Raw genomic sequence first — 72,089 nt, forward strand, 5'->3', positions numbered from 1 at the left:
TAAACTCTATTGTAAGCTCTGATTTCATATGATCATTTGTCAGAAAATAATGGAATGTTGTTCATGAATTGTAATGTACGTATGTCAGGGCTCAAACTTTTCATAGCCAATGGGGCCAACACTTCGAAATTTTACATAGACCGACCAGGTTTTCTATAGCCTCGGACCATCGGTTAACCTTCACTTTCGATCACTGGTACAAGCTCAAGATATAGACACACGGAACAATTTGTAATTGATTTCAACAAATGATTTCAACAAATATAGGCATATATATATAATATAAGAGCTAGCAAGCCTTCTCCAACAATATGTTAGATTCATATTTGTGAGAATTATATATTTTTCAGAAACAAAATCAACTGAAATTTGAAAGAAACGGGATGTATCACATTAACCACTATACAAATATAGGTTCCACCAGAGAACTAAACAATACAAACGATGCACCACGATATAAATAAACCTACTTTCACTTTGTTCCAGTTTTTTGCGCGTTGGATGTAATCTAAGCAGCAGACGCCACGGGTCATATATACTGTAGCCGCCGTAGCTATAAGCTTCTTCGATGACGTCACTCTTTCTTAAATCAATGTCTTGTTCAAATTTGGGAATAATTAAGATGTTACGACTCACTAGCAGAAGTACGTATTAAAAACAAAAACACAAAACTAAACGTTAGAATGACACAGATCGTGGTTGTAGAAAGGTGGTAGAGAATTTGTGTATCCCGAGCCGAGCCCGAGCCGAAGACCCGAGCCCGAGCTTTGGATATTTCCGTTGTTCTCCTTCATTACTGAATGGATTAAAGTGATTTTTTCTACAAAGATTTGACTTCAGGTTTTAAATCAATCCGTGTAAGTGGATTTTCTTAAAATGTATTTTAACGTCCTAAATCGACGATTTTCATTTTTTAGGGGGAGAATTTGTGTAGCCCGCAATCAAGCGTGACTATTCATGTTTTTAGCTAATTATTTCCGATACATGCTATTATTGGGAAATATTACTAGATACAAACAACAAGTAAATATAACTGATTCTAAAAATATAAATTTCAACATATATCTAATGTGACTTGATGTCAAATTTTGACATTTTTGTAACCGCGCCGACGATCAATGAACTCGCCGTGTTTACCGAGCTTTCACCGAGCCCGTGCTAAGGGCAGATAACTCTACCGATCCCGAGCTTTGTGACTGTACATTAGTAAAGTGTGTTGTAGGTATTCAGGAGTTATTGAATGAGTTTAATTTAGTGCTTCAAATAGAGTCTGACGAGAAGTTGTACATGTCTTACGACACAACATTTCAAGTAGGGGATTTTTATGTTTCTGCTTTAGTATTTAGGCATGTCTTATTTCAGGGTAATAAAACCATCCCAGTAGCTTTTTTCATTCACGATAAGAAATCAACTAAGATTCACGAATTTTTTTGGCGGTCTATTAAATCACTAATTCCAAACTTATCGAAGGGTAATCATGTTATGGTAGTAGACAGAGAATTAGCCATTAAAAATTCTTTAGAGGAAGTTTTTCCAAATATCAAGTTGGTTTTTTGTTGGAATCATATTCGTAGGGATATCAGGTTTTGGTTGAATCAACATAAGGGGAGTAGCGATATATCTATTTACATGGAAGATATTCTTCAACTTTTGAGATGTGATAGTGAAAGTGATTTTTTGACTATGCTAGATAAGGTCTCTGAGAAATGGAGCGAACCTTTTGTAGACTATTTCAATTCTAGTGTTAAGGGAGATAAAGTGAAATATTCAGGTTGGTGGGTACTATCGGAGCTAGGTGTAAGTAACAAGTATATGGGTATTACAAATAACATTGTGGAGGGGACTAATAGCTTAATTAAATCTTTAAATAATTGGAAAGAATTACCGTTAGATAGTACAGTTTTGTCTTTTTATTATCTCCAGAATTACTATTGTAACGAAATCAAGAGGGGGTTAATAGGAGTAGGTCCATTCAAACTTAAAGCTATACATAAGAGCGCACAGTTAGATCCAGATGATGTAGTATTTTCAAAGACGGTTTGTAATCCCGATGGTATATTAGATTTAATTCAGAGTAATATCAATGATATAGAGCCAGATGTACACGACGAGATAACCGACGAAGAGGTAAGTGATGACAATGTTAACGCCACAACAGACTCTAATATTCCGCAAGCAGGTAAGTATAATTCCCAAAAGTCGTTAGCAGTAGCCGCATTAAGGGATAATAAGGTAACTCATGTTCCATCTGCCAAGACATTTTTAGTTGAAGGTTCGCAGGGAGATAAGTATGCAGTTCAGTTACATCCCAAAGAGAAATGTCAGTGTCCGTCTATAGGTACTTGTTATCACATTATAGCTGCTAAGTTAAGTATAGGAATAGATGATTCAGTAGGTAAGAGAAAACTTCATATGGCCCAACTTAAACGTAATTCCAGGAAACGTGTAGACAAGAAAGCAGGTAGGAAACGACCACGACCTTGTGATAGAGATGAAACTGATATAGTTCCCGCGCCAGACAGTAAGTTAACTAAGTTAGGTGATTCTGTACTATGTTCAACGCCAAGCACAACAATAGTTTCTCCAGTGAAATCTGATCAAATAAACGACTTTCGTTGCCAAAAAGACACAAACCAAAGGTAACTGATATATTAGAAGATCTTTCAGATGATAGACCGTCAATTTGTAAGCCAGTAGAAACAAAACGTATTTGGATGGATAACGGTAAGAGTACAATAAGTTTTAAAGAAAAAGATGATATTTTAAAGGATAGAAAATTATGCGGAAATACTATGTGTTATGTTCAGGACATTTTAAAGAAACAATTTCCTAATATAAACGGTATGCAAGATACAGGCTACGCTCCAGTTTTGAGAAACGGTAAGTTGGATTATGCTTTACGAGAAAAAACTTAGTAAATACAGAAAAAAGAAAGTTTCTCAAGCCTTAACTTATGATATTTTTATCGATTGTGAGTCAGATGGTGTCATATTTCTAATGTTTTTGATGATATGGTAAGTTGTGACGCTGGTTGCGATAGGTGGCTTCACAATAGATGTGTTTGTGATCAGTCAGATTTTCATTTTTCAAGAGACAGTTTCGTTTGGCATTGTACTAAATGTTCGAAAATTCAAACTAGAATACAATAGGAAAATAGTACTGTAGTTGTATTAAAATCATGCATTGATGAAAATATGTTTTTACTAAAAGAAATAGCTTTAGTAACAGATAAAAAGTAAACGAGTGAATTGGTTTATAACACAAATGAAAACTTTATTTTCTACGTAAAAAAATACAAAAGTACATATGGTGATAAAAATATTTTAATGTGATAAACAATAATGAAAAGATGGGTAAATATATATAAAATCATTAAAATAAAATGATATGGGCTCTTTGTAGAACTGCGTCCTCGTCGCAGAGCCCGGAAACATTCTTATACCAGAATGGCTAAAAGTTCTACAAAGCTCGGGATCGGTAGAGTTATCTGCCCTTAGCACGGGCTCGGTGAAAGCTCGGTAAACACGGCGAGTTCATTGATCGTCGGCGCGGTTACAAAAATGTCAAAATTTGACATCAAGTCACATTAGATATATGTTGAAATTTATATTTTTAGAATCAGCTATATTTACTTGTTGTTTGTATCTAGTAATATTTCTCAATAATAGCATGTATCGGAAATAATTAGCAAACAACATGAAAAGTCACGCTTGATTGCGGGCTACACAAATTCTCCCCCTAAAAAATGAAAATCGTCGATTTAGGACGTTAAAATACATTTTAAGAAAATCCACTTACACGGATTGATTTAAAACCTGAAATCAAATCTTTGTAGAAAAAATCACTTTAATCCATTGAGCAATGAAGGAGAAAAACGGAAATATCCAAAGCTCGGGCTCGGGTCTTCGGCTCGGGCTCGGCTCGGGATACACAAATTCTCTACCACCTTGTAGAAACGCTTCAAACCGGTGTGGGGGAAAAATCAAAATAAAATGTATAGTGTGAGAAAATCACATTTATTTTAGTGCAGAGAAATTGTTAGAACATCACATTTATCCTAGTGCAGTTTAGATTTTAATATTGTGTTTCTCTAATTGTAAATAATATTGAGATCCTCAGAAACTTACCTGTCGTGAACCCCAGAAAATGTAAATTGCCCGGATGTTGATAGTATAAGGAGAATTTGAAGAATGGCGTCAACGTACTCATGTGGATTTGGACAGGCGTGTTAGTAAATATGATCGGAACTGTGGACATGAGTGATCAAAGTCAGTTTCTTGCAGCACAGATGATATTGATGTATTGATTTTACAGATTTATAGGGATTAGGGAGAGTCGTCAAAATGGAAAATGTAAAATTTTGGTACACAAAATGTTCGGTTGCATGTATTTTCTCCCAACTTAGCTCCACTTTAAATGCATTGCAGAAGTTGAACGCCCGCGTCATTACTACTTGGCGTAGTATCAATATGTAATAATCATAAATACCCATTGTAAATACCCCTCAACTGAAAATGTAATTATTTTAATAATTTTAATATGCTTATATTATGATATTCTTATAAAAAAAATAAGGCATCAACGATCACTTGAGACAGGTCCCAAGGTGCATAAAAACTACAATACTTACACCGGCCTAAATTAAAGCTGGTGGTTCTCCTACCAAAGGAGGGAAATACAGAAGAAGAAGAAGTATGTGACATGTAGGCCATCATTCAGTGGCATCCTACCATGTAGTATAAAGCATTGTGATAATGAGATCCAAACAATGAGAATTTAATTAATGCAATCATCAGCATGTCATTTAATTTCACCCAATACAACAAAGTGACACATTTGAGTTTCCTTTGGCCCTGACACCAGTTCTGGTTCCTGCACCGTCTGTGGTGTCAGGGCCAGACTTGAGAGGACGCTATAGGGCTACCGATCGCGATTTGGCAGCTAGTAATTAAAAAGCGTTAATATATAATTAGAAATATAAGCTTAATTTTTCCTTATATTTCACATGCACACATTGCACGCATAGTTGTTATAGCCACTAGCGGATACGGCTGGGGGGGGTGGGGGGGTGGGGTGTCAAGTCAGGACCCCCCCCCCCCTCTTTCAGATGAAATTTTTTTTATAGCCTTAAAAAAATAAAAATGCAAACGCCTATGTGCCAACCCCTCCCCACTTATCAAAAAACTTATATCCCCGAAAGATTGCAAAATTTGCTAGATCTATAATCATTTCGTTTTCCGAAATTTTGGCCCTCAGATCTAGACCCCTCACCCAAAAACAATATAAATGTCTTTTATGATAACATATTTTGGTATTTCTGGCTAATTTTATCATTTAACTTATATTCATAATATATAAAACTTAATTTTGGCACAGTGCATGGTTTTTATGAAAGACCTGTTCATTTCAAAAGCGAGATGAATATAAAGTGTTGTCATTTTTCATGTTGAATATAAAATTTACTTGTTGAATTCTTAGTAAACATTTGATGCATTGATTAATGCCAAGTGAACATTCAATATGTTACAACTAGTTTTAATGTGTTAGCGTTTAACAAGCTAAATTCTAAATCTAAGGAAATTTGTTTTAAAATTCATTAAATTAACCGCATTAAATGCTAATGCTTTAAATATTATCTCATTTTCTATATGAATTAACAGCCTTAACCTTCATACATAGGTTTGCTTTTAACAGAGTGTTTGATTTGGACTGAGATCTCTCTTGATTCTGAGTATTAGATCAGACTGGTAGTTCAGATGAAAGAAAATTGATCGGACATAATTTACATATACATATATGTATGTCATAGTTAATGTATGTAGTGAGTGTATTCTTTGTAATTGACAGAAACTTTCAATTTATGAAGACCTAATTTAATGAAATGGAAAATCACCAAGGTAATGCTGTCTTCCCTCAGTTGGCCACAGTGGACCACCCTATAGTTGCAATAGATTTGGAGAGTGGACATGAGGTATATACTAATTAGCAGAATTCTTATCATAATAATGGGGTTGAATGTTTTTTGTGTAAACATGTACACAAACTTAAGAGATTTTTGGGACTGTGATATATTTGTCCCAGACTCTTGCATTTCCATTGTGGGACTCGCTCAAATGTGGCTATAATATTTATATCTCTTGATATTAGGACTCAGGAAATTTTTAATTGTAATATTGTTCTGAATTAAGACAAACTTCTTTGAATTCAGACTATTTTCAGTTAAATGATCAATCAGCTTACACTAAGGGGAATGTAAAAATTGCAGTTTAGTAAAAATATGGACAAATGCTGTTTCACTGTGCTACAAAAGTAATATAAGCACACCCCTACTTTGTCAAAGTTTATATGTGTTAGCCCCTTAAGTATAGGAGGAATGTACTGACAGTAGATTACTTTATTCTTATTTCAGAATTCAAATTAATTATCAACAGAATGTTAAACATGATGGTTTCCATTTCCCAATTGTTTATTTTCCATTTCTTGATAGTAATGCCCCTGCTTCCCCAATGCCCTATCGTCAACATTTATTGGATATTTTTAGCTCACCTGGTCGGAAGGACCATGGTGAGCTTATGCCATACCGTGGCGTCTGTCGTCCGTTGTCTGTCCGTCCGTCGTCCGTCCGTCAACAATTGACTTATTTGACTTCTTCTTCATAACCGCTGATCGGAATTTGAACAAATTTGGTCAGAAGCATCCCTATGGGTAGGGGACTCAAAATTGTACAAATGATAGGGCTGACCCCCTGGGGGCCTCTGGGGCGGGGCCAAAAGGGGTCAATTTGGCGCTATAGATATATAAACGACTTCTTCTCTGAAACCAAGCAAAGGCTATCACTCATATTTACCTGGTAGCATCATTATGGGGTGGGGATTCAAACTTGTATAAATGATGGGGCTGACCCCCCAGGGGCCTGAGGGGCAGGGCCGAATGTGGGCAATCCGGCTATATTGATATAAAAGACTTCTTCTCTGAAACCGAGCAATGGCTGTCACTCATATTTGCCTGGTAGCATCACTACAGGGTGGGGATTCAAAATTGTATAAAAGATGGGACTGACCCCTCAGGGGCCTGAGGGGCGGGGCCAAATGTGGTCAATTGGGCTATATTCATATAATTGACTTCTTCTCTGGAACCAAGCAATGGATATCTCTCATATTTAACTGGTAGCAGTATTATGGGGTGGGGATTCAAAATTGTACAAATTATGGGGCTGACCCCCCAGGGGCCTGAGAGGCGGGGCCTAATGTGGTCAATCCGGCTATATTATATAAACGACTTCTCTGAAATGGAGCAATGGCTGTCGCTCATATTTGCCTGGTAGCATCATTATGGGGTGGGGATTCAAAATTGTACAAATTATGGGGCTGACCCCCCAGGGGCCTGAGGGGCGGGCCGAATGTGGGCAATCCGGCTATATTGATATAAATCTCATATTTTACTGGTAGCATCACCTTGGGGTAGGAATTCGAAATTGTACAAATGACAGGGCCGACCCCCCTGGGGGCTGAGGGGTGGGGCCAAAAGGGGTCAGTTTTGCAGAATTGATATAAACGACTTCTGCTCTGAAATTAAGCAATGGATATCGTTCATATTTGCCTGGTAGCATCCCTATTGGGTGGGGATTCAAAATTGTACAAATGGTGGGGCTGACCCCCCCAGGGGTCTGAGGGGCGGGGCCAAAATCGGTCAATTTGTTTAAACAACTTCTTCTCTGAAACTAAGCAATGGCTATTACTCACATTTGTATGGTAGCATGGTTATGGGGTGGGGATTCAAAATTGTAAAAATGTTGGGGTTGACTCAGGCCGCCAGGGGGCTGAGGGGTGGGGCCAAAAGGGGTCAATTTGGCTAAATTGATTTAACAACTTATTCTCTGAAACTTAGCAATGGTTTGACTGGTAGCATCCTATTGGGGTAGGGATTCAAAATTGCATAAAGGAAGGAGCTGACCCCCCCAGGGGGCCGAGAGCAGGGTCAAAAGGGGTCAATTGGTCTAAACAAGTTCTTCTCTGAAACTAAGCAATGGATATCAGTCACATTTGTGTGGTAGCATCCCTATGGGGTCGTGCCAAAAGTCAATTTCATTTCATGGATTAATGCACTTTTTTGGCATTTTTAGTATTAAAATAAAACATGTACCCATATAAAATGCATATGATATATATTGACATAGCAATACCAGCGACAAATATACTTAAGCATCATTCTTGTTTCATATCTCATGAAACCAGGTGAGCGATACATGCCCTCTGGACCTCTTGTTTTTCATTACGCTAAAAAATGTGTTCAAAATGTTCAAAACATCCAGCATCAGCCTACTTAAAAAAACTCTACTTATTATGGTTCTTGAATTACCAAATTATATGTAACCTTTAGATATAAATTACTTTTCTGTTGTGAAAATTAAGTTTAAACTGTACCAGACTAATCTAGTTTTCCTGTACTTTATGTGCCCAGGACAAGTCAGTCTGTGACAGAGATAACAATGTGAGAAAGAGTGTCAGATGTAAGCGACCACCCCAGTCCTTCTCGCCAGGCCTAGATGGCACTGTGGGTGAGCGCAATGAATCAAGTAAAACCAAGAAACAGAGGACAAAGTCAGCTACTGCACCAGACCGACCTTGTGATCTCATGCCAAATGGTTAGTGAAATACAGACATGTATGGATGACAATCTGCTAAAGCTCAGCTATATTTGAATAGAGAATACCTGCAACACGATTACAGTCATCTATTTTAGCTTCGAATCTTATCCAATTTATATTGAGTATCCAATGCATAGCTAGCACAGCATCTGTTTGTGGAGAGTTAATTTTGTGCAAACAGTGGGTTTATTCTCACAAATTCTTTTTACATTTAATCTGGTTTATATTTAAGACAATCATAAAATTCATAGTGAAAAAAGTTACAAATGTACATCTTTTCAATATAAAGAATTTAGATGCACTAAATCAACTCTGCTGTAAAATTTAAATGTTTTCCAGCCATGAAGAACTGATGAAATTGAAATGTAAATATAAAATTTATACAAGTTTTGGAAAGAAACATTTTTTTTTAATTATAGGTGATCCTTTCCTGTGTGACCTGTGTATGTCTCCCTACGTCATCAACAGATCACTCAAACGTTCTCTCAAAAACAAAAGGTCCAAACACAATCCTGCTCCCCGTAACAAGATGGACCCTCTCACAGGGAAGATTCTGATGCTGTGTAATGCATGTAGTAAGTATATAAAATGGTTTCTGCATATGCATGTATGATAAAATGTTGTAGAAGGAGAGACAGTCATGCATGTACGATAAGTGTCACACATCTATGTAGTATTGTACGATAAAGTAGTATATAGGACAAGTGTTACTCATCCATGTACAATAAAATGATGTAAGATAAGTGTCCCAAATGTATGTACAATAAGATGATGTAGAACGAGTGTCACACATGACACATCCATGTACGAATACTTCCATCATCAGTCTTATTATGATACTTTTTCAAAGATTGTACCTACCATCTATCCTATGTTTTCAATTCTGAAAAATTAACGCAACTACAAAATAATTTCTTTTTATAATTCTTGACAAAAACAATTTTTTTTTTAGGCATAACTTTTGACAGACCACGAAAACCTAGAAAGATAGTTCCAGTGCCAACAGCAGAAGAGATGGAAAAATATCTGGAAGGTGCAAAACATTTTGCTAAACACCTGGCTGAAAAAATGAATAGACCCGAGGGTAAGTACTAAACTAATAAGTAAATGTGTGAAGCTTGAAAATGGGACATTGTATAAACATTTAAATGGTAATAAAATATCTAAGCTTGCGAGTTAGTATTCATGTAATACATTCACAATATAACTGCTTTTGACAGAAAAGAAAGGACAGAAAAGTAGTTACCAATTTGAGAAGTATAAGAATTTTTTTGTTTTTTTTTTCCAGCTGAAAGGTTATACTGTCCAGTGGTCCGACCTAAGACATGTGCATGCTTACAAAGATACATCAGTGGTGATGGTGAGTTGACTGAACATTGTATCACCGTACCTGTCCCCAGTGTTTATCTGAAAATAAATCCCTGCCAACAAATAGGCCCCCTAATCTTCAGTTTTGCAAAAATCATCAGTTTTAGAATAGTAAGTTATTGGGAGGGGGCTGATTTTGGGATAAATAATGTACAAGCTATGGGTTGTTTTATGCAGTAGTAAGTATATACATACCTAGAATAGTTTAAGGAAGTCCATTAAAAATTCTTAGTTTATTTGATTAAAAAAAAGACTCGGTACAAAACAAAATGGATGTATATCAGAGCTGGTTTTATCACTTAAGGAATGTTTCATGTAATTCCAAGCATTATAACACAATATGAAGGTTCAAATGCTTCTTGTTAAGAAAGCTACCAATTAAAACTTTTTGATTGAAGGTCCAATATAGGTTGAATGAAATATTTAAAGGGGGATGGTAAAAAAGGGCGCAAAAAATTAGAAATAAGACCGTTTTTACCTGGTACTGTAACTGACAAAAGGCCTGACACTTATCATGTATTGTATGGTCAGATTACTAATATGAATATGTGTATGATGTAAGTGTTAATGTAAATGTATCAGTACATTTATCACTATGGGTTCTTGTTACCAAGGGGACTCTGACGGGTTTGATACACGAGCTAAAGCTATGATTGACTTGTTAATGAAGGCCAAGGAACTCAGCTCAGAGAAGTGTTATTCTAAGGACATTGAGACAAAGAGAAAGTAAGTATATGTAACAAAGGCACCTGTGTGGTGTCAAGAATTGTCAGTGTTAATCTATTTGCTAGCTTCTCAACTCTGATTAACGAACAGCTTAAAATTTTATATGTATACAATTTTTTGTAAGTATATGTAGCTAGGCTGAGTGGTTAAGGTGTTCCCACACTTCATCACTAGCCCTCCACCTCTGGGTTGCGAGTTTGAAACCTACGTAGGCCGTTGGTTTTTCTCCTGGTACTACAGGTTTCCTCCACCTCCAAATCCTGGCATATCCTTAAATGACCCTGGCTGTTAATTGAACGTTAAACAAAAACAAACCAAAAGTGAAGCTATAAGTTCTGGGGACTGATTACTCCCACACTTTAGTCTTCAGTATCTTTGCAGAAAGTGCTTGCTTGGAATTGTTTTTTCTGACAGGTCAGAAGGTCTGCATGTTATTGATTAGAGTATATTGGATGAAAGACTGAAGGAAATTACTTACATGGGACTGTTTTATGGATTGCATTTTATTATTCACTCACCTCACCATTTATTACATAAATTTCTTGTTGAATTAATTACATAAGATGAGGTTCCCAATAGTTTAAGGTTGTCTGTCTGCCTTTCTGTTCTTCTGTTTGTATTTGGTGTCTGCACATCTCAAGTTCTGTGGGTCCAATTGCACTCAGACATTATCCAGTGCTTTCTTGGAAGAAAATTCTTGCTTAGGATAGCATTACATGGCCTGGAGTAAAAGGTCATGGTCACTGTTGCTTTAAATGAAGAATCAGACAGTTTATGCACAATATCTCAAATTTTGTAAGACCAATTGCATTCGGACTTTATCCAGTGTTTCCTTATAAAGCATGTTTACTTGGAATATCCGTTGAGGCCCATAGGTCAAAGATCAAGGTCACTATTACACTAAAAAAAAGAAGAAAAAACAGTTAATGTATGATATCTGGAGTTCTGAAAGCTCATGATTCCACTCAGACTTTGATCAATTTCCTAGAAAAAAAAGCTGCTTTTTGATAGGATTTCCTGCCTCAGGTAAAGGTCAGGGTCACTTGAATATGAGCAGTATCTTAAAGTACTATACAGATTCAGACTTTATTCCATGCTTCCTCTAAGAAAGTACAAAATATTTCCTGAAGCTCTCAGCTGATGTATTTCATCATATTTTTATAATATCAAATAATAATGTAAAAGATAAATATGTTGTTTTTTCCACATAAGACTACATATTCCAACAGTAATTAAATTGAAACATGTAACACTAGGTTCAGATCAATCTTAGAGATACATAATTGTGGGCCTGTTTTGATGTGTCATATTGCTCTAGTAGTAACTTTTCTATTTTATTTTTCATTACAGACTAAGTTCAGTTATATAATAGTACTCTTTTTGACTGATGTTTCTAGGAGGATGGGTCCTAAAAATCAAGGTATAGGCATAGGAAATGGACAAAAGCGATCCAAGGCGTTTGAAGAGTTCGTTCTCTCCCAGAGGACGTACCTCAAGAATGATATAAAGCTGTGTGAGAGAGCTGTACAAAAGGTCCTGATGTACTCCAACAACTTCCTCCACAAAAAACTTGTCACTGAAAAGGTAAAACCATAGCTGACAGACAATACCTGATCATTATTATAAACATTCTTGTTAGGTTTTGTGACACTTTTCTACCGTGACATGTGATGTACTAATCAATCAACAGTGTTTTATTTAAGTGTTACATATATTTTTAGCAATATCATTGATAAATGTGGTATCCAGTTGGTATTTAGTTTGATATGAGACATTTCCAAATTAAAAGTTAAATTGATACTTTATGCAGATGTTATTTGGAGATATATTGCTTTAGAAGCAATAACTAAGTAAAATTTCCTTTCTTATAACATGATATTGTGTTGATTGATGTTCTGTGTGATTACAGAGTTTGTGTCGTGCTAAGCCTGTTAATGGAATGGCCAGGAAAGGCCTCCTACAGCCATTTGATACACTGCCCCAGACTCGGTGTTGTGTGGACAACTGTGTAATGGTATGCTACTTAATACAGATACACTGTAAGATACCTCTGTCTATTTCAGAATAGCTGATATCCTATTAGATTTATGTTTATTTTTAAGATGTAATCTATTGACCCTAATGTAACAGAGCACATGATGAATTGAATTTAAATCACTGCCTCCGCTAGGGATCGAACCCGGGACCTCTGGCTTACTAGTCTTACGCTCAACCGATCGAGCTAAAGAGAAGATCTCTCTAGCCGAGCGGTATATTGAAGCTAGTATTTACCAGGGTTACATATGTATATACTGGTATTACAATGCAAATATTTGACATAAGATATTTAGTACGAACTGTGATACCATAAATTCTGAAAATGTGAAATATAGATGTTTTAAAATATGAACTACATGCACAAACTTTCATTTATCAGCAATAATTTGACTATCGCTCAAAAATATTGGGCTAGATTTATAATAATTAACACCTTGTTTTGTCAGATGGCAATTACTCACAAGAAGCTGCTTCAGGATTGGAGGAATAGATCTAACAAAGGCCAATCAGAGCACAGGAGAGTTATAGCCGAGATGTTGACTCCATCTGGTAAGTTTGTGTGTTTTTCAATGTCAAAGGTCAATATAACCTGTATGACAGTTAAGGTAAGAGGAATGGTATTTTTCATTCACCTCAAAATTATGATTATGGGGATATGTATATGATATTTAATCTCCCTTTCTACCACAATACCCTGTGTTATTCAACTCCCAGACCATCAGTTAATCATTACAGCTGTTGATTAACAATCTGTTTATACCACACATGGTTTAAACTCTGTACGCATTTTGATTGGCTAACACGGTGAACTTTGACCCAAGCTGCAATTGTTATTGACGTCATCAATAATCTAATGACGTCACATCACCGGGTCCCGGACGTCAACGGTACACTTTATTTGCATACGCGAAATTATACTTGGCCACGTTTCCCTTTGATTCAAACCGATATTATTGTGGTAGAAACAGGTCACACAACTCGAAATTGTTGGATATGGAATTTATTTCACACTCGTAAGTTATTTTTTAAAAGTTGCAAAAAACACTCGCTAAAGCTCGTGTCTTTTGTAACTTTTAAAAAATAACTTACTCGTGTGAAATAAATTCCATATCCAACAACCACTCGTTGTGTAACCTCTATATCATTAGTGCCTGATGTGATTGTTTCAGGTTAAGATTTGGAAATACATACAAAGTGTTTTAGGTAAAGATAATGGATTATATGCCAAGTGTTTATAAGTTTGTCAGAACAAAGTCAAGCGGAGCTAATGCTGTACCCCTGGCAATGGTTTCCGTAAACATCTAGGTTAAAATTATTATAAAACCGTGTTGTGTCCGTACTAATATGGATACAGCTTAGGTATATCACATGTGTGTTTCTTGTGACAAGACTTTTCCATTGCCCATCTTGGCTGACATTTGACCTATTATCAGAAAAACTTTAACCTTGGCCACAGTAACAATGCAATATAGAGCTTTCATTTTTGACATGTGCGTTCCATGCCACGAAATCTTTTATTTGGTAATACATTCGTAGACCTGCTGGCGTTGACCCTTACCTTTTACCTACTTTTAAAAACTCAATTGACAAACTATGTTGTCTTCTGACGACTCTTGTTTTTAGCCCACCATCATCAGATGGTGGGCTATTCAAATCGCCCTGCGTCCGTGGTCCGTCGTCCGTCCGTCCGTCCGTCCCTCCGTCCGTCCCTCCGTCCGTAAACAATTCTTGTTATCGCTATTTCTCAGAAAGTACTGAAGGGATCTTTCTCAAATTTCATATGAAGGTTCCCCTTGGTGCCTAGTTATGCATATTGCGTTTTGAGACCAATCGGAAAACAACATGGCCGACAGGCAGCCATCTTGGATTTTGACAATTGAAGTTTGTTATCGCTATTTCTCAGAAAGTACTGAAGGGATCTTTCTCAAATTTCATATGTAGGTTCCCCTTGGTGCCTAGTTATGCATATTGCGTTTTGAGACCAATCGGAAAACAACATCGCCGACAGGCAGCCATCTTGGATTTTGACAATTGAAGTTTGTTATCGCTATTTCTCAGAAAGTACTGAAGGGATCTTTCTCAAATTTCATATGAAGGTTCCCCTTGGTGCCTAGTTATGCATATTGCATTTTGAGACCAATTGGATAACAACATGGCCGACAGGCAGCCATCTTGGATTTTGACAATTGAAGTTTGTTATCGCTATTTCTGAGAAAGTACTGAAGGGATCTATCTCAAATTTCATATGAAGGTTCCCCTTGGTGCCTAGTTATGCATATTGCATTTTGAGACCAATCTGAAAATAACATGGCCGACAGGCAGCCATCTTGGATTTTGACAATTGAAGTTTGTTATCGCTATTTCTGAGAAAGTACTGAAGGAATCTTTCTCAAATTTCATATGAAGGGGCCCCTTGGTGCCTAGTAATGCATATTGCGTTTTGAGACCAATCAGGGAAAAAAATGGCCGACAGGCAGCCATCTTGGATTTTGACAATTGAAGTTTGTTATCGCTATTTCTCAGAAAGTACTGAAGGGATCTTTCTCAAATTTCATATGTAGGTTCCCCTCGGTGCCTGGTTATGCATATTGCATTTTGAGACCAATCTGAAAATAACATGGCCGACAGGCAGCCATCTTGGATTTTGACAATTGAAGTTTGTTATCGCTATTTCTCAGAAAGTACTGAAGGGATCTTTCTCAAATTTCATATGTAGGTTCCCCTTGGTGCCTCTTTATGCATATTGCGTTTTGAGACCAATCGGAAAACAACATGGCCGACAGGCAGCCATCTTGGATTTGACAATTGAAGTTTGTTATCACTATTTCTGAGAAAGTATTTAAGGGATCTTTCTCAAATTTCATATGTAAGTTTCCCTTGGTGCCTAGTTATGCATATTGCGTTTTGAGACCAATCTGAAAACAACATGGCCGACAGGCAGCCATCTTGGATTTTGACAACTGAAGTTTGTTATCGCTATTTCTGAGAAAGTACTGAAGGGATCTTTCTCAAATTTCATATGGAGGTTCCCCTTGGTGCCTCATTATGCTTATTGCATTTTGAGATCAATTGGAAAACAATATGGCAGACAGACCGCCATCTTGGATTTTGACAATTTAAGTTTGTTATCTCTATTTCTCAAAGTACTGAAGGGATCTTTCTCAAATTTCATATGTAGGTTCCCCTTGGTCCCTTGTATTGCATTTTTGGACCAGTCTGTCCTGAAAACAACCTGGCAAACAAACAGCCATTATCGTTAAATCTCAAATTTCTTATATAGCTAGGATTCCCTTGTTTGAAAAGTACTGGAGGGATATCTCAATTTGCACAGATTAGTAAAAGGAAGGGAAAAATAGAGAGAAGATCAATCTGACATAGAACCTATAAAGATCATTCAATGGTGGGCGCCAAGATCCCTCTGGGATCTCTTGTTTCTGTAGCTGGAGCAAGGACCAACTGTTACACATTCATCACCATGGTTACGGGGTCATCACGTAGCACAATTGTCCAGGTGAGCCATCAAATGAAGCAAACAGGCGGCGAGAGGGAGCCACCTACTCACGGAATGAAAAAGTTCTGGCAGTGCAACAGTCGCCGAAAAAGTACAGAGACGATGAGTCCAACAAAAAATTCCTCTAGTAAGACATGTTGTGTGTAATCGTATCAGTCCAACAAAAGTTTCCTCCTCTAAGTTAAGTAGTTGAGACGGCAGGTTGTGTGTGTACATACTTCATCCTTAAATTTTTCTACCGAGCCAAATTTGTATTCTTTTTCATTTTCTGCTATTGTTTTGCAGACTTGGGGAAAACTAGTAGCAGTACAACATTCACTCATTCTGTAGCACCACCTATCTCTAAACAGAGTATGACGGCATCATCCCACAATTCTACAACAGCTTCAAACATCATCATCCCTGTGTCTGTGAACTCTACCAGCTCTGGTGGATCAAGTGTAAGTTATTAAATGTTTTATTTAATCAACAGGAACTGGTCAATTGTCTCAGAGATTCAGACAAAATTTTGTTTCAAATCTTAAATATCTAGCCAGATTGTATTTCAAATATTTATTCTGTAGTTATCACAAACCTTGGTCCAAGGTGAAGATTAAAATCTAAACAGACAATATAATGCCACATAAAGTATTCAATATCAGTGTTATTCTTTCAATACTACACAATTACGGCACATTGTTTTTATCGATATGACAGATAACCAATATCGATCGACCAAGTTTGGATGCCAAGGATGATATTGGTTGTTTGGCCTCCATAAATAATCATATCAAAACATTTACATAACTGTTTCATTACTTTTTGATTTCAATTTTTAGAGCACAATGACATTTAAACTTCATCATATTTGATAATATTTACAATGTCATAAACAACGCATTGTTGATAAAACTTAGTATTGCACTCTCACGCAAATTAACAAAATATGTCTGACAAATCTGATTGGATGAAATTACACAATGTCACAGACAGTCAAGGGGCATTCAGTATCATGTTTTATTGCTGTCGCAGAGAGTAATTTGATGTTAAACAGAATAGCCTGTTATCTGGTGTAGACCAATAAACATCTAATGCAAAACTGAAAATGTCATAAAATCAACCATTAGAGGTGCATTTCAATTCAATCATATTAAACATCTAGTTCATATCAACACTGAATTATCATAAAATCAGTTTCATCTACACCTGATTATGTTTCTGTAGGTTAATTATGTAGCTCTTTCATAAAAAAATTGTTTTACAGTTAACAGTACAGCGACAACAGCTTCTACAGATACAGCAGCAGATGTTTGAACAACAAGTGCAGCAGCAACAGCAACAGCATCTTCTACAACAACAGCTTCTTCAGCACACCATTATGCAACAAATCGGACAAGCAACTGACGGCATGCCACAGGTATGTAATATACAATATCAACTGTCCAAACTGGACCGTCGCTACTATGATCAAAATACTTGGTCACCTTACAGGGATGACCATTTCATCAAAAACTTAGTGAAACTCTCTGCGGGTCATCACAAACTTAAGCACCTTGGCTTATTGTAAGGACCAGCCTATTGTCATGGCAGTTACGCCCATTTTAGCTATGATTGTAGACTCAATCTTATCTTGAGAATTACTAGAGTTTTGAAAAAATTTGTGAGATGTGACTGACTTTTCTATGCTTATGGGCAATTAATCATGATCGCACAACCACTATACTTTTCATCTAAACCTTATGAAACTCTGTTCATAAATTTTAGATTCAGCCGATTTTTTGATGGCAGTTTTGCCACATCCTCGATATTTTAGACAGATCCCTGTCCCATTTACTATTCCAACAGTTGTCATTTGTGTATTCTGATCTAATCTGCTATTTTGCCCAGTTTTTATATCTTAATTAACAAGTACTTTTTGGTGGAGTGGTAATCGGGGTGGATTGAGTAGAGAGGAGTATTAATCAGCCTTCCTGGGATCATATTGCCTATTACTATTATTAGAAATTGAAATTTAACATAGATGTTAATATAGGTAGGCCTTCTTAACAAAGTATTAGCCACTGCTAATGAATTCACTGTTAATTAATTCTTCTGCCTATAATTTGGGGGTAACTTAACCAAAGTTTACTGCACCTATTGCTTTCGCAAAACCTTGCTTGGCAATAACTCACTTTTGGCCCTAGTGTTGAAAATCTGCCCAAACCGTAAAGGATTATCTCCCTTGTCAAACCAAAATCTATGAAATTATTTTCTACCACTGTTTGCTTTATATTCAGGTGAAGAACTGGTTAGTCTGTCATCAATTTAATGGGGTAGCATGTCATTCTACAATGATTTTTTATTTCCTTTTAAATGAAAAAAGTTGAGAAAGTATTAATTTTATACGAAGGTGTAAACACAAAATTTTGCTACAATTACATAACAAGTCAACACTCCCATAATATAAATGGGGATACATCATTGATAAACCATACAACTTCACAGAAATATTAGTAGTTTTATAAATCTAATAAAAGAAATGTAATTTGTATTGTTTCAGAACCTTCCTATGCTGCAGACTATGATCGATCAATTGAATGTACAGATTCAGAACACACAACAGCAGCTCCAGTTATCTTTGAGAACCATGAATATGATTGGATCACAGCCTGTTGGTAGTGGTGCCATTGGATCAACACAAAACATGCTAACCAATGCTGAAAACAGCAGTGTTATAGAAACAACATCTCGTGGAAATTTTCTAGGTGTGGAGTCGGCACCAAATACACATTCAAACCTGATACAGATATGTGGAACCCTGGAAACGGCTAATCTTTCTCAACAGCAATCAAGTGTCATGGCATCCAGTAACATTGGTACACATATCCAGACATCTGATCAAGGAGGACTCGGTCAAACTACAAACCAGATCTTATCAACTCTCTCACCACAGGATCAACAGTACTTGAATCAGCTGTCACCTTCACAGATGCAAGGACAAACACATAGCCGTATGAATAATTCACAAAACTATTGCAATAATTTATCACTGCAGAGCAACGGACAAACAATCATCCAAGTCCAGCAATCACCAGCAATTCCTTCATCGCACCATACACAATATGTCCAAACATTCGTGCCAGGGTCACAGCTCAATAAAGGTAGGGGGAATTTGAATGATAACGGTTCATTAGAACAGTTTGTTATCCAAACTTATCCCAGCACGAATCAATGTGTTCAGGAAAACCCTGCCAGAAGTTCACAGAATAGTGTATTGGTTCAACAGCTGAACGCCCCTGTAAATCAAGGACCACGCCTTACAGTGCCTCCTTTACTTCTTGTCAACCAACAGCAGGTTGATTGTGGTGATGGTCTTCCAAGTGCATCTCACCTAAGTAAAGAGTTGTATGATATCCCAGAAAGTGGATACCAGCAAAATTCCACCCGTATAGACACTGAACATAGTTTATTACATACTCCTATTTTAGATCTTACCCCAAGTGTTGTGACACCATTTGTAAGTGTACCTAGTCAGACAATCACAGAAAGTACGCTTGGAACAGTGAGTGTGATTGGTCAGACCGTCTCAGAAAACACCCTTAGAACAGTGAATGTTATTGGTCAGACTACCGCAGAAAACATGCTTGGAACAGTAAATACTATTGGTCAGACTACCACAGAAAACATGCTAGAAACTGTGAACGTCATTGGTCAGGCTACCACAGAGAACATGCTAGGAACAGTGAACGTCATTGGTCAGACTACCACGGAAAACACGCTTGGAACAGTTAGCACCATTGGTCAGACTAACACGGAAAACACGCTTGGAACAGTGAATGTGATTAATCAGACAACCACAGAAAACACTGTTGGAACAGTGAATGTGATTGGGCAGACCATTTCGGAGAACACCCTTAGATCTGTGAACGTTCATAACCAAACTACCACGGAAAACACGCTTGGAACAGTGAACTTAATTGGTCAGACCGAAAGCAATCCAGAGTCAATGACTATAGCTGAAAATACTACAATTGCAAGAAGTATTCCGGGAACAAGCACAGTAACCACTATTGAGTCGGTGACAATGACTGCCCAGAACACTAAAGAAAGTGTGCTGGAATCAGCAGCCACGACTGATCAAAACGTCACAGACAGAACTCCAGAGCAAACGATTGCGAGTGACACATCCAAAGGACGTACAGAGGGGTTTACGAGTGTGTGTGGTCAGACCAACAAAGACAACTCTTCAATTACCATGAGTGGTGGTCAGACCATGCTAGACAATGCGTCAATGAGTATCGTTAGTCAGAGCATCACAGGAAGTAGACCAGGATCACCTTGTGTGGCTGCCGTATCCTCAACCTGTGAGAACACTCAGTTATGCAACATTCCAGTCAAAAGCAGTTATCAGTCGGTCGTTTGTTCTAGTCTTGTCACGTCAGTTTTGGCAGAGGAAAACAATTCCTTTCCTGATAGAACTACAAACAACATTGGTTGTCATAGTTATACAGTAGCCTCAAACATGCGTATGTCGCAAACGTCAACAAACACCAAACCGGTAGTCACTATCTTTCATACGTCGCCTAAAAGTGCATTCCACACTCCTCAGAAACTGGCAGTGGCTACCAGTAACTGCAGTACTGTCTGTACTCCTTCTACAAACAAATCTCTACAAGTTGAAAATGCACACACACATAATATGCAAGTGACAAATTCTCTGCCAGGAAATTTGCACGAGAATATGAACATTGATGTTGTGCATAATACACGTGTGTCGAATGTTTCTGTGACTTCACTGTCAACAAGTAAGTCACGTAGTAAAACGACACGGCGTAGTCGCACAACTAAGGTAACACAAAGCCGATTCCCGACTTCTTCTGTAAGTGTTATACCATCTACGCCTTTGAACACGAGCACGTTTCTATCAGTTCCATTGATTCAAGCGATACCAAGAGGTAAATCAAACACTTCACTCAGACAGCTACCAGCGTTTTCCGTTTCTCCTTCCCAGAAACATCAAAACTGTGCACCTTTTCTACATGCTAGTGATTCGCAAACGCATTCATCTGTGTCAGAATTCAAACAGCATTTACAAGAGAATGCTTTAAATGAAAGTCATGTGCGAATTCAGCATACTGCAGCGAATGCTTATTCATCAACAATTGAGAAAGATATACACCATGCCACTCGTAAATCAACAGACGTCATAAGAACAGACCGAGCTAAATCGGCGCCGTTATCATTATCCTCACCTGGATCTCGAAACAAAGGAACGGATGAGCAGAATTTAGTATCCAGTTCTCAAGTATCTCAAGACTCTGTGTATTGCAATGTACAGACTTCTAACAATGGTCATTCAACAAGTTCACATGGCAAAAATGCTTCTTCATATCCTTCTAATCCTGTCGCGAGGCTTGCTACCCAAAGTCTTATTGGTAATACTGCAGAAAGCACGAGCCCGTATTCGGTCAGTGTTGCAACACCGCTCGTGAAGACAGTGTCAAATACTTCCCACCACGAGTTTCTTAATGTTCCCGGACCGCAACTTCAGAACAAAGTTGGTTCTCTACAACAAAGTGGGAAAGATACGCATGTTCCAGAGACTAACTCTCATCAACAACCACCAAAGAAGTTGTCATTGGAAGGCATTTCTACGTCAACTGTGCATGTGGGGTCTCAGGAGACTCCTGTGAGTGATAGTATTCTTCCTATAAATTGTACACTCGTCATCAATCCCTCGCAGAATCAGCGTGCTATGGTAGGAACAGGACAGAATCAGCCAATCATTGGCCAGATTCAACCCATGCTACCCAATGTAACTACACATACTCGGACACAGCTATTAGTAGAATCAAAGAACACTGGAGACCAACGAACTCAGTCGGCAGGAACTCTACCACAGTCGGCAACAACTCTACCATTAGTGCCCAATACTACCTTTACTATTGATTCTGACACGTTGATGAGGTTATGCCAACAGGCTTCATTGCTACGTACACCAGTAGTCAGCGTGGATATGAACCCACAAGTCAGCAAGAATTTGTAGCGTTGATACATTTATAGTAAAGGTTCATTTGAACTGAAGTCGAACATTATCACACAATTGAATATATTAAATGAGCGTTTGAATTGTAACAATCATGATAACTGCACTGTTTTCTGAAATTCAATAAATATATATATATAGATATATATACAAATGTATTGATAAATGGTTTTTAAATATCATTTTAGTTTTCACTGCTCGTTATGATATTAAGTTATGACACGGTAGTATGTTTATATACATGCATTTCTGTTTATATTTACTTATTTACATATACTTTTCGATAAATATGTTATAAGTTATAAAGCAACATAATTACTTATTTTCGGAATATTATGATTGTCCTAATCACGTGACGTCTCGCAAAAATATGAAGAGGATACTTAGTATTGATTTTTTTTTTATTTCACTCCTGTTGCTTCTTTTGATATATTTCACGTGTAAAAGATACCGAAATGTCAGTCACCCGTGTGAATAATTCATTATTAAAAGTATTTGTTGAATATTTTTCTGCAAATACATGACAAGACAACATTTGTCTAAAATTTCTAAAGTTTCTCAATGCTGATATGCTTCATGTGGTTTCGACAGTCTCGTTTTGGTTTAGATGTAAATATGTTTTTATAGCATTGAAAGATTTTATTTTAAAAAATGTGAGTTAGATACAAAATTAATTGAAACTGCAACATGTAGATGTTTGTAAATATTCCGGAGACGACCCAAGCCAAAAAAAATGGAAATAGGTGGGAAGAAATGTCAAAACATTTTTTTATTTACTGCATTTTGTTTCTTTGATATTGGCATAAAAAAAAAAAAACAAGTGCAAAATAACAGAAAAAAAATTGGTATTTTGATAAATCACAGTCAAGTTGAAATGTAAATTGGCAGATCCGTCATCTCCAATTCAATATGGCCAATATATTAATACTGCCCAAGAGAACGTATATGATAATAACCACGTCCACCAGTTTAAGTTTGGAAGGGATGTCGTCGTCGTCGTCGTCGTGTATTAACCAGATCTTCGATCATTGGTTCTGGGTTATTAGCATACGAATATAACCATACCACTAACTGTGATGCTGTCGTTTAGTTTTCATTGTTTGGCTGTCATGCCTCTTAAAAACTCCATCGGAAGTGGGAATATGATCGTCGAATTCTTCTCGGCCGCTATTGAACTAAGTGTTTGCAAGTAGCGAAGCTGGACGGCGGCTGGGCATTGTGACATTATGACAGCAGCCTCCTTCAGTGAGGCGGACGCCCTCTGTTCGCCCTTTGCTGCTATAACCTGTTGAACAAATATATGTACACTGTAATATAACGCCTACTGTTCGTCCTTTGCTGCTATAACCTGTTGAACAAATACATGTATTACTCTGTAATATAACGTCTTCTGTTCGCCCTTTGCTGCTACAACCTGTTGGACTAATACATGTACACTCTGTCATATAACGTCTTCTGTTCGCACTTTGCTCCTATAACCTGTTGGACTAATACATCTACACTCTGTTATACAACGTCTTCTGTTCGCACTTTGCTGATACAACCTGTTGAACAAAAATATGTACACTTTATGGTATATAACGTAGAAAGTTATAAGTTCTCATTTACTTTTATTCCAGACTTGCAACGTCAAAGTTTAACTTATGTGGAAACTTTAAAGAAGCAGGTGGGGAAATGTATGTCCTACCTGAATGATGTAGCAAGGAAACGCCAACCCTAGGGTTGATAACATGAATGTCAACCCCTCGGGCTATACAATAAAGAATCTCGCTCTTTGAGGCGAGATGTGATGTCTTTGTTGCGTTCTTCAAGACAAGGGCGAATGTGACATTCCTCAAGATAGGGAAATATTCTATATGTCTATAGGATGCCATCATTAGAATATCAGATGTGTAATGTAAGGATTTATACCTTTGCGCTAGCCTCTCGGGATGCCTCGGCTTCTGCCGCCATAGCCCTCTGTAACTGAAGCGGCAATCGGACGTCTTTTCTGTAACCGAGAGATATGAACACTGATGTCAAATAATTTTGCTTAGATGAATCTTACACTGAACAAAAGACATAATGGAATAGCCCAGTACTCACATTTCTACTCTTTCAACCTTCACGCCCCAAGGATCTGTTGACTCGTCTAGAATTTGCTGAAAGTATATGAAACAATACATAGTTGAAGGGGAAAACGAAAGCAAAAGAAAATGTCGATCTCTGTGCTACATTAGGCAACAGCATGTGCACAACTTGAAGAAATAGTAGGAATGGCCCAAACATTAAATAACTGAATCTCTCACGATCACTCCACAACATGTTGAGGCATAGGCATCCTCAGACAAATGACCAACAAGGCATGTTCTCTAGTGTAAAATGTACGGGACGACCGACAGTCACTTAAAATTTATTCCCACTTCTGGTGTAAATTCTGTAAAGAATGACAATAGAGTTGTATCGAAAAAATACGTGTGAACACTTCAGTGTTGAAAATATTTTGCTCCTTTTTATGACAGCGGATTCGGCTAGTCGATTTTTCGTTTTGGTCACCTTAAATATCCTTCTCGTGTTTTACTCTTTGGCACTTGGGTGTCCACACGTCTTATTGTGCTCATTTACATACGTACACGCCTTACAAACGCGCCCACCCACATGCCTATTGCGCTGATCTACACGTTTTGGTGGGTTCATCTACACCTCCAGCCCGAGTTTCCCCTGGCTCTGACACCATCTCGTGTGTAGGTCAGAGACAGAGGAAACTCGGGCAACTACCTCTTAATATGTTCGTCTACAAGTCTTAATGCGCTCATCTACAAGTCTTAGTGCTTTCATTCATAAGTTATCATTGCCACATCCTCACTGTTCCATTGCCACATCCCCATCGCATCCTCACGTTTTCATTGCCACGTCTTCACCACATTCTCACGTTTTCATTGCCACGTCTTCACCACATTCTCAAGTTTTCATTGCCACATCCATACATACGCCATTTTCTGGTGTAAATATTTGTGAGACTTGGAGTTAAGGACAGGTACATTTTGTATCCTCTGTTTGGTCTTTTTTCGTATTTAGATGATAAAACTACACATCAATATTCCCCATCTACATATCACGTGACCTGTTGCTAAACGTGGCTGTCCATTAGCAATCACCATATTCCTCTTGTAATAACACATGCTAAGCGGGGTTATCATAAAGTCATGATATTAACTGAAACAAGGAACTTATCAACTTTTTATCAAAATTGCTGTAACTTGCTATAATATTTAATGCCTACAAAGGTCGTGATACCAGTAATGTGTTTATCTGCCAGGGCATTCATATCGAAATTGAAGGCAGAAAACATAGATCAATTGTCAAATAGACTTGAAGTATACAATAGAAACAGAATGTCTACCGATTTTCACTGTACCTGCATTTCCTTGGAAATGACGTCCCTCTCTGATAGCATGTCGGCCAAATTCTTGGTGCCAAGGACGGTTCGCAGTGTGGTTGCTGCTAGAAGACGAGTGGAGCCGAAGGCATCCTGTATATTACAGACGGACATAACTGGGTCGTACACGTAACAGTAGATCACAGCGTCCACCGCCACTGTCACAGAGTCCTTGGACAGAATCTAAAACGTGCAATGAATCAATCTGTAAAATATAACAAGTTTCGTTTTACATTGAGCTGTTTACCTTGACTGTACCTTGAAGGCTTTTCTTTTTTATTTTATTTATTGCAACATGCATATCATGCCTACCTCCTTAAGTGGTAAAGCTTACCTTTCACCTGTGGTGGTATATCTTTATCAGACCTACATTGTACCTCCTATGGTGGTATATCAGACCTACCTCCTATAGTGATATATCAGACCTACCTTCTGTAGTGGTATATCTGACCTATCTCCTGTGGTGGTATATAAGACCTACCTTCTGTGGTATATCAGCCGAACTTCCCGTTGTGGTATATCTGACCTACCTTCTGTAGTGGTATATCAGACCTACATCCTGTGGTGATATATATAGCAGACCTACCTCCTGTGATGGTATATAAGACCTACCTCCTTTGTTGGTATGTCTGACCTACCTCCTGTGGTGGTATATCAGACCTACCTTCTGTAGTGGTATATCTGACCTATCTCCTGTGGTGGTATATAAGACCTACCTTCTGTGGTATATCAGCCGAACTTCCCGTTGTGGTATATCTGACCTACCTTCTGTAGTGGTATATCAGACCTACATCCTGTGGTGATATGTATATCAGACCTACCTCCTGTGATTGTATATAAGACCTACCTCCTTTGGTGGTATGTCTGACCTACCTCCTGTGGTGGTATATCTGACCTACCTCCTGTAGTGGTATATCTGACCTACTTCCTGTAGTGGTATATCTGACCTACCTTCTGTGGTGGTATACCTGACCTACTTCCTGTGGTAGTATATCTGACATATCTCCCGTTGTGGTACATCAGACCTACCTCCTGTAGTGGTATGTCTGACCTACCTCCTGTATTGGTATATATTTGACCTACCTCCTGTAGTGGTATATCTGACCTACCTCCTGTTGTGGTATATCTGACCTACCTCCTGTAGTGGTATATCTGACCTATCTCCTGTGTGGTATATCTGACTTACCTCCTGTGGTGGTATATCTGACCTACCTCTTGTAGTGGTATATCTGACCTATCTCCTGTGGAGGTATATCTGACCTACCTCCTGTGGTGGTATATCTGACCTATCTCCTGTAGTGGTATATCTTACCTACCTCCTGTGGTGGTATATCTGACCTACCTCTTGTAGTGGTATATCTGACCTATCTCCTGTGGTGGTATATCTGACCTATCTCCTGTGGTGGTATATCTGACCTATCTCCTGTGGTGGTATATCTGACCTACCTCCTGTGGTGGTATATTTGGCCTATCTCCTGTAGTGGTATATCTGACCTACCTCCTGTAGTGGTATATCTGACCTACCTCCTGTAGTGGTATATGTGACCTACCTCCTGTAGTGGTATATCTGACCTATCTCCTGTAGTGGTATATCTGACCGATCTCCTGTAGTGGTATATCTGACCTACCTCTTGTAGTGGTATATCTGACCTATCTCCTGTGGTGGTATGTCTGACCTATCTCCTGTGGTGGTATATCTGATCTATCTCCTGTGGTGGTATATCTGACCTACCTCCTGTGGTGGTATATTTGACCTACCTCCTGTAGTGGTAAATCTGACCTACCTCCTGTAGTGGTATATCTGACCTACCTCCTGTAGTGGTATATCTGACCTACCTCCTGTGGTGGTATATCGAAGGACTTTATTCTCAGGTCTACCAAGGTAAACTCCTCCGCGCATGGTAACGTGAAGATGAGACCTAAAAGTAGTCAAAACTTCATCGAGTTAGATCGTGACTTCACCGTTCATACGATTTTACATAAAGTACATATTCGAAATTGAAATTTAATAATCAATGCGGCATAAATATAATACCGCCCTCTCCTAATTTGTACTGCACAGCTATTTTAACCTGGGAAATTTCCCCATAAATTAACCGATGAGAATGTTCGTTATATCGCTTCGTAGGCCAGTAGAACGAAGATAATTAATAAGTTTCGCTCCGATAAAATAAAAAAAAAAAAACCAATATCTCCGTTCTGCGAGGGACTGAGCGACGCTTACAATCTTTTCACGGCGGCAGTTGTATTTATATCCCTCATTTCGCGGAATGGGTTTTCGTTATTCTGTTCCGTCACATTCTATCGTTGTGAAAACACGGTGATTATCGGGGCGAAAAGATTAAAATGGTCGTTATTTAGCCCCTATCAACCATGATTAGCCCCCTTTTCCTACAATATTCAACTTTTTACCTCTAACTTAACTCCATGTTTACTCGGACCAAGAGTACGTCTGTGTACTGTGAAATATTTTGTCTTACAATTTTGATATGTGTATCATACCTGGACCCTTCGCACCTCCCTTTTTCGCCCTACCAAGACGAAATACAACACCTCGCTGGTACTCATGGACTACCTATGGAGAAAAGGCGAACATTGAATAGAAAATGTATTTTATAGTGGTCAGTACAGATGAATAAGAGGGACTTCTATTTTGGTTTAAACTTAGTTATGCATGCATATATATCGATTGTTTATTTCTTTATAATCATACTATTTGATATAGATATCAATATTTGTTTAAATTGGTAATGTCACACAGTGGGTAAACCAGCTATAAGGTTCCATTATTTACATATACACGTATAAACGTTTAACAGAATCTATACTGTGGAGTTTCCCAAATTGTGATAAAAGTGAATTTTGTTTTCCCCTTCATTAAGTTATCAAGTTTTGGATTCGTTATGCTATAATATACTTATATGAAACAAATCTGCTTTTACATGTAATTGAGGCGCATACAAAATATTTTGCATAATTGCATTTTTTCTTTCGATTATCGCCATTTTCCCTTTCTTCAATCAATGCTATCCTCCTTTCTTTTCCCTTTTAATCAATGCGAGTTTCTTTCTTTCTGTCTTTCATTCTTTCTTTCTTTCATTCTTTCTTTCTTTCAATTATCATTGTCCTTTTTTACCCAAACCAATACTAACAGTTTCGATGGTGACGTCATCATTGTTTTCCACTTACATGTATGGAAGCGCACAAGGAGAGTGGCAATGTAACGAGGAAAATAATGTAGGAAAGGAAAATCAGGATATATCCACAACAGCCGATACTTCCGTCCCCAAGGGTCTTCTCGTTTGCGCAGTTGTTTGCTGTAGGAAACAAACAGCAATATGACTATGAAAACTAAACCACTAACTGTGTATTTTCATTTATAAAATTTGCTATTCGTTCTGTATACAAATATTACATGATATTAAAAGTTGTTTGTTTTATAGTCAAGGAAGATATTTTTTTATGAATTCCATTGAATCTTTTTGCCATACAGCGAATTAAAAGAACGCCTCACATGGATCACTTTGGGCAGAGATTTGGGGATTTTTACCCATGTTTTTCAAAAAAATCTCATTAAAAATTCAAAATTGTACCTCTTTATACAGACAAATCTCATAGGAATTTTGCTAATCTCATAAAATCTCCCATAGGTTTTAAGAGCCAGAGTTATCCCTGGCCTCATAATGTCCACGTTTTAGTATTATCAAACGCTTACAGTCCATGTCTGTGAAGACGGTGGTATCATCTGCCGTGTTGTAGACACCCGTTCTATTTTTCAGTTGTTCACTACCAATATTTCTGAAATTATGATGAAAATTAGGTATACTATATATACATTATCAATAGATCATGCTCTTTAAAAGAAAGCGAGATGTGACGCCACCAGGGATCGAACCTGCGACCCTCGGCGGACCATGGCTTTACCGACTGATCCCACTAGCGCCAAGCTAGTAGCTACTGTACAGGCGACAGTATTACCCGACTATTCACTTTTAAAGTGTATTCGTTCACACACATTAACCCATAAATATTCTATCTCCAACGAAGCCTCATTCTCCTAAAACTTGCCCTTGGAGTGGTCAACGACACCAATTAAAATGTAACAGGAAAGCTAGCAGTGTGCTTCCATCGGCTTGCCGATTCGACGCATCACTGTACTGTAGCAACGGAGAAAAAAAAAAGAAACTTCCCCTAGGGTGAAGCTAGAAGGTGACCGTATATTTATGTTCGTGGCAATTCACCCCGCTATTCACATTTAAAACGTGCCGCAAGCTCTAAAGGGTTCCATTTAGGATAAAACGACAAAATGTTAGGCCTACCCCTAACTTGCGGTCTGCTGAAATAGAGTAAACGTACGTTGAAAGATTTTTTACCAATGATAGTCAGCATTTTTTACCTGAACTTTGAGGTTTTCTCTGACCTGTCGCCAATTGCTCAGTCTATCACAGTTCCAATATTTTAGGGATCCGTAATGACCCTAAAAAACAGAAAGTTTTTCTTCCTTACAACTACGCGTACTCGAGTTGTAGACCTAAATGTAGAACTTGATGACGTCTTAAATTACGCATAAAACGTCATAATTATGACGTCATAATTACGTCCCACTTTTGGCGGGAACTGATAATCATCAAAGCATAGAGAAAGCTGCCCTTCGACGCATTTTCAGAACGTCACTGGCACTGCCGTACACAAGTTGTTATGTAACAAACATGTCATACCGATTTGGGCCGATCATGCATGCTCCTTAATTACTGGTAGAAGGCGATATGTAGGCCTATGTGGTGCCGTTTTACTGTATATTAACGTAATCAACAAAGCATCGATAGGAAAAGTGGGACAGCACGTTTCCAAACTGAAGCCAATACGGAGCCGGAGCCGAGCCGGAGCCGGAACTTCAGCAGGAGACGGGGGCGGAGCCGGAAGTTGTCCCGGGGGAACAGGCACAGGAGCCATCGCCTGTTGAGAATGGTAGGCCAAGATTTGATTTTAATCCTGCTAAAGGGGCTGTATGGTTATAAAAAAACACTATGAGAAAATGATATAAAACGTTATATTTTCAATGAGTATGTTACAAAACTAACACTTTCTGTTAATTACAAAAATTAAAAATCACTGCAACCATTTATGGTAGATATCTAAAAGATAAAGAATGTAAACATACCGCTCGCAATCTGTTACGTCTAAGCCGGTAAGAAGTAACGTGGCGGACGTAGTAAACAGTTACCTCACGGAAAGTGCCAGAAAGCGTAAGAGGAAGAAGTCGGACCAGAAAAGAGGACAAGCAGTAATATATATTAGACAGGAGATTAATAGATGGCGAAAGAGGTAGGAGGATCTGGGACTGAATACGGATTCAGAATTCGCGAATCTGTTACTTGACAGGTTAGCTTACGTTAGCATCTTATTCTAGGGTATCCAAATGTCATTGATTTTAATCCGGCATCAAGTGTTGAATCTATAAGTATATTATGAATAATGCTACTAAAAGTTTCCTCTGATAATGATTGAATGATAATAGTTGTATCATTCGCTTGAATTTTACTACGACAATGTACGCGTGTGTTCGCTGTTGAACACGAGATGGGGCCCATTGGGGGTATTCGATTTGTTCTTATGGAAATTGATGTTTGATGAAAAAGTCTGTATCTGAAATTTTATACTTGTGGTATGTGTTCAACTTGGTGAGGCAGTGTGTTATTTTGCAGAAGTAGGTCACATTGACTACATTTGAACAGAAAAACAGCGGACAATTTAGGCTAATTCATCACTTGTCGTACCCTCAAAATGCTTCTGTTAATGACTTCATTGATCCAAAATTATGCTCAGTGTCTTATAAAAAAATTGATGAAGCAGTTCGAATGATGCAATTTAGGCTTTGAAGGGGGCTTTATTGGCTAAGGTGGATATCAAAACTGCATTTAGGAAAATCCCAGCGTGGCCAGGTGACTTTGATATGCTAGGCTTTAAACTTGACAATATATATTAAAATGAGGTTTCATGTAGTGAGTTGGGCGTTCCTATCGCGCCGAAAAAAAAAGCTAAAGGGCCTGTACTGTTATATGTTTTCTTGGTTTAGAGATCGATACAATAAATGTGTTTATCCGTTTTCCCTTGGAAAAGGTGCAAGATATAATCCAGAAAATGAACTTTCGCTTAACAAAGGTTGCACTAAGTTAAAACAAATGCAGTCCCTATTAGGAGCTTTAAACTTTATCTGTAGAGCTATCCCACCAGCGAACACTTTTTTTGTAGGCGCCTTCTTAATGACACCATCTGGACAACCAAACCGTATCATCATATAAGGATCACACATGCACACTACGAGAAGATCTTAAACTAATCGTCATTTTTTTTTCATTCCTTCAGCGGCGTGTTTGTGTTTTGTGATCAGTATTTCATCACCAATTCAGATTTACAGTTACTAACTGATAGCTCGTCCTAGAGGGGTAATGGATTTGGAGCATAATTTGAAGGACTGATGGCATTTGGCACGTGGCCCGAGTCCTGGTTTTAAGGAGGTTACACTGATGACATAACGGCATTGGAGTTTTTCCCAACTTTAGTTGCTGTGTACATTTGGGGAGGATAGGCTTAAGAACAAAAAAGTCCGGTACGACACTCAATCTACTGTTGCAATTCTCAATTCCATGACAACCAAATCCATCATGCTTTTTATTGTACGGAGGCCATTGAGGGCCTTAGAAGATTAAAAGTCTATAGATGCCAGGGCTCCTTGAGGGCCTTAGAAGATTAAAAGTCTATAGATGCCAGGGCTCCTATAACATATGATGTACTGACATTGGTTTATGGTAAATTAGCGCATGTTTGCTTCAGTTAATATGAATCACTATTATTTAGAGCAAAGTTTTGCTTGGCATTTTCCGGTTTACTCCGGGTTGTCAGCTAGTTTATAAATCTGCAAATTGGCACATTGACCGTTGTTAAGGTCTGATATTCAAATAAATAGAGACTTTACAGAGATGGTCATTATATAAAGGCAATCAAAAACGAATAATCTAGCTAAATCATTTACTGTGGTAATTCCATTTATCCCTGGAAATGTCGTCTGTCCTATTAAAAACATGTATGCCTTCCTTCAAGCTCTGGATAGACACAACTAAATAGATATCAGTTTGGTGAGGTGCTGAACAAATCAGACAACTAGGCCGGTGGCAGTCATCGGCCTATATAACCTACATCCGCTTATAATTGGTGTATGAATTGTTTTATAGGAGTTGTCTCTCTCAAAATATAGTTGGTAACGCCATATTTCTAAACACGCTACAGGAAGCCATTAATGCTTTATAACATCAACTGTTTGTATCTATAATTAATGATAATGTATACAACCTCAGGTGTTTTTGTATTATGGTTTTCTCCAGGCTGGAAATGTTGGTTCCTCTTACGAGAGGTGGTTTCGTTTTTTGACAAGCGCAGGCAAAATCTGCTAGGTCAGAGGGCATGGGGCTTTATGTCCGGGTACCTGCGGGCAGACATTTAGCATGGGTCCTTGCCTTTGCATGCACTTTAATACATGTACTAAATATTGGTTGCGGCCATTGTCATACTAAATTCATAAATTAATAAGCCTGCTTGCCATATTCTGAGGCGGTGTAAGTTTCGTATCAAATGAGGCTGTGGTCATTTAAACCCAAATGCATTGTTTGTTTTTGTTATAGATAAGAAAATCATACTAAATACACCCCCCCCCCCCCCCCCCCCCCCCCCGAAACCAAACTCAGCCGTTTAAAAATTGCCTCTTTATCACCCGTGTAACTCAGAGGATTATTATTGTGAATCAAACTACAAACTAAGCCCGATCTATAAACTTGTTTTGCACAAAAACTCATCCGACTCAATGTTTATGCTAGTGATATGTATGCATATCATCAGCATGGCATTGTGGTGTACACGTACACTTTATATATAATTACTGGGATACAGAGTGCATAGTCATAGGGTGTGTGTGGCGGGGCTGGACCGGGTCGATCGTCGGCGGCCAGGTGGCTCAATCGGTAGAGCATCCGGCTGGTGTTCGGAGGTCCCGGGTTCGGAGGTCCCGGGTTCGGGCCCCGGTCTAGCCGTGCATTTTTCCACTCATACTGCATTTGATGCCTGTGACCAAATCTTGTTTCAAGTGAGGTGAATACTTGACAGGGGGATACCCGAATCTGGGTTGTGAGTTGTGAAGTATTCGGGGTCGCGGACTATAAAAGGGAGGGAAGAATGTAGCGGAACTGGGCCGGGTTGATCATCGGCGACCATGTAGCTCAATTGGTAGAGCATCCGGCTAGTGTTCGGAGGTCCCATGTTCGAACCCCGGTCTGGCCGTGCATTTTTCCACGCCTACTACAGATATGCCAAAAGGAACAAGGATTCAAGATTCAAAATTCAAGACAAAATAACGTATACCGCTATCAAATTTGTAATGGAAACCGAGAAACTTCCTGTGATCTTCGAAAATCCCAATATGGTGAGGGAGCCTGAAGTTGGTTCCGAGTTCCGAGTTCCGTTTATTTTAAACGGAACTCGGAACTGGTTCCGAGTTCCGTTTTGACTAAACGGAACTCGGAACCAGTTCCGAGTTCCGTTTAAGGTTTAAGAAAAACGGAACTAGAAATTAAGTTTCCAAATTCCTTAAATAAAATATTCTACGTACTTAAAGCCACATACTCCCGAACAACCTAAAATTCTAGTTGCACACGTACATATGTATATTAAGGGCAATCCAAGATGCTCATTCACGCTCTCCCAACATTAAAAGGGCCACTGGCCTGGACGCTTGACCTGGGGGAGTCCTTATCTTAAACGGAACTCGGAACTGATTCCTAGTTCCGTTTGTGTTAAACAGAACTCGGAACTCGGAACCAACTTCAGGCTCTCGTGTTGTGAAAGGCAGATTTCAGATCAAAAGTAAATAAAAAATCACCCTGCTGAAAAATGTCTCTAGCGTCCTCGAATTTGACCTTGAACTTATGTAAATAGAGATTGATATGTCGACAATCTAGAACGAGGCGTGGCTTACCTGACCTACTAAACGCTGCCGTGAGCAGATTAACAACAAATGGTATATATGTGATCTCTGAAACACAACCCAATTCAACTAATTGTTCAATTTCAGCTTTTACAAAAGACAGATTGGGGGATTTCTCAAAAAAGAAATCTTGTAACCGTCGCTCATAACAGACAGTACAAAATCACATCCGCCATCTACGATCTGAACATGTTTAGACAATAAAACATTACTTATTTTATTACTTCCAGTCGTCACCACTCCTCCCGTCAACGCGGGACAGTCGACACGTCAGCCTGTCCGCGCTTCCCACAGGCGAAACAACTCCCTGGCATGCTAACACTCCGTGTGGGCCCTCCTCTTAAACTATCCTGGACGTTTTCCTGCAGGGACATTATAATTGAGTCGTTGACACTGCTCGCCGTAAAGCGTGTAACGTCCTCTTCCTCTGTTATGCTTTTGTTTAGAACCTTTGTCCTTTCTGTTGGCCCTGGCCTTGGCACGATCCATTTCCCTGCTCGTCATCGGAATCAGATGCGACGGGGTTAGCTATGTACTCATCCACGCCCTTCCAACCACAATCTGAAGGTTCGGCTAGTTTAAGCTAATACCTTCAAATATTTTCGCCTTAGACGCCAGTGGTTCCGAAGTAGACAAATGCTCCGCCTCCAACAGTTTGGCCCGAACTTTCACTTTGAACTTGTACTGGTCCTTGCAGCTTTTCCTCGAGAACTTATGAGAATCTATACAAAGAATGTTCTGTTGTATCTCGAAAAATTGAGCCTCAGAACTATCGCTTATTTTGTGCTCGAAAGTCAAAATTATCGAGCTTATTGGAAATTAAAACACTCAACTAAAGTACTAAAGTACTAAGTACTAGTTTCTCATACTGTGACGTGTCTACGGCCGCTTTCACATGGGCGGCGATTAACTCCTCTGTAGTAGTAGACATGGCGAGAAAACAAACAACAAAATAATATAGAATGACCGTGCGATACGGCACGGCGGCTAGGAATGACAAACACACTAGTGTGCTCGATACACGTCGACTACTGACGTCACCGCACGTGTAACTCTTGCATCTACATACCGATCGAGACAAATCATTCCCGCTATAATTAACGAACCGCGAGAATATTTGAATAACTACGGCAATATTCAGATGATATCAACATTTATGGATACGCTTAGTTGACAGTTGTTGTATTTAAAATGCTTACTGTATATGCAAAAAATGAACAATAATATAGCATGTTTTCATTTCGGCAAAGACGGAAATATACCAACAGACGCGCGGTTGGGGTATTTACCGAAACTAGAAATTGGAATTATTTTCAGAGAATGGACTCAAATATATGTTCTTCAATACCCAACTATATCATATGTGAAATATTAGGGGTTTATTTGACCGAGAAGCATTTTAAATTAATTTTTAATCATTCGCGATACGCAGCCCGATTGTCGTCAGAGTTGAATTACCGAACTGGCCGATGATTGACCCGAAATCGATATTTTTATGAGAGAATGGACCCATTTTAGTAATCTTTGGTGTTGTCATATGTAAAATAATTTTCATTTACAACATAATTCTTGGATAAAACTGGATTTTTGGTGATGACTATATTGCAAGACCAAAGACCAATCCATGTATATAATCTACTACATATTTGAAAAAATCGGAATCCTTGCACTACAAAGAAATAATGCATCATGAATATTACTAAAAAATGAAATGTTGAAGATATATTGTATATGATATGTATTATACCTGAAAGTATTTGGAAATAATTTGTACCCGACTCACGACCAAATTTTCGATTGTGACGAACTACTAAAACGGTGTTAATTTCACCTTAAACTGTCCGTTTTTGAAGAGAATGGACCCCAAATATTATTCTTTAATATACAACCGAGAAATGTCTAATAGATGAAGTTTTTAAATGACCTTGAAGTGTTTGAATTTTTTGTTTAAATCCTCGCTATTTTGCATTCAGATTGTCAACAATCTGGTCGCGTTAGGCGTAAGTAAATTAAAGAGACGGAAAACGGAAATCCAGATTATCTAAAAACAAATGCAAAAATACTTATAAATTTGATATTCACTTAATTTGATATTAAGGTTTCTTGTTTGTAGTTTTATAACTGTAAAATATTGTGTTTGATTTTCTATATAATATTGTTGTGTTAGTTGTGTTATTTCTTAAACCCATTCATTTTAATAATTTGTAAATTTTGAATTTTCAAGACTTGAAATTCTCACTACTCCATATTTCAAACATGGATTGGTTAATTGATAAATTGAAAATTGAAGTCAAGGCATTGAATTAATATTTTCCTTAAATGATTTTTCAATATACAACAAATATTCAGATGACTTTTTGTGCCATGCTCTCGTAAAATATCGATTTCGGGTCCATTATCGGCCGTTTTGGTAAAAAAAAACTCTGACGGCAATCAGACCGCGAATGATAAAAAAAATAATTCAAAATACTTCTTGTTAAAATGAACCCCTAATATCTTACCTATGATACATTTGGACATCGGGGAACATACATTATTTGGCTGCATTCTCTACACGTAATGCCAATTTAAGCCCTAGTTTTCTCCGTTTCGGTAATTCCAAGTCAATTTCCCCAACCCATTTTTTCAATTGGATTTTATTATCATGGTGGAAAGTACAGAATAGAGCTTCATAAAGATATTCTCAAAAAAAAAAAAAAAGAAAAAAAAAAAGAAGATAAATCACTAATTAAATATGACATTTTACATGACTCCCATGACCAAAGGTGAAATGAAACTTGCAAATCTCCTCTGTATCATTCCAATTTTGATATATGTAAAATATATATACACACAAATGTACATGTATAGATATAGATATGGAATGTTTCACAAATTTGCGTGATGAAAATATATGTTTGACTGCTAGATTACAGTTATGGAATCTTATAACACACCCCAAAAAAAATGTTGTCTCCACATAAACGTGTGATTTGTGCGATTACATTGCTGGACTGTGTGGTTCAGTATTATCGGATGATCAATATGGGAAAGGGACAATAAATACGGAATGTGTCGTCCCATCGGATGGACTTCTGTATTCTCTTGATCAGGTTTGAAGTTGAAAACGAAGCTTGAAGATTTCTTTTCCTGTTAGCTGAATTATTCGATGAAGATACAGTCTCTATCTGGTTGTTATCCTTTATCACATTGTTTACAATAATTATACCAGGAGTATATCTTCTCATATAAAGATTTATTAACATCAAATTATTCCTGAAACAAGTTTTTATTTTGAAGTACCACACATGCTTGAGTAGCTACTACAGTTTCAATAGGATACACGATGGAACTAGCCTAAATTTAGTGCATATTGGAAAGTTGACATCAATAAGGCCACAGACTCCCGATTGTGTTAACTGATGATACCTTTCCAAAAAAGAAGCCATTTTTGTTTTTATCCACTCTAAACTTAAAATGTTACTGATTTTGCATTAAACAATAACGTTCGTTTACAGTACTTCCAGTACTTTGATTTATTTGCTGCATTTTGTTCATCTGATATTCACGTTTAAAAGAAACAAGTACAAAGTCACACAAAAAATGTGTATTTTGATTAATCGCTGTCAGATTAAAATGTAAATTAGCAGATCCGACATAAGGTATTGCACACGCTAACTGCATATCAGTTCAATATGGCAAATATATTTAATGCTGCTCAAGACAACGTATATGATAATAACCACGTCCACAAGTTTAAGTTTGGAAGGGATGTCGTCGTCGTCGTGTGTTAACCAGATCTTCGATCATTGGTTCTGGGTTATTAACATACGAATATATCCATACCACCAACTGGAATTGTGATGCTGTCGTTTAGTTTTCATTGTTTGGCTGTCATGCCTTTTAAAAACTCCATCGGCAGTGGGAATATGATCGTCGAATTCTTCTCGGTCGCTATTGAACTAAGTGTTTGCAAGTAGCGAAGTTGGACGGCGGCTGGGCATTGTGACATTATGACAGCAGCCTCCTTCAGTGAGGCGGACGCCTTCTGTTCGCCCTTGGCTGCTATAACCTGTTGAACAAATATATGTACACTCTGTAATATAACGTCTTCTGTTCGCCCTTGGCTGCTATGACCTGTTGAACAAATATATGTACACTCTGTAATATAACGTCTTCTGTTCACCTTTTGCTGATAGAAACTGTTGAACAAATATATGTACACTCTGTAATATAACGTCTTCTGTTCGCCCTTTGCTGCAATAACCTGTTGAACAAATACATCGATTGTTTAGATGAACAAGGACGTATCTCCAACATGGAGTACTTAGAAGTAAAGGGTCGTATCTCAAATTTATCAATTTTTTGATTTTGATAAATTACAATTCCGACTGAGCATTTCTTATAGAATATGTACTTTATATCAATGGCAATTATCTAATTCTTTTAAATCACACAGTATTTTAACAGAATTAGACCATTTCAATTGATATGATGTACAAATTCTATAAGAAAATCTCACTCGTAGTTGTTATTTATTAAAATCTAAAAAATTGATAAATTTGAGATACGACCCTTTACTTCCAAGAACTCCATGTTGGAGATACGTCCTTGTTCATCTAAACAATCGACATGTACACTCTATAATATAACGTCTTCTGTTCGCCCTTTGTTGCTATGACCTGTTGAACAAATACATGTACACTTTGTAATATAACGTCTTCTGTTCGGCCTTTGCTACTATAAAATGTTGAACACATATACGTACACTCTATGTTATATAACGTTGAAACCTATAGGTTATCATTCACTTTTATTCCAAACTTGCAACGTCAATGCTGAACTTATGTGGGAACTTTAAAGAAGCAGGTGGGGGAAATGTATGCCCTACCTGAACGATATAGCAAAGAAACCTCAACCTTTGGGTTGATAACATGAATGTCAAACCCTCGGCAGAGCATCGGGTTATGCAATAAAGAATCTCGCTCCTTGGGCGAAATGTGATGTCTTTGTGACGTTTTTCAATATAGGGAAACGTGACATTTCTCAAGAGAGAAAGTTATATTCTATGTGTTCATTATATATCAGAATTAAAAATGATTTAATTGAGTCGTGAACAATAAATAGTGTGTAATGTAAGGATTTAAACCTTTGCGCTAGCCTCTCGGGATGCCTCGGCTTCTGTCGCCATAGCCCTCTGTAACTGACGCGGCAATCGGACATCTTTTCTGTAACCGAGAGATATGAACACTGATGTCAAATAATTTTACTAAGCTGAATCTTTTATTGCACAAAAGACATAATGGAATAGCCAAGTACTCACATTTCTACTCTCTCAACCTTAACGCCCCAAGGATCTGTGGATTCGTCCAGAATTTTCTGAAAGTATATGAAACAAGACATTTTTAAGGGGAATACAGAAAGAAAAAGAAAATGTCGATCTCTATGTCAAATGTACGGGACACAGTCACTTAAAAGTACTTCCAGAATTTGGTGTAAACTCTGTATAGAATTACGTTAGAGTTGTTAGACGTGTGAACACTTCAGTGTTGAAAATATTTTTTTCATGACCGCGGATTCGGCTAATCGATCTTTCGTTTTTGTCACCTTTGAATAACCTTCTCTTATTTTACTCTATCTCTCTTTGGTACAGGATGTTCACGCGTCTTATTGTGCTCATCTATATGTACATACGTACACGCCTTATAAACGCGCCCTCCCACATGCCTTATGCTCTCATCTACACGTTTTGGTGGGTTCATCTACACATCTTATTGCGTTCATACGCATGTCTAAAGGTGCTCATCCACACTTCTTAATGCGTTCATCGTCACGTTTTCATTGCAACATCTACAAGTGGCCATTGTCACATCCACAAGTTTCCATTGTCACATCCTCAAGTTTCCATTGTCACATCCTCACGTTTCCATTACCACATCCTCACGTTTCCATTGTCACATCCACAAGTTTCCATTGTCACATCCTCAAGTTTCCATTGTCACATCCTCACGTTTCCGTTACCACATACACAAGTTTCCATTGTCACATACACAAGTTTCCATTGTCACATACACAAGTTTCCATTGTCACATCCTCACGTTTCCATTACCACATCCTCACGTTTGCATTGTCACATCCTCAAGTTTCCATTGTCACATCCTCACGTTTCCATTGTCACATCCACAAGTTTCCATTGTCACATCCTCACGTTTCCATTGTCACATACTCACGTTTCCATTATCACATCCTCACGTTTCCATTATCACATCCTCAGGTTTCCATTACCACATCCTCACGTTTCCATTACCACATCCTCACGTTTACATTGTCACATCCTCAAGTTTCCATTGTCACATCCACAAGTTTCCATTGTCACATCCTCACGTTTCCGTTACCACATACACAAGTTTCCATTGTCACATACACAAGTTTCCATTGTCACATACACAAGTTTCCATTGTCACATCCTCACGTTTCCATTACCACATCCTCACGTTTCCATTGTCACATCCTCAAGTTTCCATTGTCACATCCTCGAGTTTCCATTGTCACATCCTCACGTTTCCATTGTCACATCCTCACGTTTCCATTGTCACATCCTCACGTTTCCATTGTAACATCCTCACGTTTCCATTATCACATCCTCACGTTTCCATTATCACATCCTCACGTTTCCATTACCACATCCTCACGTTTCCATTACCACATCCTCACGTTTCCATTACCACATCCTCACGTTTCCATTGTCACATCCTCAAGTTTCCATTGTCACATCCACAAGTTTCCATTGTCACATCCTCACGTTTCCATTGTCACATCCTCAGGTTTCCATTATCACATCCTCACGTTTCCATTATCACATCCTCACGTTTCCATCGTCACATCCTCACGTTTCCATTATCACATTCTCACGTTTCCATTGTCACATCCTCACGTTTCCATTACCACATCCTCACGTTTCCATTGTCACATCCTCAAGTTTCCATTGTCACATCCTCACGTTTCCATTGTCACATCCTCACGTTTCCATTGTCACATCCACAAGTTTTCATTGCCACATCCATACGTACGCCATTTTCTGGTGTAAATATTTGTTAGATTTGAATTTAAGGACAGGTGGCTGTCCGTTAGCAATCACCATATTCCTCTTGTAATAACACATACTAAGCGGGGTTATCATAAAGTCATGATATTAACTAAAACAAGGAACTTACCAACTTTTTTAAATTAAAATTGCTGCAACTAATATTGAATACCCACAAAGGTCGTGATACCAGTAATTTGTTCATATCGTCATATCGAAAATGAATGCAAAACGAAAGCATAGAATGTCATTTGTCAAATAGACTTTAAGTAAACAATAGAAACAGAATGTCTACCGATTTTCACTGTATCTGCATTTCCTTGGAAATGACGTCCCTCTCTGACAGCATGTCGGCCAAATTCTTGGTGCCAAGGACGGTTCGCAGTGTGGTTGCTGCTAGAAGACGAGTGGAGCCAAAGGCATCCTGTATATTACAGACGGACATAACTGGGTCGTACACGTAACAGTAGATCACAGCGTCCACCGCCACTGTCACAGAGTCCTTGGAAAAAATCTAAAACATGCATTGAATCAATCTGTAAAATATAACCAGTAAAGTTTTACATTGAGCTGTTTACATTGACTTGCACCATGACAGTACCTTGAAGTTTTTTTTGTTTTTGTTTTGCAACATGCATATCACGCCTACCTTCTGTAGTGGTATATCAGACCTATCTCCTGTAGTGGTATATCTGACCTACATTCTGTAGTGGTATATCTGGCCTACCTTCTATAGTGGTATATCAGACCTACCTTCTGTAGTGGTATATCTGACCTACCTCCTGTAGTGGTATAATCTGACCTACCTCCTGTAGTGGTATAATCTGACCTACCTCCTGTAGTGGTATATCTGACCTACCTCCTGTAGTGGTATAATCTGTCCTACCTCCTGTAGTGGTATAATCTGACCTACCTCCTGTAGTGATATATCTGACCTACCTCCTGTAGTGGTATATCTGACCTACCTCCTGTAGTGGTATAATCTGACCTACCTCCTGTAGTGGTATATCTGACCTACCTTCTGTTGTGGTATATCTGACCTACCTCCTGTAGTGGTATAATCTGACCTACCTCCTGTAGTGGTATATCTGACCTACCTTCTGTTGTGGTATATCTGACCTACCTCCTGTAGTGGTATATCTGACCTACCTTCTGTTGTGGTATATCTGACCTACCTCCTGTTGTGGTATAACTAACTTACCTCCTGTAGTGGTATATCTGACCTACCTCCTGTAGTGGTATATCTGACCTACCTTCTGTTGTGGTATATCTGACCTACCTCCTGTTGTGGTATAACTAACTTACCTCCTGTAGTGGTATAACTGACCTACCTCCTGTAGTGGTATATCTGACCTACCTCCTGTTGTGGTATATCTGACCTACCTCCTGTTGTGGTATATCAGACCTACCTTCTGTAGTGGTATATCTGACCTACCTCCTGTGGTGGTATATCATACCTACCTCCTGTGGTGATATATCATACCTACCTTCTGTAGTGGTATATCTGACCTACCTCCTGTTGTGGTATATCATACCTACCTCCTGTGTTGGTATATCAGACCTACCTCCTGTAGTGGTATATCCGACCTAATTCCTATGGTGATATAACTGATCTACCTCATATTGTGATATATCATACCTACTTCCTTTTGTGGTATATCTGACCTACTTCCTTTTGTGGTATATCTGACCTACTTCCTTTTGTGGTATATCTGACCTACTTCCTTTTGTGGTATATCTGACCTACCTCCTGTGGTGGTATATCTGACCTACCTCCTGTTGTGGTATATCTGACCTACCTTTTGTAGTGGTATATCTGACCTACCTCCTGTTGTGGTATATCTGACCTACCTCCTGTGGTGGTATATCTGACCTACCTCCTGTGGTGGTATATCTGACCTACCTCCTGTGGTGGTATATCTGACCTACCTCCTGTAGTGGTATATCAGACCTACCTCCTGTAGTGGTATATCTGACCTACCTCCTGATGTGGTATATCTGACCTACTTCTTGTGTTGGTATATCAGACCTACCTTCTATAGTGGTATATCTGACCTACCTCCTGTGGTGGTATATCATACCTACCTCCTGTGGTGGTATATCATACCTACCTCCTGTGGTGGTATATCATACCTACCTCCTGTGGTGGTATATCATACCTACCTTCTGTAGTGGTATATCTGACCTACCTCCTGTGGTGGTATATCATACCTACCTCCTGTGGTGGTATATCAGACGTACCTCCTGTAGTGGTATATCCGACCTAATTCCTATGGTGATATAACTGATCTACCTCCTATTGTGATATATCATACCTACTTCCTTTTGTGGTATATCTGACCTACTTTCTTTTGTGGTATATCTGACCTACTTCCTTTTGTGGTATATCTGACCTACCTCCTGATGTGGTATATCTGACCTACCTCCTAATGTGGTATATCTGACCTACTTCTTGTGGTGGTATATCAGACCTACCTTCTATAGTGGTATATCTGACCTACCTCCTGTAGTGGTATATCGAAGGACTTTATTCTCAGGTCTACCAAGGTAAACTGTTCTGCGCATGATAACGTGAAGATGAGACCTAAAAGTAGACAAAACTTCATCGAGTCATGTCGTTACTACACTGACTCCCACTGGCCTACGTGGTCATGGTCTATGAAAATATCATGAACGTTCATACGAATTTACATAAAGTACATATTCGAAATTGAAATAATGATAATCACTGCGGCATATATATAGCGAGTATCGTCCTCTCCTAATTCGTATTGTCCAGATATTTTTACCTCGAAATATTCCCAATAATATTTGCCGATATTTGTACGATGGAGTTAAAATTGCAACGACTGAAGTGAAATTGATGTACGAAAAATTTGCTCTTTACATGGTAATAACATTAACATAGGGCATAGAACAATTTCGTTATTACATAGCGCTTCGCTCAGTCGACTTGAGGGGCGAAATAACGTTAACGGTACCCTTCGTTATATCGCTCCGTAGTCCAGGAGAATTAATAAGTTTCGCTCCGATAAAATAAAAAAAAAATTGTTATTTCGCTCCGGGAGAGACAGAGCGACGCTGACAGTATTTTCGCAGCGGCAGGATGAATATAATCGGTATTTCGCACTGAAAGAATGAAAGTTTTAAGGAGAAGACATATACATGTGTATCATACCTGGACCCTTCGCACCTCCCTTTTTCGCCCTACCAAGACGAAATACAACACCTCGCTGGTACTCATGGACTACCTATGGAGACAAGGCGAAAATTGAATAGAAAATGTATTTTATAGTGGTCAGTACAGATGAATAAGAGAGGCTTTTATTGGGTTGAAACTTAGTTATGCACCTATATCGATTGTTTAATTTTTTTATAATCATAATATTTAATATATCAATATTTCTTAAATTGGTAATGTCACACAATGGGTAAACCAGCTATAAGATTCCATTATTTATATATATAAACGTTTAACAGAAGCTATATTGTGAAATTTTCCAAATTGTTTTGATTTTGTTTTATTTTATCAAAAAAATAAATAAAATCAAACCTGACATTTTGAAATAATTGCATTTTTTCTTTTAATTGTCGCCATTTCCCCTCTTGTTTCTATTTTTCAATCAATTCTATTTCCTCCTTTCTTTTCCCTTTTAATCAATGCCATTTTCTTTCTTTTTTAGATCAATGTCATTTTCTTCCTTTTTTTTTTTTTTTTTTCATTTTTTCCTTTTTTCTTTCAATCGATGACATTTCCCTCTTTCCTTTTTTCAATCAATGTCATTTTCTTTCTTTCCTTCTTTCTTTTTTTTTTAAATCGATGCAATTTTCTTTCTTTTTATAATCATTGTCTTTTTTTACCCAAACCGATCCTAACAGTTTCGATGGTGACGTCATCATTGTTTTCCACTTACATGTATGGAAGCGCACAAGGAGAGTGGCAATGTAACGAGGAAGATAATGTAGGAAAGAAAAATCAGGATATATCCACAACAGCCGATACTTCCGTCCCCAAGGGTCTTCTCGTTTGCGCAGTTGTTTGCTATAGGAAACAAACAGCAATATGACTATGAAAACTAAACCACTAACTAGGCCTATAGTATTTTGATTTATAAAATTTGCTATTTGTACTGTATACAAGATATTATATCACGTTAAAACTTTCGCTTTAAATCCTCGTTATTTAAAAGTACTGTATAATCAATGTTTTAGTATTATCAAACGCTTACAGTCCATGTCTATGAAGACGGTGGTGTCATCTGCAGTGTTGTTGTAGACACCCGTTCTATTTTTCAGTTGTTATTTCTGAAATGATAAAAATGAGGTATACTATATATACATTATCAATTGATTGCTTTTAAAAGGAAAACGAGGGATGTGACGCCACCAGGGATCGAACCTGCGACCCTCGGCGGACCATGGCTTTACCGCCAATGGAAGCACACTACTCGCTTTCCTATTACATTTGGTGTCGTTGACCACTCAAAAGGCAAGTTTTAGGAGGAAGAGGCTTCGTTGGAGATAGAACATGGGTTAAGTGTTTGGGAACGAATTAAGTGGAAAGTAGAGTAATACTGTCGCCTATGGGTCAATGGATCAAACTCGCGAGCCTCGGTTTGCCGATTCGAGGCTCCACTGTACAGTACCAACGGAGAAAAAAGAAACTTTTCCTAGGGCGAATCTAGAAGGTGACCGTATCACTATTTACACTATTTACCGAAAGGACTTTGTTCGTGGCAATTCATCCCGCTATTCACATTTAAAACGTGCCGTAGCTCTAAAGTGTTCCATTTAGGATCAAACAACAAAACGTTACTGCAGTAGTGAAGTAAAGTAAACTTAGGTTGAAAGATTTTTTACCAATGATAGTCAGCATTTTTTACCTGAACTTTCAGGTTTTCTCTGGCCTGTTGACCTCGCCAATTGCTCAGTCTATCACAGTTCAATATTTTAGGAATCCCTTATGACCCTTACAAAACAGAAAGTTTTTCTTCCGATACAAATAGGCGTACGAGAGTCTGACACTCGAGTTGTAGACCTAAATGTATAACTTGATGACGTTTTAAAGTACGCATAAAACGTCATAATTGTGACGTCATTATTACGTCCCACTTTTGGCGGGAACTGATTGTCATCAAAGAATGGAGAAAACTGCCATTCGACGCATTTTCAGAACGTCACTGCCTTACACAAGTTGTTATGTAACAAACATGACATACCGATTGTAAATTAATTAACAAATATATAAACAAATAAATCGCCTGTATCAAATATCTGTAAAATAATGTAATTCATTAATCAGTTAAGTCTCATATTCTAAATCCAGGAAGTCACTTTCAATATGGACAATATACCATGCATATTCTGATCTATCAGAGTTACTTCCCTTCCACTTTGTCAGACGGTGACGAGATCGCTTAACAGCCGATGGCAACCGTTAGGCCTAATGGTATTAAACCCGCATGCAACCAGTTTTGTTTTCAGATAACATTGTAATAAACACGTGTTGTTGTTTTTCTTAGATAGGTCTCGTTTCAATTTCTTAACAGAGAGCAAAAACTTATAGAATCTTACCACGATAGTTAAAAAGGATATTTCCTTCTTGGCTACAAAAGGAAAATAAGCGACTTACAGGACGCTGTCATGTACGGGCCTATCGTGATTATATAGCTAAATAAATAAATAAATAAAAAAATTAATAAATAAAGTTACTAATTATTCAGAGAGTTGTAAGATTGTGTCATATTTTACTCCGGTAATAATTACCTATGTAAAACTAAGATAAATATAACATGTTTTTGCAAAGTTTAGAGTAAAATATTTTTGTCCAAAATGAATGTGAATGTTTAATGAAATCCTGTAAAACGTGATTTATTTCTACACTGTTATTTAATATGATTTTACAGCATGTACGATATATTTCATCATTTTATTATGTGGCCAAAATGTTTCAGATATAGAAGTTTACCTATATATAATAACTATAGCGACAATATTTGGAAAACAAGTATTCGAATGAAATATCATTTAGTATTAACTTCAATAATCTGATCAACAGTGAAATATCCCTACACGATTTTCAAAGAACTGTCTTTTGTATGCCTAAATAGCACTTATATATTCATAACCACGAGACAATATACGTGCAGTGTTGCTCGTTCAACCTATTTATTATCGCTACCATAAAAGGTTCAGACTACTATATATACATCACACATTGAAGAGTCACTGGAAACTTTGCTTTGATGCCAAATTACAAATATGACTCTCTCTTTATCTACCACGACTGTTATAACAATGCTATGTACAGTACCAATAAACACTAATGTAATGTATCGAATGCCACCCGGGGCTAGTTTCTCGATAATCGTGTTTCTTAATTGAACTGTCAAATATAACTTTAAATTATCTTATAGCTGTTAACCAATTACTATGTATAAACAGCCGTTGGCGAATATGACATTTTCTGATTTCTTGTTCATAGAGATCTAAAATACAGTATTTTTCCTTGGAACCGAGCACACACCCCTTATGTGTGCACATTTCTGAAAAAAAAATCACGTACGTGCTTTCATTTAACCTCGTGTAGACCTTCATGTGGCGTAAAAGTAAGTTACATCACGGTAGACAATGGATAAACCACATTTTCAGATTTCTATTTTCAGATTTCTATTTTCAGTTTTCAGATTATTTTTGTTCACCCAGACACCAGTTGATTACGATACCAATCATTGCACATTTGAGATGGCGTGGTAAACTGAAATAGTGTGCTTCTTTGTGATATACGTATTAACTTCTGGGTTTTTGTTCAAATTCTGATGACGTACATGTAAGTTCTAAACCCTGTGATTTGTGTTGCGAGTTAGTGATGTATGTTTCAAAACTTAATGATGTTTTCTTTCTTAATGATGTTAATTTTCATTTCAACAAAGTTTTACAAACAAGACGGAGCAGTGAAACGGATTGAAGAACAGGCAACTCCATATAAATTCTTTCCAAATGAAGTTGTTGCTGGCTTGCATTTTAAATATTATGATTTACTTAATATCTACATATAAATAAGTCTTATATACTAAATTACGTTATTTGTTATGCCGTTCTTGTGTTTGTGTGTGTGTGTGCTTTTTATTATTTTTTTATTTTGTGATTTTAAATGTTCCGCTGTTTATTATCAACAATGCCCTCTCCGTCATTTTAGAATGCGTTTCCTAGTTGTCGTGTTGTGTGTGACTACGGTATGGGGATACCAGCATTTCCAGGACGAAATTCCTAACGGTAAAAGTGTGCCACACCCTTGTAAAGATAACCACATGTGGAAGGGCGTTGGTCATCTCAACCAACTTGGGGGAGGTGTCAATAACCAATTTGGATCAGATTTCGAGAACGCCGGAAAGGTAGGCACATCAGAATACCGGAAATATTATCCAAAATTCAGCACATCAGAATACCGGAAATATTATCCAAAATTCAGTTTTTTAATTTGAAAATATCTTAAGCCCTTTTATCTATATTATGACGTTACGTTATATTTTACAAACATGTAATCTGAATATTTCTCGAGAAATGCGATGTTTGTATGTTGCCGATAATAGTGAGTTGTCGGAATGCAATTGTCAATACCCCCTTAATTACAGTTATGCTATTGAAAACAACACAATGTAAGATATTTTTTAATCAATTCGTTCAACTAGAGTCATTTCCATGAAAACTTGATACATATTTTTCACGTAAATATCTTGGATCGTCTTACACTGTACTTTAAATTACTATATAAGGATACACTTTTCCTGATAAATCTATCCTACATGTACATTTTCTAACAGAAATGGACAAAATCGCTCTGCATGATGGACTCTGACGGGGACGGGAAGACTAACGGGGAGGAGTTGGGAGACCCGAATTGTGTGTGGACCAAAGGGGGCACCCCAGCTGTTACAATCGACATCAGCCACCCCGGAATCTGTACCCCGTACTCCGATCCTGTCTGCAAGGGAGCTAATTTGTGGGTTAATTGTGACGCCGAGGAGTTTAAATGCGACGCCTTAAACGAAGTCGGTACGTCTCAATATTAATAATGCACATGTTTTTGGTCATTTTAATGCAACACCCCCCTTCCACCTTCAGTATGTAGAACTGCTTGCGAGATTCGAGTAAATATCCGAAAGTTTGAAGTTTGTCCTCACCATATGTCATTTAATTTTATATAGGGATTGAATTTCACTTTTTTGTTAACCATGCTTTTATGGAGCAATTCCTCTAAGAATATATTCTATGGGGCGCGCTATCCAATCCCTATATTTACACTTACGGATGTTGTTTCTATAAGTCTTTGTGATTACAATATTTTTTCTTTGTAAATAAAAAAAAATCATACAAAAGTCGGACACAGTGGGAGGAGTCAATTATTAGAACAGCCAATGGTGACGCTTCACAACAAATTGAGACTTTTTTTCCGCGGTAAAAAATAGTTCTGTTTTTTATTATGATATTAACATAAATAACAAAAACATTTTGATAGATTATCGTATTTAATATTGTCAAACATGTTATTTTTATACATTTAACAATGGTAAACAAAGCGTAACTTAAATTGTAAATGTAAACAAAGCCATGTGCCTGGCGAAAGTAGTTCCCGTACCCTGTCATATTTTCATACGCAAGTTCAAAGGTCAATGTTTCCATGCAAGAATGGTAAACAAATCGGTCTGGTATTGTTATATAGTGACAAAACTTTGCAAGTGTAAATATAACCTAAATGACGTCATGCAATATTATTATTATTTATATCCATACACAGTTATTGTTTATGGTTGAGACTCGATAAATACAGTCAAACCTGCTCTAAAGACTGCATGTATATAATGACAGCCTGTCTATAACAACCAACCGATTTTAAGATTCCCCGTGAGATTTTACTATATAACGTCCCTCTTTATAGCGACCACCTGTCTAATGTGACTAACGACAAGTGATTTTGGAACGGCGGTCGCTCATTTTGTTTTCTAGAGCGACCGATTTCTGTCAGCCATCTTCTGCTCTCTGATGTATTTGTAAGGAAATGTTGCAGAATCGGGAAAGTGATAAATAAAATGTGTCCATTGGCTCGTCATATTGCCTTCTTTGGCGATAATTCGATCCTCCATTTATCCAGTCTTTGTGTTGAGCTGTTGTGTGGCTTTGGATATGAGGCAGTAAGAAATGGCTGGCTTGCATGACTTGAACGGTTCTTGAGTAGCCCTGTAATTATGGACAAAATTGTCACACACCAATGCAAACACCCGCAAAGATTATTCCACGTCACTTTCTACGACTACCGCATTGTGCGTGCAACTGTGAATCTAAGACAAACTGAGGAAGTTCCTTCACTTATAATTTTATCATATTTTCAGGAATGAAAAACACCACTATTCGTTTTCCGGAGACAGCTGTCCCAACGACATCAAAATCCTCCTACTGTATGGTGACCGACCTGCCAACAGATGGCGATTATCACTTGTTGGCTAACAAACCGTACATCAACAACGACGATGTCGTACACCAGATCCTTCTATATGGCTGTGACGAAACATGTAAGTGATTGGATGTAGGTAGATGTATGTAACCTAGGCTTAACTTGAAGTTCGTGGGGTGGGGTGGGGTGGGAGAGGAATGGTAGTAATGATTGGTGGTGGTGGGGGTGAGTTGAAGAAAACCAGATGCCATAAATGGTTGCGACATGGTCCATGTTCCATCAGTATTAATGAACTTTAGGAAATTCCCTAACCGAAAACATTTAAGAATTTATGGAAAGTTTCTTAGGTAAGATGTTTTCCTTAAATCCAAAATCCAATTTGTTCAGCTAAGAAATGTTGATGAATTCGGGGACATAAGTCTTGGATGGCTATGGTATAGACAAACGTTTACTTAATAAAAGTACTAATTAATTATGCAAATAGTTTCCTGGTCCGGATCTTTTAAAGAAGGCTACCGGCCAGTAACTAGATTCCAAACATTGACATATTAACTCGTTTATATTTTCTATTAGTTCAATCCCATACAACCTGTCTTGTCGTATTTACAGCTTCTAACGCGATCCTGACATTCCCCGTGAACACCCCAAAGGTATGCAACACAGCCATTCGTCAACAGTGTAACGTTCTCATAGGAAAATGGACTGACGGTTTGAGTGGAGAATGCCTACACAGGGACTTTGGATTTCGTATAGGTCGGAATGGCTTCAGGAAGGCTCTCATGCGGGTACGATCTTCAGGAATAATCAATTATCAAAATAATCCTGTCTTTGAATGATATTAACAGCATACCATCACAGGGACTTGATGATTTGTTACAGTCTACATGTATTTGGACCTAGGGAAGGTCTAAATACATGTAGTCTGTAACAAATCATCAAGTCCCCATGCATACCATTGGTGTACTTGTTTCTAATGTCCTGGAGACTAAACAGGTATATGATATAGTTTTAGTTTATTATTAGACATGGAATGTGTCTCTTGGTTAATTCTTATATAAATGTGATATTCACTCGTGGATCTGTTGTGCCATTACTTGAGATTGCTGGATGGTAAGCTCTGCTGGTGGACGAGCTTTGCTGTGACCATGCATTCCAAGTCTTAATTCTAAAGAATATATGGTCCTTCAACATTATCTAATATCAAACATCCCGCCCCTTTTATATTCCAACATATCATTAGGCCTATTTTGTTTCCCTTAAGGACTTCCAACTTGCAACAGGAGTAAAAAAAAATTCTGTTTGTTTATTTTTACATTAGATTCAATGGCACAATCCAGTCAAATCCAGCTTCGGCGGAAGTTTTGGAATGACCCTGTTCTACACAGCCAATCGCCGCATGCACGATGCCAACATCATAACGGTTGGACAGGAGTATATGGCGATACCCCCAGGAGAGGCCTCGTACCAAGTGGACGGCAGATGTTCCGGGGACTGTTCCAGTCGGAAGCTCTCTTCCCCCGTCTATATAACTAGGGCTTACAACCACATGCACACCTTAGGTGAGGGTCGAATAATGTTAAATTGAAAGTAAGGTATGCGTGGTGTAACCAGTAATTTTATCATGAAAGAAAATGTACAATGTGTGCTCGTTATGACATACCTATGTCTTTAGCATTAACAAGTTAATTGGTCATAGTAATTTCGTAATGACATAAAATGCAGATACTTTATAGATGTTAAATTTCGCGGGGAAAGCATTTCGCGGTTGTTCCAGTCTAACATATTTCGCGGGTTTTAATTTCGCGTTACAATGCGTTGTAAAACATTCTCCAGTAAACCCTTCCATACATTTCAGTGGTTATATAAATATTCGTTGGGTATTTATTTTGATCTTTCAATATAGCGAAATTAAATCATCCGTTAATATTACCATCTGTACAGTAGCATGTTTGCCAGAAATATCGCTATGATATATAAAATGGACACGTTATGTAGGTGTAGTAATGAAATGGACATTCGATCACTGTAGCCTAGCAACTCGTATATATAGTGGATACCATAGGAGGCCAAGTTACTTTTTTACTAGTACATATTACATTTTAGGCCTCCATCGGCTGTCAAGCTATCGTTATACCAAATGACAGAGTGAAACAAAGGGAAATAACTCTGATAAATCAGAAGGTATATTATGGACAACCTTATGTTCCTTTATGAGCTTGTTTTATTATAAATACGTTGACGAATGTTGACATTAATTTTAGTTTACGTCATTATGATACATAATGTACTGAATATATTATATTATATTATATTATATTATTATTTTAGGACGCAAACAGAGACTCGAACACTACAGGAATGGGTTAAAACTACGCGACATAGCTTACGACGATACGTACAGTTATTCTAGTCCAGTCATCCACGAGTAAGTACATTCTAAACAGATAGATACCATATGATAACATTTTTATTTCTTGAATATTTTTGCAAAATAAAAGAAAAAAAAAACGCAAAATATATCGTATCTTGATACATATATGGATCTATTGTAAGTGACCAGCAAAACGAACGAAGTCGAACAATGAAATAATCAGTCTTTCAAATAGGTGCCCCCAAACCGAAAGTAAATGCGGTTGAAAATGTCAAGATTCTTATTAAAAAATTCTCCAAATTTTTATGTTAACCCAACTGGAAAATATTTTCAAAATACTAAAATCAGCATTATTACACTAGACGTGTTTCAGCCATGCATACCGAGATATTGTCTTTAAAATCTCGATCAAAAGATTATCCATATCGATATACATGGTAAAGGAGATTTGTATGATCTGAATTTCCACCCTGACGACAAGTTTTTTCTGATCAATATAGCTTCCAGGATCCTATAGAGTTTCGACCTGGAGATGAGCTTAGGACAACATGTACCTACACCTCAGTTGGAAAGACCATGACAACGTTCCAGGGAACCAAAAAATCTGAAGAAGCCTGTTTTAGCTTCCTAACATTTTACCCTGCAGACAACATGAAATTTCCTCATTGTGTCCAATGGAAGGGGATAGATATGTGTAAATTAAACGATCAAAAACAGGATTTTCCTGTCATCAATGGATGCAACGTGCATGCATTTCAAAACATCACACATCCAGACTTTAAGAGTGTGTATGATGACGTGTTCAGTCTTTGTAAGCCATTCGGAGGATGCTTAACAGAATGCCAAAAGTACACAGATGAAGTTCTGGACAAGCACTCCTGTCTCCAGGGTGACATTGGAGCTATGTTCAGACACTCAACTAAATCTGTGTCCGGTATTGATTATCTGAAATTTTGGGGAGCTGTCGAATCCTGTAAGAAAGCGAAGCCATGTCAATGTAAGAAATCGCCCACATCTCCCTCTGAAAAGCAATGTCCAAAACCAGTGCCGGTTAGCACTAGTACTGGAGGTGCGGATGTTGGGGTAGCTTCTATGTTTGTCTTGATTTTGTCCCTCTTTACTTGTCTCATGATATAGAGTCCTGTCAGATGTACCAAGGGGTGATGTGTACATGGTAAGGACCATTGTATTGTTAGACATTATTTCAAACATTGTAAGAAACGTATTGGAGGTTTAACTACAATGTTCGATATATCTAGTTATGAAATCTTTCGAGGACGTTAACGATGTTTTCCTATTGAAGTCATGGCTTTATTAAAATAATTAGAAATATATCACAATACTCATGCTACTCATTAGATTTGTGATCTGTTTAAATGGTCCTCGGTGGTGATTACGAAATAAAATTTTGAACCAATCTCCCTAACTTTGATTTTTGTTTTTGTTTGTTTTAAGTTTTTTTTTTTACAGTCCTTTGTGGTTCTAAGTGGTAGACATTAGATTTTGATCATGACCCAGAAAAATATAACTTACAGGATTTTGACTATTGAAGATTGTTATCGATGTTTCTTGAGAAACACTAGAAGCATAATATTCAAACTTGATGAGTAGATTAGATTTACCTTGGTCCTCAGCTATACCCATTAAATTTTGAGTCTGAGAAGAAACAAAATGGCCGACAAATGGCAATTTTAGATTTTGATAATTGAATTACAATTTGTGTGTTATCGTTATTTCTTGAGAATCACTGGCAGGATATTTTACAAACTTCATAGTAGATTCCTCTTGGTCCGTAGTTATGCATATACAATTTTTACTCTGATCCGGAAAACAAAATGGCCAACAGGCGGCCATCTTGTATTTTGACAATTGAATATCGTTATCGCTATTTCTAGGGCAACACTGGGAAGATAAATCAATCTTAATGTGAAGGTTCCCTTGGTCCCAAGTTGTTATCGCTCAATTTTGAGTTTGAAAAACAAAAACAAAATAGTCGAAAGACGGCCTTATTAAGTTTGTCAGTTGAAAGTTGGCTTCGCTGGCTCTTCTTAGACCTGTCTACGATTTCATTTAACTTGTTAACAAATGATTTCAGAGAAAAGAAAAAGCGTAAAGAAGTAGAGAAAATATCATATTTATGGGAAAAATAATTATAAGAGATAGGATAAAAAGAATATGAAATGCAAGTATGTTTTTATTTCATTTATTACATTTCATCATCATCATCATCATCATCATCATCATCTAATTGAGTTCTACGTTCGGGACAGACGCTTGCGGTTTACCTAATCTTCTACTCTTCTTTATCTCATCGATCTTTCTCTCCTTCTTTTCCCATTTCTCTTTCAAACCATCTAGCCTTTTTTCTCTTTTCTGTCGAGCTCGCTCTAATTTCTCCTCAGTAGATATCTTGTTTGGTTTCTCCATCTTTGGAAATTTAGCTAATTTTGCATTGATTCTTGCTAGTTTTTCTTCAGCTATTTGTTCCCTTTTAAGGCGTGCTTGCTCGATTTTGTCGTCGACCTTTATTTTATCATTTGCCTGGATTTCCCGAGAAGTATTTGTCATTAATTTCGCCTCTAATCGCTCGCGCTTGTCTTTCTCCTTTGCTTCTCGTATAGCCGCCGCTAATTGTCGTCTGTGTTCAGACAATCGCGCCATTTTGCCTTTGCTTTTTAAAGTTTCATCCTTTAAAAGTACTGCTTCTTCTTCTCGTTTCTGAGGAGATAATTTACTAACACTTCTTGTGTTAAGCGGTGGTAAGATTCGTGGTTTTGAGGTGATTGGATTTGTAGTGTCCTTTGTACATTGTATATCGTGGAACTCCCGGTAGCTGAGCAGAGGTGTCATTTGAGGCCGACCGATGTTGAGTTTCGTCATTAAATTTCACTGTGAACGCCACGCCTACTGATCCCTTATTTGGTATGATCCTTCCTCCCTCAGCTGCATCAACACAGTCATTCGTCAACAGTGTAACGTTCTCATAGGAAAATGGACTGACGGTTTGAGTGGAGAATGCCTACACAGGGACTTTGGATTTCGTATAGGTCTGAATGGCTTCAGGAAGGCTCTCATGCGGGTACGATCTTCAGGAATAATCAATTATCAAAATAATCCTCTCTTTGAATGATATTAACAGCATACCATCACAGGGACTTGATGATTTGTTACAGTCTACATGTATTTGGACCTAGGGAAGGTCTAAATACATGTAGTCTGTAACAAATCATCAAGTCCCCATGCATACCATTGGTGTACTTGTTTCTAATGTCCTGGAGACTAAACAGGTATATGATATAGTTTTAGTTTATTATTAGACATGGAATGTGTCTCTTGGTTAATTCTTATATAAATGTGATATTCACTCGTGGATCTGTTGTGCCATTACTTGAGATTGCTGGATGGTAAGCTCTGCTGGTGGACGAGCTTTGCTGTGACCATGCATTCCAAGTCTTAATTCTAAAGAATATATGGTCCTTCAACATTATCTAATATCAAACATCCCGCCCCTTTTATATTCCAATATATCATTAGGCCTATTTTGTTTCCCTTAAGGACTTCCAACTTGCAACAGGAGTAAAAAAAAATTCTGTTTGTTTATTTTTACATTAGATTCAATGGCACAATCCAGTCAAATCCAGCTTCGGCGGAAGTTTTGGAATGACCCTGTTCTACACAGCCAATCGCCGCATGCACGATGCCAACATCATAACGGTTGGACAGGAGTATATGGCGATACCCCCAGGAGAGGCCTCGTACCAAGTTGACGGCAGATGTTCCGGGGACTGTTCCAGTCGGAAGCTCTCTTCCCCCGTCTATATAACTAGGGCTTACAACCACATGCACACCTTAGGTGAGGGTCGAATAATGTTAAATTGAAAGTAAGGTATGCGTGGTGTAACCAGTAATTTTATCATGAAAGAAAATGTACAATGTGTGCTCGTTATGACATACCTATGTCTTTAGCATTAACAAGTTAATTGGTGATAGTAATTTCGTAATGACATAAAATGTAGATACGCAAGTATGTTTTTATTTCATTTATTACATTTCATCATCATCATCATCATCATCATCATCATCATCATCTAATTGAGTTCTACGTTCGGGACAGACGCTTGCGGTTTACCTAATCTTCTACTCTTCTTTATCTCATCGATCTTTCTCTCCTTCTTTTCCCATTTCTCTTTCAAACCATCTAGCCTTTTTTCTCTTTTCTGTCGAGCTCGCTCTAATTTCTCCTCAGTAGATATCTTGTTTGGTTTCTCCATCTTTGGAAATTTAGCTAATTTTGCATTGATTCTTGCTAGTTTTTCTTCAGCTATTTGTTCCCTTTTAAGGCGTGCTTGCTCGATTTTGTCGTCGACCTTTATTTTATCATTTGCCTGGATTTCCCGAGAAGTATTTGTCATTAATTTCGCCTCTAATCGCTCGCGCTTGTCTTTCTCCTCTGCTTCTCGTATAGCCGCCGCTAATTGTCGTCTGTGTTCAGACAATCGCGCCATTTTGCCTTTGCTTTTTAAAGTTTCATCCTTTAAAAGTACTGCTTCTTCTTCTCGTTTCTGAGGAGATAATTTACTAACACTTCTTGTGTTAAGCGGTGGTAAGATTCGTGGTTTTGAGGTGATTGGATTTGTAGTGTCCTTTGTACATTGTATATCGTGGAACTCCCGGTAGCTGAGCAGAGGTGTCATTTGAGGCCGACCGATGTTGAGTTTCGTCATTAAATTTCACTGTGAACGCCACGCCTACTGATCCCTTATTTGGTATGATCCTTCCTCCCTCAGCTGCATCAACACAGTCTGTTCAGTTTTTCGTGCAAGATTCAACATTGGAGTGCCTTCATTCACGGCTACACCCACTGGGTCTCCGATGTGGATAGTTTGAACCTGTGGTTGGAAGAAATACTACTTTAGTATGCTTAATGTTGTGTGATTTTGAAAACAGAATATTTCGGTAATCAAATCTGAAATCACAGTACGAAGCGTCAATGGTTCGAGTCGCAACACGGGCATGACGGATATTTCCCTTTACATGTACATGTAGGTTTAAAAAAAAACCCTGTTAATCCACATACTGCGGATGCTTTTAAATATTACTGAAATATTACCACTCCGTAATGAACTTTAGAATCTTGAATGATGAGATTCAGTACATATTGTAAAATTAAATTGTTTTGTCAAAACGATTGGTTAATTTTGAATTAATACCGTAGCAGCAATTCGCCTGAGTGTGTTATGAATGTTTACTGTCATAACTGATTTACTTAATCAGCATTACCTTGGTACGTCTGTGATCTCGTCCAAACAGCGCCCTCAATCGGCCTCTCTTTGGTTTCTGTTCATACTCCGTAGTCTTTGCGTACGTGCATCCCATGTTTTTTGGAGAAGTGTACAAAGCTGCGATCGCGAAATGGATGAAGCGTACATAGAAACAAGGTATTGTGACGTCATAATATTTTAGACATCGTGACGTCATTATACAGCGGAAGTGTAAGAGGGCATGCAGTTTTTATGAATCATTTCCCTCTGCTAGTCTGAGCTCATTTATACTTTAAACTATAAAATAAATGTCTGAAACTAGGGCAATGCTATTTTTTTTTTCATTTGTGAAATATTTTCATAGTCCTTCATGACCATTGTAAACTTTATTTATTTGATAGCGATTACAGAACAAGCTACTAGTATATAAACTTAATATAATTCATGCTTGTTGGCCAGGATGGAAGCGCGCGAGGGATCACACAGTTGGATGAAACCGAGAACCCGGGGAAAACCCACGTGGTAGGGCAAGTGACCTTTCCATGTCCGATCGGGGAATCGAACCCCGGCCGCCTAGATGAAAGGCAAGTGTGTTACCACTGTGCCACCCGACCACCCATCGTTTTAGCAATCTTAAAGATTTCATGCTACACATTTTCGAATTAACACATTAACTTGTAATAACTGGTCTCAAATACTTAGCCGACAGGGTCTCTACCGGGATCTCCGTTAGTTAACAGGGTCTTTTCCGGGTTCCCTAACTGGGTCTCTGTCAGCCAGCAGGGCGTCTCCCCGGATCCTTACCGAGGTTTTTCTTAACCAGCAGGGTCTCTACTCGGGTCCTAGCCAGGGTCTCTTTAAGCCAGCAGGGTCTTTACCCGGGTCGTTTCCTGCATCTCCGGTTGACAACAGGAATGAGCCAGCTGGGACGCTACCTATAGGTCACCAAGGTTCCTTATCGGGGTCTCTGACAGCAAGCAGGGTCTCTACCCGAGTCCTTACTGGGGTCTCCCTTAGCCAGCAGGGTCTCTGCCCGGTTCATTACCGGGGTCTCCCTTAGCCAGTTTGGTCTCTACCCAGGTCCAAGCATGGGTCTCCCTTAGCCATCGGGGTCTCTACCCAGTCACCCTTAGCCATCAGGGTCCCTACCCGGGTCCTAGCCAGGACGTCCCTTAGCCATCAGGTTATCTTTCCGGGTCCTTACCGGGATCTTCCCTAGGCATCAGGGTCTTTACAGGGTCCTTTCCGGATCCTTACCGGGATGTTCGTTAGTCAACAAAGTCTCTTCACATAGGGTTCCCTGGGTTTCCCTTAGTCAGCAGGGTCTCTATCCATTTCCCTACCGGGGTCTCCCTTAGCCATTGTTGGTAATCTTAGCTTTTAAGAAAGCTATACTTTTAGGTATTAGATAATTATACCAAGTATTTTTTAACGAACATGGTAAACTATATAGCACGACTATATCAAAATATATACGACAGATTGCATTTTTTTAAATGTTGGCTACGGAACGAGTGTAAGTTAAAGGGGCCTTCCTTTGTGAGGACATCAGAAACATGCACTTGTAATTTTCACTCCTCTACAATACTCTGCGATACACTGCAATACATTAAGATAGTCTGCCAATAACGTTTGTGAAATTTTGCGTATTTCAAATCAAGCGCTGAATTGAGTCATTGTCATTGGCTGACTAATGGCGTCATTGACCAGTTTGTCATTGGCTTATATTTCAAGTTCAAAGGTCATGCTGAGATGACCTCTAACGGGGTATTATTAGATCTTGTATTGCAGCGGAAATTACAAGTCTAATTGTAATTAAATTGGCACAATTTCTATTGATGAAATGTATGTTCGAACGATGATTATATGAGTGTTTGTCCCTACAAGTAATGATATTAACGCCGAAATGTACAGGGAAAAGACGTAGAAAATAGCGTTCTGAGAAAGTCCCTTCCGGTAGCCGTGACATAATGGTAACAGAATAAAGATCAGGTAATTATACAAATATCTCCCTCACACACACAAAGTAACACTCAATCATACACAACCACTCCACCACGGCCGGGTCCAACTTACAAACATACCACAACTTCCACATATGTACGTCAACGGATATAGAAATAATCCAATCCAAAAAAAAAAAACATCATCGTTAGCCAGTACCGGTACTTTGTTAACGGAGAGAAGTCCTGGTGGACAGTAGAGAGTAGAGGGAGGGAAACAGTCTATCAAGTCCAAGTCCCAGTCCACTTCCGGTATATTATGACATCACGATGTCTAAATTATTGTGACGTCATAATACCTTGTTTCTATGTACGCTCCATCCATTTCGCGATCGCAGCTTTTTACTCTTCTCCAAAAATCATGGGATGAACGTACGCAAAGACCACGGTGTATGATAATGACGTTCACGGGCAATTTTCTGCTACGGTAATGAATTAATAGATATCAAATGTTAACGCAATATAGTTCCATTTCACTATATGTAGTCTCATAGCCAATGTCACTATTTTAGACTAGATATGAGTACTTTAGATAAATGATTTGTATAAGATTTATACAGGTAGATACCGAAATATTCCGTTAACTAAAAATAACAGTTTTTCCTTCGATCGATAATGTTACGTTTTGATATTATCCCCACAGGTTCACACTATCCGCATCGGAGACCCAGTGGGTGTAGCCGTGAATGAATGCACTCCAATGTTGAATCTTGCACGAAAAACTGAACAGACTGTGTTGATGCAGCTGAGGAAGGAAGGAATCATACCAAATAAGGGATCAGGAGGCGTGGCGTTCACAGTGAAATTTAATGACGAAATTCAACATCGGTCGGTCTCAAATGACGCCTCAAATTACCTGGAGTTCCACAACATACCAGGGACACTACAAAGCCAATCAGCCCAAAACCACGAATCTTACCACCGCTTAACACAAGGAGTGTTAGTAAATTATCTCCTCAGAAACGAGAAGAAGAAGCAGTACTTTTAAAGGGTGAAAGCTTTAAAAAGCAAAGGCAAAATGGCGCGATTGTCTGAACACAGACGACAATTAGCGGCGGCTATATGAGTAGCAAAGGAGAAAGACAAGCGCGAGCGATTAGAGACGAAGTTAATGACAAATACTTCTCGGGAAATCCAGGAAAATGATAAAATAAAGGTCGACGACAAAATCGAGCAAGCACGCCTTAAAAGGGAACAAATAGCTGAAGAAAAACTAGCAAGAATCAATGCAAAATTAGCTAAATTTCCAAAGGTGGAGAAACCAAACAAGATATCTACTGAGGAGAGATTAGAGCGAGCTCGACAGAAAAGAGAGAAAAGGCTAGAAGGCCTGGGGGAGAAGTGGGAAAAGAAAGAGAGAAAGATCGAGGAGATAAAGAAGAGTAGAAGATTAGGTAAACCGCAAGCGTCTGTCCCGAACATAGAACTCAATTAGATGATGATGATGATGATGATGATGATGATGAAATAAAATGTGTTATCTTATTTGATGTATATCCTTTCTTCTCTTTTGTCAGTTCGAAGTTAAAATTAATTTTAAAATATAAGAACAGCTCGTCCTATCTAAACGAATGCACAGTATATATAGAAAGTCGAATCAGAAAATTAATTGTTCAAAACAATATTCTGACAGCGATGGGGTTCGAACCCATGCCCATAAAGAGCATACTTATAAGAAAAAACTAGATATCAATATATATTTATTTGGTATTTAAAAACCAATGTTATTTGATTAAAAAAGTGGAAATTTCACGGTTTCCTGGAAAGTATATAATAAACAGTCACCAGTCAATCAATTAAAAAAAATAACAAAAAAAAAAAAAAAAAAATCGTCATAACCAGTTTTAACGCATTTTACGAGTAAAGATTACAAGATAGCTTTCAGATATATAAAGTATACGAATGCTTTATCAATTTTAAAAATCTGGAAAATATACTTAATGTAAGTGGGAAAATCCTTGGACATGGAAAGACAAAAGTATAACCAGGGTTTTATATTGTGTATTACAGTGATCGGATTTCAAAGTGTCGGAAATTGTGAGAAATTTTCGCACAAATTTGACTGACTCTAAATATGTCTCAATACCTATTTCATGTTACATTGTTTGTTGTTAACGTGGATTATTAATTACTTTATTATTTTCAGACATTGGCACTAGAGGGAGCAGACATGTTATTTCGTTTCGCCCTGAATTCGTGTTATATAGCAACACTATTTCAGTACTCTAAATCATATTTGTTTTGGACTGTTTCGTATTAGAGTTATGAAGTCATGATCGTGCCAGCTTTGCATGTGGGCTCAACGTGACCAATGAAAACGAGGTTCCGAAAACTCACGTGATTATTCGGATATCCACTATCAAAACTTTGAAAGCTTATCGGTGAAAGTTTCACAAGAAATGGTGTAGTTTTGTCAACAGTCTAATTTCAAGTTTTCGAAACTTGCCTGAAAGCAAATGCCCGAAGAAAAAGAGAGAAATACGTTAATATAACACGGTTATCTATCCCTTTGATTTATAAAAAATATAGAACAAATTTTCAGAGTAATGAATAAAACTGCGTCCTAAAGGTCTCTTTTATTTACCGTTTCGTCTCCAAGCACATATGGATATTATACAATTAAATTTGTTTGAAAGTTAAAGTCAAACATTCAAAATAAATTAAGAAATGAAGAAAAGGATACATAATTATGACGATAGAATTATTCGTTCGTTCCTATTTCGGGTTCTTACCAGCTGTACCGGTACGAATCTGCTGTGCTCGTAATGGAACCTGGCGTACCAGTTCAAGTGGTTCGTTTCCTGAAACTTACCACTTGGATCCAATATGGCGGAACTGTGATGCCTTCATTCGTCATAGAAATGTACGTTTGATAAAAATGATACAAGGAATCTCCATTTCCGATGAAATTGTATAAATTGTACGTATTAATATATGACGGAACTATACGGGTATTGATTTTACGTCCGTTATATTGTAAAAAGAAAAATGATCGCTTTTCATGTCTGAAACGTATACTTTGTAGAGACGGTCGCCATCTTGTGAACTCACTTGAGATCTGTGTTCCATTATATCGTACCGTACCTATTCAGTACAACTGGTACGGACCCGATAAAGGAACACATGGACTGTGTCTTGCTCGGAAACTACCACTCAAACACTGGGAGGTGACATCTGTATTAGCGAGTTTGAATTACACGGCTTAAACTTAAACCTGAAAGCCTGATAGCCCTTCGAATTTGTTTGCATGTTGGCATTCTTTGACCCCCCCCCCCCCCCCCCCCCCCCCCCACCACCCCCCGTACAAAAAAAAACAAAAAAAAAAACAAAAAACGAAAAAAACATCATCCATGTCGTGGATTGCCATATCCGTAATGCCGTTTTACGTAAAATCGTTGTCATTAAACAAATTTGCATGATAAATAGATGAACACATATACTTGTCCAGTATGCATTCTTATCGAACTTTTAATTAACACATCCATGTTTCACTTAACGCAGATGATAATAATATATTAAGAATTCAATTTGAAAAAGGCTAACATTCGGTCAAATAATACTTATATCACGATAAAATACATCACTGTTTAAATTAGGAGTATTTGGTTTAACCAGAATCACATTGTTCCTGACAATTGTCCATTTCGATCTCCGTTCTACAAGAATCGATTGCTGCCAAATACGTCATGAATACTGGAACCTTTGATATAGACATGTGACGAATCAAGTCGTTTGCAGTCCCTTTAAAACATGGGTTTTTCGCCACCACGTTCTTAACATAGTGCTTGCATTCGTGAGTACAGATACCGAAGGGTTTGCAATATGTTCTCAGGTTGGAAAAGAGACTAACGAGGTCTGGATGGAACGGGTTCATCATGGCTTTTACGTTGCAACCTTTAACCGTTGGGAAATCAGATGTGAACTCATTTAGTTTGCACATATCAATGTCCTTCCATGACAGGCACGTACCGCCGTGTAGATGTTGTGCTGGATAAACGATTATAAATCCGAAACACATTTCATCTGAAGTTCCGTCTCCAATGAATATTGTTCTGTTCTGGTCAACCGTTCGAAAGGTACATGTTGTCTTGATTTCATCCCCAGGCAGGATTTCGATAGGAGGATCAAATCTGTCGTGAAGAGGAAAAAGATGTATTACACAAAAAGTCTGTTTCCTCCCAGTATAATTGTAATACCTTAATTAAGCCATAATTAAAATACATATATAAAAAAATGTATTAGTAAAGGTAGCGTTGCAGTTTTAGGAAAAACCAAAGTATTTGACCAATCTAGGACACATTCATTGTCAATTGTATAATGTTGTGACCTTAGCTCCTTATCAGTAACTCCACGAAACAACCACATTCCTTGTATCTTCGCCTGAGAATGCATTTACCCGATTCTCTACATACTTTGCTTTTTGTGGTATGCATTAAAAGAAACATCACATATATCCATTTCAAGTTTTCTTACGTGTGGGATTGTACGGACATACACGAACATTCATGTTTAAATCACATTTGTGAAGATACTCATTTGCATCAAACTTGCAACCTTCAACGTCTGATTACCAGTGGGTTTTATATTTCAATCAATCAATCAATCAATCAATCTCTTTAAGTGTCATATATCATAAATACATTGTACAGGTATATAGTTACAAAGTATAAAACATAATTAAATATCAGGGATCAGTCATCTTAAACATATAAAAGCATAAGGGCATGTCAAGTGGAAAAGGCATGCAATGTGGAAAAGGCATGTAATGTGGAAAAGGCATATAATGTGGAAAAGGCATGTAATGTGGAAAAGGCATGTAATGTGGAAAAGGCACATAATGTGGAAAAGGCATATAAAGTGGAAAAGGCATGCAATGTGGAAAAGGCATATAATATGGAAAAGGCATATAATGTGGAAAAGGCATATAATGTGGAAAAGGCATGTAATGTGGAAAAGGCGTGTGGAAAAGGCATGTAATGTGGAAAAGGCATATAATGTGGAAAAGGCATATCATGTGGAAAAGGCATGTAATGTAGAAAAGGCATATAATGTGGAAAAGGCATATAATGTGGAAAATGCATATAATATGGAAAAGGCATATAATATGGAAAAGGCATATAATGTTGAAAAGGCATGTAATGTAGAAAAGGCATATATTGTGGAAAAGGCATGTAATGTGGAAAAGGCATATTATGTGGAAAAGGCATGTAATGTAGAAAAGGCATATAATGTGGAAAGGGCATATAATGTGGAAAAGGCATGTAATGTGGAAAAGGCATATAATGTGGGAAAAGGCATGTAATGTATAAAAAGGCATATAATGTGGAAAAGGCATGTAATGTAGAAAAGGCATGTAATGTGGAAAAGGCGTGTGGAAAAGGCATGTACATGTAATGTGGAAAAGGCATATAATGTGGAAAAGGCATATATTGTAGAAAAGGCATATAATGTGGAAAAGGCATATAATATGGAAAAGGCATATAATATGGAAAAGGCATATAATGTGGAAAAGGCATGTAATGTAGAAAAGGCATATAATATGGAAAAGGCATGTAATGTGGAAAAGGCATATAATATGGAAAAGGCATATAATGTGGAAAAAGCATGTAATGTGGATATGCATACTACTTTTATGTGCGTTAGGATGGTGTAACATTTGTATCAACATTTGAAGTCGGTTACATACATAACAGAACATAGGCATTGTTATGTGAGATTTTTATACAATGAACATATAACAGTTACATATCATATGTAATGCATACTTACTCAAACTCACTATAATCGTTATAGTTATAAGGAGCATTGGTTATGTCCCTGATCCACACCCCATTTCTGTATTGCTGGATTTTTTGTCTCCGTCCTATAAGAAGATAGACTTGGAATTGTCTGGTAGTGTGTATGACATCAACATTACATATACGTAACGATAGGTGTTTCCTATTAATTATGTGTTACTAATATACTGGAGGAGGGGGGTATTTGTTTCTTTTTGGTAAATGAAGTCGAACAGCTATCTCGCTAACTCCGCAAATGCAACTCGCGCCAATGACTTCAGACGGGATGAGGGAAGCATCCTTTTGCATCTCGGTAACTATTTTATTTAACCACTTAGTTTTTCTGTACACAGTGTAATACTTACAAGTACATGTACATGTAATTGGTTCTCTCATATATAAATCTTAATGTGTAAATCGTTTCCTGACGAGGAGCTCCGAAAATGGTATATCCTCGACAAGGGAAAATAACACACCTCCGGTTTTAATATATTGATATGTGACAGTCAACCTCTAATCGGGGATTAATTTAAACCCGAACATCAAGCAGAAACTAGTAACTTTCAACATTTTGAGTTCTGTTCTGTTCCAGTCAGTAACATTTTTCATATTTTGAATGTGTTTAGTAGTTAAGATTTGTGTGTGGGATTCCGTGTCCTCAAGCAGAAAGCACGAAAGCAAATGCCGAATTCTGCAAGGTTCCCATCAACAACCGCGTTTTACAAATCGTGCAGTTTACAACAGCATATATGTATGTATATCTCCCTCAAAGAAATGCATAGTTTATGATAAACACGAGTACATACCAAGGGAATGCATGTGGTTCTGTGCCCTGGTGATATAGATTGGTCCTGATAAGTATCTCGAGGAACAGTCACTACTACACACAGCTTTCACCTCAAACTCCTCTTCACCAGGGGGGATTTCTGTGTATATTGTTCCGACCGTCCAAGTTGTGGCATCGTACGTTCTTAGATTCGGAGTGTAGTACAGTTTCAGTCCAGATTTATCAGTGTAGTCGGTTCGCATTTCCGGGTTGTTCCAGTGATACTGAATGGTGTTGAAATGTAGATGTGTTATTTCAATCTAGTGTTTTGTAATCGTCCGAAACAGGTATCAATTGTTGGAGCAAAACGCTTATATATGGATTAAAGTTATAATGCATTGTATGGTATATAGCGCTGAACCTTCCTCAGATCATCAAATAGGTAAATGTATAACTAAACATAAAATACGTTTCTACAACAAATTGCTGTTTTTTTTTTATCTTCTTCACAGTTTCCAAAGTAAATTAAGATATCAATTCTTTTGGCACAGGTCAAACTATGCAATTTAGTACTGATTTACAATATCCCCCATAGTGCTGAATGGAAATTATAAGATATAAACCTATATTGGTGAAAGGAAATTACAGAATTACAATGCAATTATAAACAGAATCCATGAAAGTCATTTAGGAATAGGTGCATGATATACTTCAACAATTTAGTGAAACTTTGCCATCTACTTCTAAAGTGTGTAGTTATGGGTTTGTTAATCGGGAAACCTAAAAATGTTTTGGTGTTTGGATTTACATGATATATACTTTATTTACTGATATTTTAGTGGTAATCTTATTTTAGCGTTGATTAGTTGCATTCAAAAGAGAACTGATCGAGGTCTGCCACTATGTTTGTATGTAACCTTCTGTCTTAGAAGCTATCTTTTTAGTGAGTTGTTATTATTATATGTTTCTTTCTTATTATTGGTGTTTATTGGATATATAGCTTTACAATGGATAAAATTTTACAAATTATTGTATAAATACAAATAGATAAATACAAATCGAGTACGGTACTAAATGGAAGTACAAGGGGTACGACATAGGAAGCGCACCGAAGATGAATTCGTCAGAATTATTGAATTTCTGATCGACAACAACTTTGTTGAGATTGTGAGCAGATCTGGTCCAATCTAATATAATATAATATATTAAAATGTGCAGATCTACGAACTATACAAGTTCATATAAATGAGGAGTAGTAAGATTAAGGTGTCTGAGTAATTGTAAGGCATCGGCTCACAGCGCTAGTTCGTTCTCGTTTAATCAATTTTTGATTAGAATTACGATTTTGTCTATATTCTCTGTTCTTTTTTGCCCTTCTCAGTGACGTTTTGGACCAAACATGTGTAAATCTAGAAGCTAAATTAGAAAATAAAACCAATCTAAATAAATTATTATATATAGATAAGTTGTACTAATGAATTAGGTGATTTTACTAGATAGTTGATAAACTGAAAAAAGAAATATTAAAACTGTAAAGAAATAATAGATAAGTAAAAATGTGCTGGCTATGTTTAAACTTTCGTATACTTTTTTTTTTTTTTTTTTTGTGTGAAGAGATTTTTAAGAACTTTATGGGAACTAAGTGTAGGTCACTGCAAACAGCTTTAGGAAGTGATGGACAAATTTTCTCTCGAAATAACGATTTAAAAACTTAGATTTCATAATTATATGAATACACTGACTTTTTCCACCGTTATGATAATATGTCATTAGAAATGTATGTATATGAAACGCACAAAACATGTTTTGCTTTACATGTACTTTAAATTTCGTTGTTAATTAAATTTCAAAGTTCTGTTTCTGGAAAATAAAGCATTTTTGTACTTTCAGTTCATCGCGCACCGCACGTTTCTACTCTTTTTTTCAGCGAAAATCTATACCTGTATACGGGCATATCTGTAGCCCTTTCGTCCTATCCTAAAACCAGAATTCTTATTCAGGCACTGCCCGGTTGAGCCGTATCTCCAAACTCCCATTAGTGTCATACACTGCATTTCAGGGGCCATTTTGCATTCAGTAGGTTTGTTTAATGGAAAAGCCCTTACAGCATCCTCTGAAATATTATATAGACACGTTTGAGCTAACATAAAGTAAGGATTATAGATAGCAATAAACGAATTACTTAATTAATTGTACAAAAACGAAAATCAAGAGCAAAAAAATGTATGTGCTTAATTTAAAAAAAATATGAACAAATAAATCATTTTTTTCAATTTTAGAAATTAAACGAATAATTTGAAGGGTCTGAAGAGTCTGAAGACAATTGATACTTGATAGCTTTTGGATAAGTAATATATTACAATAGGACACGTTATAGATTATTCATAACGATAAAAAACATATCGTATACAATATAACAGGATTATGTCGCGTGCATTTAATTTTTTACTACACTCGCGATGAATTCTGAGGGCGAAAATAAACACCGTGAAATATGATATCGGAAATGAGCCGCAATTCCACTTTAAACATGAATTCCACAGGGTTTTATGATACCATAAAACCTACAGCATATACATTGAATTACTGGTAATTTCATTGAATAAATCCAAATAATTTAATCTTGCTTACAACAAGCATTTCTATCTTTTGACTGGCTGATATAACGGTAATAATTTCTAAAAGGAAATAGTTCGTCAATAAAGGAAGATTGTGTACTGTAAAAACATTTTTTAAGGACCAACTTCATTTTTTTTAGAATTATTTTCGCAGTTTATTTAGAGTACAATTCGTTTTTTGTGTTACCTCTCAATAACATCAAAGATACATTCCTTTATTGAATGACAATTACCAGTAAGCGGAAAAGAATAGTTGATTTGCACAATATATTAACGAGTTATATTTCTTACCTGGGTCGTCACAACCAAATATAAGAATGTGATGATTGACATATACATTGTCAATTGCAGGTTCAAAGGACACTAAGTGGTAGTCTCCGTCTGTCGGTAGCTCAACTAACATACAGTAATAAACTGTCGCTACAGTCGGAACTACTGTCTCCGGCATCCTGATAGTGACGCTTTTCATACCTAAAATAGATATTGATACATTCTTTTTCAAAAGTGAATAATTAGTTTTTCTTTGTTTTCATGATAAATACTCAAATGTGATTGGTCGAAAAACTCTTTTCATTCTTCTATGAAAGAAATTCCGAGAATGGCGCGAAAAATGTGACGTCACAATACGACAATTGACGTTGCGTATTGATTTGAGAAAAATAATCCCATTTTAAACCAGTAAAATTGTACATTAGACATGTTTTAAATTAGAAAATCATTTTCAAAAATTTATTATAAGCGTTGATGTCAATTATTATTGTTTAGTTTAATCGGGGTATGAAACAAATTTTGTTTGCAAACTTCTGTAAGTATCCGCTACAGTTTGCAAACAAAATTTCATATTCCGATGAACTAAAAAAAATGACATCAATGCTTAATGTTGCAGAAAAGAAACCCACCAAGTATTCCTTTAACGGGTCCGTACCAGTTGTACTGGTGCAGATCTGCTATACTCATAATGGAACGCGCCGTAACAGCAGAACCGAACCGGTTACAACTTAGATCAAAGATGGTGGAGCTGTGATTCTTTGTTTGTCATGCATTTTTTAACGAGACGGGGACCTTCAATTTTCGATAAAATTTTATAAATTATATATGCCAATGGAACTATTCAGATATTACTGATTTAACATTTGTGACGTTGTTAAAAAGAAAAATCATCATTTATTTTTATGTTTGAAGCGAGCGACGGTCGCCATCTTGGGAACTCACTTTAGATTCCATTGTGTGCCATCAACTGGTACGAACCCGATAAAGGAACACACGACAGGTATGTTGTTTGCTGGCATGGAAAAGTTATTTTGCGAAAACAGGTATTTCTTTTATTTCTGTGCATCTCGACATTTTTTTTAATGTAATGTTGATACATACCCACGTCGTTACGTGCATCACACTGAGTGTTTTTCTTCTCGCAGTCGACCCAGGAATTGGCTGCTTTGCAGGCGGGAGATGAGAACGGGGTGCAAGTACCTATAAAAAAAATATAATGTAAAACATGAACCTAATTAATAACTCATGAAGGCTTCAATTTGAAAGCAAAATTGATCAAGAAACCAAAATTTGTAAAAATAAAAAAAGAACGGCTGCACAAAAACCAATCTCTCCCATAACCACAAATGTACCTTATATAATATATATTCCACATATGTATATTACATAATATATAATATATATAACTTAATGTATGCAGTTACCCGGATGACTGATGCCATTTGTAGCAGCTGGACTGTTTCCTTTGACCCAAACACACGCCGGATCTCCCAGCTCCTCGCCGTTTGTCTTTCCGTCCCCGTCAGAATCCATCTCACACAGAGCCCTGGTCCACTTCTGATACAGATAGGACCGTTTTAAAAAGAGATGTATATGTTAATAACAGTGTTAAACTTGATATCATTAATACACATACTGTATAATAACGGAGATAAGAAATGTATCATACATCCGTTTCGTATTAGGTAAAAGTTCCAGAATTAGAAAATGGGGAAAAAACTCAATGGATATAGGAATTATTAAACTTAGAAGAAGGATTAACAT

At 37.6% G+C, this 72,089-nt stretch overlaps 6 protein-coding genes and 1 long non-coding RNA gene across 11 annotated transcripts in view; 2 read left to right on the plus strand and 5 right to left on the minus strand.

Moving 5' to 3' along the window:
- LOC117321933 (uricase-like) overlaps positions 1-674 on the minus strand; it is a 13,903-nt gene extending 13,229 nt beyond the window's left edge. Inside the window, exon 1 of the mRNA XM_033876563.1 lies at positions 471-674. Within this exon, the coding sequence (XP_033732454.1) occupies positions 471-533 (63 nt within the window). The 5' untranslated portion in view covers positions 534-674. The remainder of the gene's footprint in view (positions 1-470) is intronic.
- A 3,510-nt stretch (positions 675-4,184) lies between these two features.
- Positions 4,185-23,027, plus strand: LOC117321935 (mucin-22-like). Of its 2 annotated transcripts, none has more exons than XM_033876567.1 (14): positions 4,185-4,268; positions 5,848-5,971; positions 8,461-8,644; positions 9,067-9,222; positions 9,600-9,731; positions 9,936-10,007; positions 10,630-10,741; positions 12,139-12,325; positions 12,651-12,755; positions 13,225-13,327; positions 16,219-16,416; positions 16,575-16,729; positions 17,533-17,685; positions 18,808-23,027. In XM_033876567.1, exons 2-14 carry the CDS (start codon positions 5,882-5,884, stop codon positions 22,291-22,293), a joined length of 5,133 nt encoding a protein of 1,710 aa, XP_033732458.1. In that variant the 5' UTR covers positions 4,185-4,268; positions 5,848-5,881; the 3' UTR covers positions 22,294-23,027. The 2 variants fall into 2 exon arrangements, with proteins under 2 accessions (XP_033732458.1, XP_033732459.1); XM_033876568.1 differs by having other exon boundaries at positions 4,187-4,227.
- LOC117321940 lies at positions 11,227-12,658 on the minus strand. Its single transcript, XR_004531434.1, has 2 exons — positions 12,233-12,658; positions 11,227-11,641 (listed from the first exon to the last, which is right to left on the minus strand). It is a non-coding gene; the product is annotated as an uncharacterized LOC117321940 (long non-coding RNA).
- Positions 23,028-23,051: 24 nt separating the features above from the next.
- On the minus strand, positions 23,052-30,565 carry LOC117321938 (mechanosensory protein 2-like). Its single transcript, XM_033876572.1, has 9 exons — positions 30,108-30,565; positions 29,427-29,509; positions 28,901-29,028; positions 28,214-28,286; positions 27,548-27,630; positions 25,691-25,894; positions 24,379-24,434; positions 24,205-24,283; positions 23,052-23,578 (listed from the first exon to the last, which is right to left on the minus strand). Exons 2-9 carry the CDS (start codon positions 29,431-29,433, stop codon positions 23,387-23,389), a joined length of 822 nt encoding a protein of 273 aa, XP_033732463.1. The 5' UTR covers positions 29,434-29,509; positions 30,108-30,565; the 3' UTR covers positions 23,052-23,386.
- Positions 30,566-38,086: 7,521 nt separating this feature from the next.
- On the minus strand, positions 38,087-46,946 carry LOC117321939 (mechanosensory protein 2-like). Its single transcript, XM_033876573.1, has 9 exons — positions 46,692-46,946; positions 46,038-46,113; positions 45,723-45,850; positions 44,987-45,059; positions 44,310-44,392; positions 42,119-42,322; positions 40,048-40,103; positions 39,874-39,952; positions 38,087-38,796 (listed from the first exon to the last, which is right to left on the minus strand). Exons 2-9 carry the CDS (start codon positions 46,042-46,044, stop codon positions 38,605-38,607), a joined length of 822 nt encoding a protein of 273 aa, XP_033732464.1. The 5' UTR covers positions 46,045-46,113; positions 46,692-46,946; the 3' UTR covers positions 38,087-38,604.
- Positions 46,947-48,280: 1,334 nt separating this feature from the next.
- Positions 48,281-55,056, plus strand: LOC117321936 (tyramine beta-hydroxylase-like). Of its 3 annotated transcripts, none has more exons than XM_033876571.1 (8): positions 48,281-48,369; positions 49,007-49,202; positions 49,632-49,863; positions 51,198-51,377; positions 51,869-52,044; positions 52,578-52,818; positions 53,588-53,684; positions 54,131-55,056. In XM_033876571.1, exons 2-8 carry the CDS (start codon positions 49,008-49,010, stop codon positions 54,765-54,767), a joined length of 1,758 nt encoding a protein of 585 aa, XP_033732462.1. In that variant the 5' UTR covers positions 48,281-48,369; position 49,007; the 3' UTR covers positions 54,768-55,056. The 3 variants fall into 3 exon arrangements, with proteins under 3 accessions (XP_033732462.1, XP_033732461.1, XP_033732460.1); XM_033876570.1 differs by having other exon boundaries at positions 48,285-48,416; XM_033876569.1 differs by lacking the exon at positions 48,281-48,369 and adding an exon at positions 48,612-48,637.
- A 9,277-nt stretch (positions 55,057-64,333) lies between these two features.
- Positions 64,334-72,089, minus strand: part of LOC117321941 (tyramine beta-hydroxylase-like) — a 12,773-nt gene continuing 5,017 nt past the window's right edge. For both annotated transcript variants that reach the window (XM_033876575.1, XM_033876576.1), the window contains 7 exons: positions 71,750-71,882; positions 71,427-71,525; positions 70,347-70,526; positions 69,378-69,550; positions 67,478-67,721; positions 66,664-66,757; positions 64,334-65,024 (listed from right to left, as the gene is read on the minus strand). In XM_033876575.1, the coding sequence (XP_033732466.1) occupies positions 64,502-65,024; positions 66,664-66,757; positions 67,478-67,721; positions 69,378-69,550; positions 70,347-70,526; positions 71,427-71,525; positions 71,750-71,882 (1,446 nt within the window). In that variant the 3' untranslated portion in view covers positions 64,334-64,501. The remainder of the gene's footprint in view (positions 65,025-66,663; positions 66,758-67,477; positions 67,722-69,377; positions 69,551-70,346; positions 70,527-71,426; positions 71,526-71,749; positions 71,883-72,089) is intronic.

The sequence above is a fragment of the Pecten maximus genome, chromosome 2 (assembly GCF_902652985.1).
Source record: "Pecten maximus chromosome 2, xPecMax1.1, whole genome shotgun sequence".
Taxonomy (NCBI): domain Eukaryota; kingdom Metazoa; phylum Mollusca; class Bivalvia; order Pectinida; family Pectinidae; genus Pecten; species Pecten maximus.

What these genes read in the sequence shown, in the direction of transcription:
- LOC117321939 (XM_033876573.1), bottom strand. An exon ending in GGGAGGTGCGAAGGGTCCAG is followed by an intron (nt 44,393 to 44,986) that starts GTATGATACACA and finishes GTCTACTTTTAG; the next exon opens with GTCTCATCTTCACGTTATCA. An exon ending in AAGGTTGAGAGAGTAGAAAT is followed by an intron (nt 39,953 to 40,047) that starts GTGAGTACTTGG and finishes TCTCGGTTACAG; the next exon opens with AAAAGATGTCCGATTGCCGC.
- LOC117321935 (XM_033876567.1), top strand. Translation starts at nt 5,882, where the DNA reads ATGGAAAATCACCAAGGTAATGCTGTCTTCCCTCAGTTGGCCACAGTG. An exon ending in AAGATACATCAGTGGTGATG is followed by an intron (nt 10,008 to 10,629) that starts GTGAGTTGACTG and finishes CTTGTTACCAAG; the next exon opens with GGGACTCTGACGGGTTTGAT. An exon ending in TCCAACAAAAAATTCCTCTA is followed by an intron (nt 16,417 to 16,574) that starts GTAAGACATGTT and finishes ATTGTTTTGCAG; the next exon opens with ACTTGGGGAAAACTAGTAGC.
- LOC117321938 (XM_033876572.1), bottom strand. An exon ending in AAGGTTGAAAGAGTAGAAAT is followed by an intron (nt 24,284 to 24,378) that starts GTGAGTACTGGG and finishes TCTCGGTTACAG; the next exon opens with AAAAGACGTCCGATTGCCGC. An exon ending in CCCGAGAGGCTAGCGCAAAG is followed by an intron (nt 23,579 to 24,204) that starts GTATAAATCCTT and finishes TTTGTTCAACAG; the next exon opens with GTTATAGCAGCAAAGGGCGA.
- LOC117321936 (XM_033876569.1), top strand. An exon ending in ATATGGCTGTGACGAAACAT is followed by an intron (nt 51,378 to 51,868) that starts GTAAGTGATTGG and finishes TCGTATTTACAG; the next exon opens with CTTCTAACGCGATCCTGACA. An exon ending in CAACCACATGCACACCTTAG is followed by an intron (nt 52,819 to 53,587) that starts GTGAGGGTCGAA and finishes TTATTATTTTAG; the next exon opens with GACGCAAACAGAGACTCGAA.